Source organism: Gigantopelta aegis, chromosome 6 (assembly GCF_016097555.1).
Source record: "Gigantopelta aegis isolate Gae_Host chromosome 6, Gae_host_genome, whole genome shotgun sequence".
Classification (NCBI taxonomy): Eukaryota; Metazoa; Mollusca; class Gastropoda; order Neomphalida; family Peltospiridae; genus Gigantopelta; species Gigantopelta aegis.
Window position 1 is genome coordinate 23289094 of NC_054704.1, and position 69137 is coordinate 23358230.

The following is a 69137-nucleotide window of genomic DNA, read 5'->3' on the forward strand; positions in this document are numbered from 1 at the left end:
ATACTAAGCTAAGCAGAGGGGTGGTCTCAAAATGTATTGGTCCTTAAAACAACATGTTCGTATAACTCGGCCATTTGGTCCACTCTATAATCAATTTTGATTGTGTTCAGTTTAATTTTTTCCATCAGTTTTACTTTAGTGTCCACCTGGGTATAGTGTACTTTATAATCTGTAGCATTTGAAATATGGTATACTGTCACCAATTTCTTTTTGTATTCATTTTACAATGGGTGGTAGCCTATTTTCATATAGCTTGTAAACAGCATGCTGGATAACCTGTTTGTCGAATTCATTAACAATATGTTTGCAACCTTTGGAAAGTTTTAATTTTGAGATAGCCCCTGGGATTTTTGCCTTTCTTTACAATATAACAAATCTGTGCTGGTAACATCCCAACTGTCCTAGCTGTTCTCTCAACAACTCTATTTAAAGTTATAAGCAATTTTCCTCTTATTCTCCAGATGGAAAAAGGAATAAAAAGCTTTCACAAGTTTACTAACTAACTGAGACTGCAGATCCTCGTACCATATTGATAACAGAAATAATACACCTGTCCTTTCCAATACAATGAAGTTCAATAAACTGCTTTGTCAGATTAAGATTTGAACAAATTATTTATTAGCACATTGATTATATGGATACAACAGAAGTCATTTTGTTAGCAAATTTATATAATTATTTTAGTTATTTGATTTAATATGCTGGACTGCTATGTATTCTTACACTTAGTACTTGTGATTTCACCTGTCAGGTGTAATCAATATCAACCTGGGTGTTATAGTCTGTTTCAAATTACATATGTTTTGCAGTAAAATTGTAAATAAATCTCATATTTCTGTCTATAACAGGTCATTTATTGTCATTTTGTGTACCCGGTTGATTAAATACCGTAACATGTCATGATAATACTGACAAATGTTTATGTTTTTTATTCCAGGGATTTTCATAAATAATATATAAGACTGGAAAATCACCTGTGTATAATTTTGATTAGTACTTTAGTATTCTGTAGCACTTGCACAAAGAGCAGTCATATTTTCATGTTACAAGTTATTTGAATTTTGTCCTTGTAGTGGATTCAAGAAAAGGGCTCCACGAGCTGTGAAGGAAATTCGTAAATTTGCCGAAAAGATGATGGGTACACCCGATGTTAGGATTGACACGCAGCTCAACAAACACATCTGGTCACAGGGCATAAGGTTTGACTCCTCTCTTTTTCTTCAGTTTTTTTTTAACATATTTTTCCTATATAAGGACCATTTATTTTTGGCATGTATCTGTTAAAAGATTTTTGCCAGTAAATGCTGTGACAATCATGGAACTTCAATAACTAGATAAGAGAGGGACCTCAGGGCTTCTAGAATTTTTATAAAATCCTCTAGCCATGATATCGGTGATTTAAAAAATTTACTCGCCACAATTAAAAATTCACTAGCCCTACTTTACTTTAAGTTAATACAATTTTACTAAATAAGAGTAATAATCAGATGTGTGACCTAAAGAGGGAGATGGAGCTTAAAAACACTAACATTGGGGGGGGGGGGTTGGGCAGGATATTCATACTTGCAAAATAAAATTAACTACAACATTTAACTCCAAACATTTCACTAGCCGTCGGGCATGGCAATAGTAGTTATTTACTAGCCCAACATTGAATATTACTAGCCATTGGGAGTGGGGCTACCATAATCTAGAAGTCCTGGACCTACTTTGGTGGTTGTGTCGTTTATGCTTAACAGTACATACATTAGTGTTGTCTGGATGTATATATATATATACTACTCAAAAGAATTTAAGGGTCAGACGATATTTTCGACATTATTTTCTGAATGTCAATTATATTAGCTAGACCATAATGTCACGCATGGTATTGTTCCATTTTGACGAAAGTGGGTCTAAGCAACCCATAAATGAATTAAAATCCACTGTCATTGACATTATCGACTAGTTCTAATGGCGAAAACATGCTTACATTTGCACGTAAATTAGGGCGAAAGCGAAAGGTCTGCTAAGTGCCCATAACTTGCTTTTTCACAAAGCGCTTCATTTGCATGTGTATTCCATGTTCCCAATGCTGAATTTCCGTATAATTGGAGCTTGCGTTCGTGTACGGTGCACACTCCAAATTCGACAATGGTACGACGTCAACTGACTATCGAAGATCGAGGAAGGGGCTATTGCTTGGATTCAGGATGGCAATACACAAAGAAATGTTGCTCTGAGACTTGGTGTCAGTCAGAGTGTCATTGGCCGACTGTGGCAACAGTACCAAGCAACGAATTCTGTTCGAAATCGTCCACTTCCGGGAAGACCCCGAAGCACTACAAATAGAGAGGACCGCTACATCACCAATATGGCTCTACGTCAACACACAACCACTGCACGCCGATTACGTAACAATCTGCGGACTGCGACTGGAACTTGAGTGTCTGATCAAACCATACGCAATCGTCTGAGAGCCAATAATCTATGCTGCCGTTGCCAGGCTGTTCGACCACCACTCCTGCTACGTTACAGAACGCCAGACGTCACTGGTGCACGCTTCATCTGCGGTGGCAACATGTTCAGTGGGGTCGAGTGATGTTCACTGATGAGTCCAGGTTTAGTCTCCAGTTCAACGACGGTCGGGTTCGTGTCTACAGATGTCCTAGGGAGCGCTTCGCTGACGTTAACTTTAAGACAACGTCACTGTTTCGGTGGTGGCAGCGTCATGGTGTGGGGCGGCATCTCTATCCACCACAGGACCCCCCTCTATGTGGTGGATGGCAATTTGAATGGAATCCGCTGTCTGAATGAGATTATCCGGCCGTTGGTTCTCCCAGGCCTTCAGCAGATTGGCGGCGGGGCAGTTCTGCAGGATGACAATGCCAGACCCCACCGCGCCAGGGTGGTAACGGACTTTCTCAGACAACAAGGTATCGCCAGGATGGATTGGCCAGCATATTCGCCTGACTTGGCTCCAATAGAGCACGCCTGGGACGAATTAGGCAGGAGAGTTCGGGATAACCATGCCCCTCCGGCCAACCTTCATGATCTGGGTCAACTTCTTATGGCAGAGTGGCAGGCCATTCCCCAAGAGTTCTTCAGACGTCTGATCAACAGCATGAGGCAACGATGTGTCGAGTGTATTCGTGCCAGGGGTGGATTCACACACTATTAAACGAATGTTCTAATGTGTAAAATCCATGTTTGACAACCTTCAACTTTGACAGCATGTCATGTGACTTTCTTGTATACAGTGACGTTTATTTGTGTTTTTTTTGTAAATATGGAACAATAAATAAAAAATTTGGTGTAGTTTACATCATCAATCTAATACACTCTGAAACTTATTTGGTTATACATTTTTGACCCTTAAATTCTTTTGAGTAGTATATATACACGTTCAAAAAATAACGTTAGAATATTGACTGAAGCTAAATATAAAATCAAATGGTGATGAATGTCTGGTAGATCTTCAATTGCAGGCCTCTGGGGAAAATTGCGAGAATGTTCGCTTCGTTCATGTGTTGTTCTCGCAAATCTTAATTTGTGTAACAAATCTTTTGTTTATGCAGAATGTTGAGCACCATTTACAAGGATATAACAGGATACTCAAAAAAGAAATGAGTTACATGAATTTATTACTGCATAAATGATAAATGGGTCAGGCAGGTTTTCAATTCTCAGAGGCCTGATTTGTGAGTTGAAACAAGTTGTGAGATGCTCATCAGTTGGATTCCAAACAATTTCTAAGGCCAAAGTATGTGCTCACTGACAAAGTACAGTGTGCAATTTTGGTTTAAAACATTTAAGTGTTATAAGAACTCCCTGTTTGCAAATCTTGAGAGCCCGCCAGCAAGCCCTGCCGTGCGTCTCCAGTAGAACAGAAGGTACACTAAATGTTTCGCATGAAATTACGGAAAAGATTGGTATTCAAACCTGTTGTTTTCCAGGATTTTTAGATATATGTTACTGTCATTTTGAAGAATCAATGTAATTTGTACAAATAGCTTTTACGAGCCCGCACAGCTTGTATGCTAGCTAAGCTAGAGAGTCCTGTATGATTTTTGCGAGCCTCATGCTCTTGGACTCTCCACAAAATCGCACACTGAAGTAATGTACACAAGATAGCACTAAATATACAAGTACAAAGCATGATTATGTAATGACATTTGTCAAGTCGTGATCTTTTTAAAACTAATACGGCTTCTAGTCTCAACTTTTTAAAAGTTTCATAAGCACATGATCTGATTTACTATGTTTCGTACCTAATGTCTGTAACCAAATATTTGCATTGTTATGAAATTGAAAAAACAACACTAATCTTGAGACATGCTTTTTTGTGACATTTTTAGTTTATTTTCCAAATGTATTGTGATCAGATAATGAGTGAACCCATTTAACTTTTAAAAGTTAATTTTGATTAAACTATTTCCTACTTGATCTAGTCTTTCATGATATTGAATTGAATATAGATGTTTATCTTTTGTAGGAACGTACCATACAGAGTTCGGGTCCGTCTGGCCAGGAAGCGTAATGAAGATGAAGATTCTGTTAATAGACTGTATACTCATGTCACCTACGTTGTTTGTCCAGAATTCAAAGGTATCAATTCTAATCACTATAATTATGATGGTCATTACAGTTTAATTTAACTGTATTCTTGCATAAATCAGTGGACTTTCATCATAATAGGACTGCATCACTGGTTATTGTTACACAAGATAAGACTACCTGAACATTTAATGAAAACAAAACCACTTAATTTTTTAGCTTACATTCAACTTAGTCATGGTGTTACAGGTGTTTAAGAAAGTCACAAGCCTTCGCAGAATTTTTGGCTAGTGTTCCATGTATTACAGTAATACAGTTGATAATTTCCACTAGCCCAGACCAAAAATTCACTAGTCACGACTGAGGATTGGAGGAGTTGGTGAAACTTAATTAGGTTCAAGCACACTATCCATGCACATCTTTGTTCAGTTTGTCCGTACGTGCCCAAGTGAGTTGATGGTTAGTTATTGGTGGTTAGTGAAAGAATGATTAGTGTAGTGGCTTTATACCTTCCCATTGTGCTGTTAAAACTCACTTGTTAACCCAGTACCTTCCAGCACTACACAAGAGACACTGGTGACCAAAACATTCATTATATATGTGTACTTGTAAGAAATTGTCCAAGGGAGATAACTATTGCTTTCCTAAAGAGTCCAGATCTTAACTATTACAACTATTCAGATGCATTCTCAAATGTAATCAAGACACAACCAGTCGTCACAAATATAACTGTCGACATTTGCATGAGTTTTACATTATGATTTTGTTAATGCTAGAAATGCATAGTTTGATAAATGTTTGACAGAGTTGGTGAGGGCTAGTACATTTGTCAAACCTTGTTGGAACTTGTAGAAAACGGTTGAACACTATGAGGTTTTTAAAAAAGTTACTATTTTATCATAATTAAACAGTATCAAAAAGAAATCTAAAAATATTGCAAATGGTGATATATATATATATATATATATATATATATGATGCACTTTGGAATTTTTTTGGTTGTCCAGAGGGCAAGTAAGGGGCTCACATTGAGGTTGCCCCGAATTCTTCTGTAAAAATATATTCCACTATGATAATTAGATATCGGATAACAGTTTGGGGTTGGAATAACGTAGGTTCAGAATTATAATTTGGTTCTGTGGGAACATTGAATGAAAAATAAAAAATAAAACCTGCATAATTTGTGGTAGTGTGCAATTTATTACGTTTGGTATTGTTTTATGTGATATGCTATACATATTAATCGGGTTTTTTGGTTGTTTTTTTTCAGGAAAACAGACCCTTAACGTGGAGTCAAACTGAATGTGACAAAAGACAAAGCAAAAAAACAATAAAACAAAAAAAAATACCTTTGTTTTGTTCAGTTGAATTTCATATAAAGTTCCATTAAAACTTGAAGGTACCAGCTGTTTGGTTAAATTATATGTACTGTTGTGTTGGGGATGTGAGTCTGAAAGAATGATTAATTATATATCACTGTCAAAGCTGAATTTGAAGTTTTGGGGCACCAAATATATCAACTTAATTTTGTGCTTACGTCTAATTAAGATTCCAGCATGCTGTCTTGAGGACATACACACACCTGGGCTTTTGGGGCTTTTTGGGCTGTCCGCCCAGGACCCCATTCCACAAAGCGATCTTAGCCCTAAGATCACCTTAAGTACATAGCTACCTTCTGCACTAAGATGATCTTGGTGCTAAGATCGCTTCGTGGAACAGGGCCCTGGACTGGTTAGTGAGAAATCTACGCACATACTCTGTTGTTAAGCTTGCTCTGGGTAGGAGCCAGTACTAGGATGCCAAACGAGCACTTGCCAGCTTGATCAAGTCCGATGGCTTAAATCACTACACGACAAAGACCGGTTATTAATTAATTGTTGGTTGGTTGGTTTGGTATTTCCTGGTTTTAAATATAGGTAGTGGTGTAGGAACGAAGGTGCCCCAAAGTGACTGGGGATGCGGCACATAACGGATGCATTATATAACACTTTGGCACCACCATTTTTTGGTTTTACGGTATGAGCTGTGTAGGGTACATTGAGAAATCGGTTTGAAGGACTACATGCGTCTGTCGCAACCCTATTAAAACCGAGGTGAGCACGTGAAATACCATCATTACATCAATTCGGATGGAACTATATAAATACCATTTTGATTATTCATTTAAAGGGACATTCCCGAGTTTTCTGCATTGTAAGATGTTTCCGACTAATAAAATATTTCTACGATTAAACTTGAATATATTAAATATATTTTCTTGTTTCGAATATCAGTGTCGGTGTATTCAATGTGTTTTTTGGTCGTTTTAATATTTGTAAGAAGCCCAAACTGGATTTTGTCTTCAAAATTTCGTATGTACGAAAAAATATTTTTTAGGAAATAAAATGAAATTTAACGTAGTTAAAATACTAGAGCGATCAAAAACACGTTTAATATACAGCCACTAATATTTTATGCAAAAAAAATTTATTTGATATGTAATTACAGTCGTCAAAAAGTCTGTTAGTCGATAACATCTTAAAAATTGCAACAAACTCTGGAATGTCCCTTTAATGACACTTTTGCCCATTGTATGCTACAACGAATTGGTGGTGTAACATTGTATGTTTACAGGTTACTGATATAGAAGTGTTGACTGTACTTGCCACAACCGTACATTGTATACCACCAAATCGAACCTCGTAGACTATAGATCTCTGCTACAAGCAACGTTTCAATACACTACACATGTATATCATAAATATAAATACAATAATCCACCCGTAAAGTTATTTGAGTGGTGCTGTTGTGCTGCTAGTTTTGAGTGTAACGGAGGGTATTTGTCGACACGGGGTGGGACGTAGCTCAGGGGTACAGCACTCTCGTGTTGACTAAAACATTTCTATTCTATTGTCAACACGACACAACGCGGTTGGTGGGGGACCATTTGGGCTATTTCTCGTTCCAGTCTGTGCACCACGACTGGTATATCAAAGGCCGTGGTATGTACTACCCTGTCTGTGGGATGGTGCATATAAAAGATCCCTTGCTGCTAATCGAAAAGAGTAGCCCATGAAGTGGCGACAGCGGGTTTCCTCATCTGTGTGGTCCTTGACGCCATATAACCGTAAATAAAATGTGTTGAGTGCGTCGTTAAATAAAACATTTCTTTCACTGTCAGCACTACCGACTCCAAACCCTGAGTGAGTGCTCCGCAAGGCTCAATGGGTAGGTGTAAACCACTTGCACCGACCAGTGATCCATAACTGGTTCAACAAAGGCCATGGTTTTGTGCTATCCTGCCTGTGGGAAGCGCAAATAAAAGATCCCTTGCTGCTAATCGGAAAGAGTAGCCCATGTAGTGGCGACAGCGGGTTTCCTCTTAAAATCTGTGTGGTCCTTAACCATATGTATGATACCATATAACCGTAAATAAAATGTGTTGAGTGTGTCGTTAAATAAAACATTACTTGTTTTCATTGTCAGCACAAAAAAGGTACATTGAAACAATGCTCTTCAATGTTTGCTAAAGAGAACCTATATTTCTGACATGGGGGAGTTCGATTCGAGTCCAGGTATTGCCTAGACTAGAGCATTGTACCGTTTGCCTGAAGAGTTTATGGGCGGTACGATGCCTTCCGTGAATATGACCGTTATGGGAGCGCATCAGTAATGGTCTGGTCAAAACCCCATCTCCATGTACTCTTGATTATCAATGACGGGTGTTCGTTAAGGGATGAAATGCTGGTCCCCACACAATGTCGCGAAAGGACCCCCCCCCCCCCCCCCCCTCCCCCCAAGCTAATAATATAAGTGCTAGGTTCGATGACCAGCTCGCTTTTCGGACTTCTGTGCAGTTGAAAGTGGAACATTCTACAGGTCACACCGTCTGGTCCAGCCACAGATTGTGTAGGATTTGAGGGGAGGAGTTTGCACTTTGATGAAATTGTTAAAGTTTTGTTTAACGACACCACTAGAGCACAATATATTAATCATCGGCTATTGTATATGAAACTTTTGGTAATTCTAAGTCTTAGAAAGGAAACCTGCTACATTTTTCCATTAGTAGTAAGCCATCTTTTATATACACCATCCCGTAGAGGAGATGGCACATACCACGGCTTTTGATATTCCACTTGTGGTGCATTGATTGGATCGAGAAATAGCCACCAATGGGGATCGATCATAGACCGAACGCTCATCAAGCTATAAATTATGTTCCACGTCACAACCAGATAACGTGTTAAAAATGCTGGTACCACGAAACTACGAATTTAGTCTTTTTGTGGCAAGAGGTTCTCGCACACGATATTGACATACGACTGTGTATTAAGCCGTGGTGTGTGCTGTTCTAAGAAAGTGTATATAAATAGAGAATATAACATGAGTGGCCGTTAGATACCATTTATCTTACGAGCTTTTAAATGTATCTTAGCGAGTTGGATGCGTTTTTAAACAACGAGTTCTAAGATAAATGGTATCTAGCGGACATGAATATAGTTTTCTATTTCAGGTTAACTTGTAGGCCTACGTCAGAGAATGATCGAATTGGGTCGTGCTTTTTTTAAATGGATAGTATGGCGTTGGCGACCTGGTCATCACCTATGAGCAGCCAGTCGTATACCCTTTAAATAATATCGCACGTACATGTGTTAACAGTGTGCGTTATCAAAAACAATTTTCGTTACAAGTTTCAGTGTTCCTACCCACATCATGGTGCTGTTTATCAACTAATTGAAATATATAATAAAATCTGTAAATTACTAGACACTAAAAGAAATGTTCTGTGCTGTGTTTTGTGACATGTCCAAAGTCATTGATAGAGTATGGCATGGAGGATTAATCTACAAACTTAAACACTATGGGGTTAATGGTAGTCTTTTAAAATGGATTAGCAATTATATTTTTGATAGAAAACAACGTATATATTAATGAAACGCTATCAAATTATGGACTATATTCTAAAGGCTCTGTCCTGGGTCCTTTTCTGTTTTTAAGTTTATATTAACGATATTGCAGACAAACCAGGCTGTACAAAGACGCTATTTGCGGATGATACAAATAATGGGAAAATCATCTAGAGATATTTCAAACCTAGAACATAATCAGAATATTAGTTCAGCCAAACTTTATGAAAGGTCACAGAAATGGTTGGTTACGTTTAATCCTATCAAAACTAATGCATTGTTATTTTCTCAAAGAAAAGTGTTTAATATCTTATGTTTACTAACACAACTTTTAAAAACACAAAAACATTTAGATTTAATCCTGTCAGCTGATGCAAAATTGTCAGTCATATTCAAACTGTGTCAATCGACATCAGTAATGATTTCGGTATTAAGGAAATACAAATTGTTATTAAATCGTCAAACTTTAACGAGAATATATATATAACTTTCATACGACCTATTTTAGAATATTTTTCTGAGGTACGGGGTGGCCGTTCCCAGTTAGATGCAGATACATTTTTTAAAAGTACAGTTAGAAGCAGCTAGAATATAGTAACGGACATATCCAAATTTGCCTTGCGTAATTCGTTATATATTGAAACAGGTTTGACTACTCTAAGTGAAAGACGAAAAGCAAAACAATGTTGTAGTATGTTTAAAATAATAAAAACAATGGCTCCCAATTTCTTAACTGATTGTATTCCAAAAGACTAGACTAGAAAACATATCAACACCGGTTTCGAGAACAAGTTTATTAATATATGCATTTATTTATTCAACAATTGATCTTTGGGATAATTTAAATCCAGTAATTAAAAACTCTAAAACTACATCACCCTTTAAAAAAGCAGTACCATCAGCGGTAGATGTGGTTCAATCATACTTTTGGTGTGAGAAACAAAGATAAAATATATACTGAAACACAATGAAAACGTAAAAACAACTTTTCATTGCAAATAATGACAAACCATTAATGAATTGATGGATAATGTAATATGACATTAATGACTGGTATTCATGAGATACATTCACATGGAAACATGGCCAGTTATCATCAGTAATCGAGTTGCATTCGTAATCGAAAAATTCAAACCCCCCCCCCCCACCACCACCCCACCCCCCCCCCCACCCCCATATCAAGGTCAGTATCTGGTGTGTCCACAATTTGCCCGTGAGAATGCGTGAAAACGACGGTGAAAGGATTGGCACAAACATCTCAAATAAGCTACAGGATTGTTCCTCCACTCCTCCTGCAACGCCTGTGCAAGCTCAGTGACGTTACGCGGTGGTGGCTGGCGGTGACGTAACGACGTCCTAACTCATCCCACATGTGTTCAATTGGGTTCAAATCCGCTGAAACGACGGGCCAGTTCAAAACGGTGATACCGCCTTGTTGCAGGAATGCCTGGGTAATTCTTGCAGTATGTGGACGGGCATTGTCTTGCTGAAACAGAAGGAGACCTCCTGGTCTTCGGTGGCTAGAGAACTGGTCTTAGAATAACGTCAACATAACGCTGGGCTGTAAGGGCATCGTGGACAATGATGAGATCACTCCTGAAATCACAGTTGATTGCCACCCCCCCCCCCCCCCCCCCACACACACACACCTCCTACCATCAGACAATGCCGCCAAACCGATTACGTTCCCTCGCACATCCGTCAGCGTACCGTTCATGGAGTCTCCTGTACACACGTGCTCTTCCATCGACAAAGGAGACAGAGAAACGGGACTCATCTGAGAAAACAATGCTCCGGTAAAAGGCTGGTGGGTGATTACCATTCTGGAGAGCAAACTGTAGTCTCGCAGCACGATATCGCGGTGTCATGATGTTACCGTTGTACGGGCGTCTGCATCTGAGTCCAGCCGTTCTGAGTCGACGGATGACCGTCATCGGATGGATAGGCCTTCCATGACGTCCTATCCTGTTGCTTGCTGTCATCGTCGCAGTTCTGAACCGGTCACGGAGGTGGTGTCATCGAATCTGCCGATCTTGGCGTGGGGTCGTAACGGGACGTTGACCAGGTCGAAGTCGATCACGGACACTCCCAGTCTGTTGATGACGTTCAACAAGTCGTCCAATAGTATGATGGATGGACTCTGAAGGTCCTAACAACTTGGCTTTGCGAAGGCCCCCCTTGAACCATGCCCAACGCTCGCTCCCTTTGTTCTTCTCTGAGTCGTGGCATTCTTAATGTGACGAGGAATATGACACTGTTACGTGACTTTCATGTGTCCACATACTGGCATTTCACGTGCATTGCATGCAGCATGATTGAGCATGTAGTGAACGCATTTCACACCATTTTGTGTGTTTCTGCTATTGTATGTGTAACGAGAACAAAACCAGGATTAAAACCCAGACAAAAGTACCAATCAATGGCTTCCTCTCATAAATTGTTATTTTAAGTCCAATAAATATATTTTTCATTAATCACAACATGCGATTTCATTGTGTGTCAGTATAGTACAAACAAGATTACGACATGGATGTAGTGCCTTAAATGTAGATCTTTACAGAGGTGTTCTTACTACAGATCCTTCGTGTAAATGTATATATACTCTTCAAAATAAGAAACGCAAAACCACATTGTCGTAACATTTGGAGAATTGATTTAATTATTGAATGGTGAGTCCGACAATTACCAAATGTTGCAGGATTGTTCACAATTCACTCTAGTCCATTGTGAGTAAGTGATAGGACACACCACCAAGGTCAAGGTCATCTGGAGTCAATACCGAGTGTGGCCTCCGCGTGTGTTGACAACTGCCTGGCACCGCCTGCCCATTGAAGCAACCAGAGTACGGATGACGTCCCGGGGGATGGTGGCCCACTCGGCCTGCAAGGCTGCTGCCAGCTCGGGCAGGGTCTGGGGCTGTGGTTGTCGCTGTCGGAGGCGTCGGTCCAACTCGTCCCATAGATGCTCAATTGGGTTCAAATCCGGTGATGTCGATGGCCAAGGAAGGACATTAATGTTGTTGTTCTGTAGGAAAGCCGTTGTGAGACGTGCTGTGTGAGGCCTGGCGTTGTCATGTTGGAACACTGCGGTGGCGTTGGCCATAACTGGAACGATGTGTGGCCGGAGGATCTGGTCAATGTAGCCCTGTGCATTCAGGTTGCCCTGCACGTGGACCAGGTCAGTTCTGCCAGTGTGTGAGATGGCTGCCCACACCATGACACTACCCCCGCCGAATCTGTCCACTTCCTGCACGCAGTTTGCCGCATAACGTTCACCACGACGCCTATACACGCGACATCTTTCCATCATGACGTCGGAGCAGAAATCAGGACTCGTCACTGAACCACACCTGTCTCCATCGCAGTTGAGGCCATTGTCGATGAATCTGGCACCACTGCAGTCGGAGTCGACGGTGTTGTGGTGTTAAGATGACACCTCGAACTGGACGTCTGGCACGAATTCCTACCTCACGTAGGCGGTTCCGTACGGTCTGGTCGGATATCCTGCGCAAACCTGGTATTGCTGCGGCTGTGGAGGTGGCAGTAGTCAATCGTTCCCGAAGGTGGCGTACCCGGATGTAGCGGTCCTGCCCGGGGGTAGTGACCCGTGGTCGACCGGATCTAGGGAGGTCACGTGTTGATCCATGTTGCTGGTAACGGTCCCACAGTCTGGAGATGGTGCTTGGGGACACATGGAATGCCCTGGCAACGGCCGTTCTGGATTCGCCTGCGTCTAGTCGGCCGATGGCATTGTTTCTCTGCGGTTCACTGAGACGTGGCATGTCCTGGATTGTCAACTGTCGGCCAGATACAGAGGCCAGGCAAGCGAACACCCTGCACTTTTATACTGTCGGTGTTCATGTTGCACGTGCAGACAACGCACGTGCAGTGGTGACATGGTTTGCACGTGGCTGCGTTTTTTGCGAATATTCACATTTTGGAACTTTATTGTACAGTAGCTGCGTTTTATCGAATGTAACCGTGGGAATGTGTTTGGGACATCCAATGACCTTATATTCACAAAGCATGAACCGGTAGGAAACATAAAATCGGAGTTATAACCCATTTGTACCCTTTTGCGTTTCTTTTTTTGAAGAGTATATAAAGAAGTATTTACTATTTCGTTCAATGTAAAAAAAAAAAAAAAGAAGAGCAACAGAGACAGGTTCTTTGTAACTTGTTACAACTTGTGCAACCAATAAATTTACAACTGTTTTTATATGGACGAAATACCTAGTGATCCCTGTAACAAAAACATTTGTTTATTTGTGTTTGACTAATGGTTTAACTGCACATGGACTTCTTTGCTTCTTTTCATGTATCTCTCGTTTCTTTCAAAATCATGTTGTTTATAATACTTTCTTTTCCTCAATTGATTGTTATTAAAATACATTTTACGAGTACATATGTAACTAACGCCATTATATTATATTATATTGTATGTATATAGGAGAGGGCCTAGTAATTTAGCAAACTTGTGCCCAATCCTTTTGTTGTTTGTGCACTAAAATGTGTTTTCAATCAATCACAAATAACGAACGATGTTCTCACCAACGGGTGTAAGACAAAAATCTTGATGCATATGAAAAATGTAGCGAGTTTCCTTTGAAGACTTCGTGTCAGAATGACCAAATGTTTGATATCCAATAGCCGATGATTAATTAATCAATCAATGTGCCGTAGTGTATTGTTGAACAGACTTTAACATTACTCACTGATATTCCATAGTTGTTTCTTACATGTATTGATCTTCACGTATGAGGGACATATCAGCTGTCAATGGCACGCCAACTTAAAACAGGTCTATTGATTGCAAATTTTCATTGATGCATGTTCGACCATTATCGGTTTTTCTATCGTTTTTATTTTTAACACGGTCAGATAAAAGCGAGATAATGCCCTGGCATCAACAACAAGACAAAGATGTATAGTCTTTTTGGAGGTAGGTGCGTGGATGCAAATATTTTGAGGAGGGGTTGCAAATTGTATGTTTTTATTAGTTGCTTTGTTGAATACGTTAAAACACGTTGTTATTAGTTTTGAAACAGCCCTTATCGGTACGATGTGTGGATTACAAGACTGGAGTTGTATTACGACAGCAATTGTTATGAAACAACGTGATAACAAACTGAATGAAACGTACACAACTAATGTCATCATGTCGATCAGTTACGAATAATGTTAAATGGCCGACACGGACAACCCAACACGATGATAAGACCGACAGAATTGTAAAAACACAAAAATAGAAATATGTTACTGATTTCGTTTTAAAGTTTATTGAACTGTTAAGTATAGTTCACTTGGCTCAAGTCATGCAGATCTAAGGAACGGGAGTGTACAAATGGGTTTAATTGTGTTTGTTCAATCACCATCGAGTGTGTATATCCGAAATATAAACATTTGGCTGCCTGGCATTTCAAACGCATATGACGAGTCTTGAGAGAAACATCTTTATTCCAATCAGGTAAAACATGTTTTTGTATTTATTTATTTATTTATATATAAGTAACATAAGAATATAGGTGCGAGGAAGGAGTCTCTCCACTGATGTATCACAGTCTATAAACTGCGTTTTGTGGGTAAGCTAATATAAAAGATCGCTTGTAATAGCTTATGTGGATGTGGCGTGGTTTTTTGTTTATTTGTTTGTTTTTCAGTTTATTGGTTGTTGTTGTTGTTGCTGTTGTTGTTGCTGCTGTTGCTGTGGTTTGGTGTTGTTGTTTTGTTTTCTTCTTCTTTTTTCTGTGTCACAGAGAGATCAATTTCTGGTTGTTATAAGTAAAAAACATTCGATTTCGATTTTTTTTATTGGATGGTAGGCCTAATGCAGGAGCAATCAGGACCCCGTTTTACGAAGCGATCTTAGCTCTAAGATTACTATAAGGGCATAAGGTAAGATAGTTCCATAAAACGGAGCCCTGGTTCTCACCTAAAAGGCCCCTGCGCGTGCTGTAACCTCACCGTGGTGCAGGGGTGTAACATTCTCTTTGAGAATGGCCAATACAGCACAAATTGAAGTTTAGAGTAAAATTCGGTGTCCGTAAAATTCTGTGATATTTGTATTTGTATTTTTGCACAGTTCTTTACACTGTTTTTGTATAAACCTTGAATTTTTATATTGATGTTGATCATCACTTTATTTATTTGCATTACCATAGTTTGACACCCAATAGCCGATGTATTTTTCGTGCTGGGGTGTCGTTAAACATTCATTCATTCATTCACCTAAAAGGAGTCTTTAAATTATCAAACACATGTGTGTTATTAGTTTCTGTTATCAAACATAACGATTGTAGGTTTTTTTTCAAATGGGTGTGTAAGAAATAAGATGTTTGACAACGAAAATTACCTATTAGACATATTTTCTCGTTTATAATATCAGTGTCTGTATAAACAAGTTCTTTGTTGTCCTAACTTTTGTAGTAGCCCAAACTGGATTTTACATCCCAGTAATTTCGTACGTAGGCCTACTAAGAATGTTTCTTAGTACGAAGTAAACTGAAAAATTACTGCTATAGACATTAGAACACGACAGTAAAAACAGAAATATACAGACACTTTTATTATAAACCTGAAAATGTATTTAATATGCAAGTTTAGTTACCAAAAACACTGTTAATCGAAAACATCTTACAACGTTAATTAATTATCGGCTATTGGATGTCAAATATTTGGTAATTTTGATATATAGTTTTAGAAAGAAGTGTTTTATTTAACGACGCACTCAACACATTTTATTTACAGTTATATGGCGTCAGACATATGGTTAAGGACCACATAGATAATGAAAGAGGAAACTCGCTTTCACCACTTCATGGGCTACTTTTTTCTATTAGCAGCAAGGGGTCTTTTATATGCAGCATCCCACAGACAGGGTACACTGGCTGGAACGAGAAATAGCCCAATGGGCTTAACGACGTGGATCGATCCCAGAACGACCGCGCATCGAGTGAGCGCTGTACCATTGGGCTACATCCCGCCCTACAGTTTTAGAGACGAAACTCGCTACATTTTTCTATTAGTAGCTAGGGATATTTTATATGCACACTCCCATAGACATGATAGCACATACCACGGCCTTTGATATACCAGTCCTGGTGCACTGGCTGGAACGAGAAATAGCCCAAAGTGTCCACTGAACTCAGGACAGTCCCTTTTAGTAGGGAAACAATATTAAATTATAGAAAGGAAACAAAGGAATGTTTGACGACACCTTAGTACCTTTTAGACTGCGGTTATTTGATGTGTATCAGTTGTGGGGTATTGATTGGACAAGGATAGGGCCACACACCACAATTGTTTTCGCTATATGTTTCTACATAGCGTTAGTAGCTATAGCATTTTTATTAAAGGGACATTCCTGAGTTTGCTGTAATTTTTAAGATGCTATCGACTAACAAAGACTTTTTAACGATTGTAATTACATTATATTTTTCTACATAAAATATTAGTGGCTGTGTATTAAATGTGTTTCTGATCGTTCTAATATTTGTATTAGGTTAAATTTAGTTTTATTTCCTAAAATAGTTTTTTGTTCGTGCATACAAAATTATTAGAAAAGAAAATCCAGTTTAGGCTTCCTGCAAATATTAAGACGACCAGAAACACACTGAATACAGACACTGATATTCCAAACAAGAAAATATATTGAATATGTTTAATCGTATAAATATTTCATTAGTCAGAAACATCTTACAATGCAGCAAACTCAGGAATGTCCCTTTAATATCAGTAGGCCCATGGATTTTTGTTAATGCACCTTTGCCTGCCTGGGGGGCAACAACCTTGAAACAACCTGGCCGGAGTACACCCATTTTACAAAAAAAACCCAAAAAAACAACATTTGCATGGGACGGAATTACTACCAAAAACAAAGGCTTCAATGTCAACAAGTTACACGTGTTTGCAAACTATGTGCTCTCCCCTGCCAACATCAGTCCAATAGTTATCACTATTCCATGGTGAAATAATGACAAACAGTAGACTACTTTGGCGGATATATGTCCGGTCAACCAAATGGGAAGATAACAGTGATATGTTGTCATAGGCTAAACCTGATTCCATTGAGTTGCATTCTGTCTCTTAATCCACCGAAATATTCTAATTGTATACCAAAATGATTTCTATATATGTCTTGATTTAAAAAAAAAAAAACCCCAGCATAGTCGTTCAGTTCAACACCAAATTATACATTCCAGTTTGTTTTATTTAACGACGTCACTAGAGCACATTGATTTTTTATCTTATCATCGGCGATTGGACGTCAAACATATGGTCATTCTGACACTGTTTTTTAGAGGAAACCCGCTGTCGCCACACAGGCTACTCTTTTACGACAGGCAGCAAGGGATCTTTTATTTGCGCTCCCCACAGACAGGATAGCACAAACCATGCCTTTGTTGAACCAATTATGGATCACTGGTCGGTGCAAGTGGTTTACACCTACCCACTGAACCTTGCGGAGCACTCACTCAGGGTTTGGAGTCAGTATCTGGATTAAAAATCCCATGCCTCGACTGGGATCCGAACACAGTACCTATTAGCCTGTAGACCGATGACCTAACCACGACGCCACCGAGGCCGGTCCATGGGATAGAGATCAGATGAAACAGCCGACCAGGGTAGTTTAGCATGTGCTCCCCTCCTTGTCCCAACCAGTACCCCATGCCTGGTATATCAATGGCCGTGATATGTGCTGTCCTGATTGTGAAAGTGCATACAAGATCCCTTGCTGCTGATGGAAAAATTATGCGGATTTGTTTTCAGAAGACTAACTGTCAGAATTAACAAATATTTGATAACCAGTACCCGATGATTAATTCATCAATGTGATGTCGTTAAGCAAAGCAAACGGACAACGTAGGGTTTTAGTAGTGTTTGTTTTTGTAATTTATTTAATGTTTTTTGTTTGGTTGTTTTTAAATTTAACGACGCACATAACACTTTTTTTATTTACGGTTATATGGCGTCAGACATACGGTTAAGGACCACACAGATATGGAGAGAGGTAACCTGCTGTCGCCACTTCATGGGCTACTCTCTTTGATTAGCAGTAGCGGGTCTTTTATCGATCCTAGACCGACCGCTTTACCATTGGGCTACGTCCCGCTTCTGTAATTTATTTAGTGTCTGTGACTGCATGAATGAGAGGTTTTAACGTCGATTATTTGGATGGGGTATCGACTGTCGAATACATGTCAAGTTATTATTTATCTCGCTTTCCAGGAACTGCTAAATGGTTGTAAGTGACTGCGGGTGCTTCTGAATCTCTATTAAAACAACAATTATATGAAAACTAAGACATAAAGTCGGTCAAAAATCAGACCAGTGAACATTAAGTATATTAAACACACCATTAACTGTATTATTTTTAAATGAGGATCTGTTCAAACTTGGTTTATGTGGGGCTTGTTTGACAAAGGAAATGCTAGCGGCGTCATTGTGGTGAAACCCATTACATAGCTGCATGTCTGTTATATTACAGTCTGTACTCTCTTTGGTCGTTGGCGTGTGACCCTGCCGTCGTGCGTTCATGTCGTCGCACGTCCGGAACAGTACATGTATTATGTTGTAAACACCGACATTCGAGCTATATTCTGTTATCCAGGGATTGGCACTATACCAGGGCCGCACCTGATATAAAATAGCGGTGGGGGTGGCAGGAAAAAGAAAGACACGGATAGACAAAAAGGGTATATTTATAAATTTAAAAAGGCACTTTTAAATTTAATAATTTTATGGCCCCTGTACACTTAATAGTTACGCCACCAGTCACTTCTCTGTTTTCAATACAGATCGTAATATTCCTGTTCCGTCAAATCGTATCAATGTAAAACGGGGCAGTTTGGTGATACTAAAACAGTCGAGAACAAAAACATCAGCTATTGGCGTCAAAAGGTATATAAAAAATACAAATACATGAAATGCCTGTGTCTAACCATCTGACATTAGTATACTAAAATTTAGTTATTATTATTGGGTGGGTTTTTTGGTGTTGTTTATTTTATTTATTTATTTTTGTTGGGTTTTTTGTGTGTGTGTGTGTGTGTGTGTGTGTGTGTGTGTGTGTGTGTGTGTGTGTGTGTCTGTGTTTGTGTGTTTTCTGTGTTTGTGGAGGTGGGTTTGTTATTGGTTGACGGTAGGTTTGTTATTGTTTTTTGTTGTTTTTTTTTTTTTGTTTTTGTTTTTGTTTTGTTGTTGTTGTTGTTTTTTTGTGGGTTTTTTTTTTTTTTTTTGGGGGGGGGGGGGGTTGGTGGGGTGTTGTTAGTTTAGTTTATTTTGTTTCCTTCATTCGACCTTAAGTTGACTGTACACCAATACGGTTTGTAACCGCTGGTACTAAGACGCATTTGTGTTGATTATTGGGTTTGTCTTCAGACCGTCTTGTTCATCGATCTATCCAGCAACTTTGTATACAGAACAAACGACACGGAGACAAGACAACAACAAAAATGTGTTATATCTCTGTACAGTTTAGTATTTTGCTCGAAAACCCAGGAAAATGGGCTTATTATTTATTTACACATTTTATAACAGACTATTTATATGTTTGGTTTTTAGGGGGTTTGTGTGGTGGTGGTGGTGGTGATGGTGGTGGTGGGGTTTTTTTGTTTTGTTTGTGTGTTGTTTTTGTTTGGGGGTTTTCGGGGGGGGGGGGTCGTGCAAACTCATACATCAACAAGGATTATAAGGAAAGGAAATCAAACAGGCGTCGGACGATAACAGCAAATTGGGAGAGGTTAGTGTATGTGAGTGGTAGTGGTAGTGGTGGTGGTAGTGGTGGTGGGACTACATATCAATTTGGTATTTGCAACTGAAGGGAATGCATTATTTTTAGAAGGAGGTATCCTGTCCCCACCCTTCCGCTTCTGACGCCTACTTGAAATGGATATTCAGCATATTTTAAAACTGGCGGTTTGTTGTCTAACATTTCCACTTCGCAAAAAGTGATATTTTTGTTTATACTTGTATGCACTTTCCCATAAAAAGAACAGCACATACCTGGGCTTTTAATATACTCGTGTAACAGTGGTTGGCAATCGATTCTATAAACCAACGCACCTCAGGTCTAGCTATAGTCTTTCCCACAGGGAACCCCTTTGTTCATACTGTGGAAGTGACTCCAAGTTATTTATTTCTGAGCCGATTGATTTCTAAATTACACACAAAAATAGTTTGTTTGTTTGTTGTTGTTTTTTTTGTTTTTGTTTTTGTTATTTCCGAAAAACGTTTACCTATTTCTTCTTACGTTATATAAAACTCAAAATATTTACAAAAAAAACAAGAACAAAAACAAAAAGAAACAAAAAAACCCAACATTTCTGTAGGATTGGATGCGTGTATGAATGGCCGACCGGACAATGGATAGATGGACGGATGTATGTTAGTGATTATGTGAATAATTCGGACACATGACACTAAATTATATCAAGATAAAAACGGTTAGCAATGTAGTAGGCCTACTACTGCGCGGTGCTTTAAAATACAAGCTACAATCAATAACTTGGCAGTTTTCACATTTAAATTTGCATTGAAAATATCCTGTTACTTATACTGACAAATGGTGCCACAATTAAACCCAGTGTCAGATTTCACTTTGAAAGTCATGAGTTTTCTTCTTTTTTAAAACAAATTAACCAAATAGCAAAAATGTTGGTCATGTATACCTTTTCACTTGATCTGTAAGAGCGTGACTATCTTTAACAGACGACACGGGGAAATCTTCACACAGCATGCACAGACGGAGCAATACACCAGCCCCATACAAAGATAATGAACTCCTTATACACATAACAGTAGAACCTGAAGCCGTTCAAGATTTCATACCAATGCATTGAGTCTATGAAAACAGACATTATTATCGTATGTGTTGCATTGTCAGCTAAGCTAAACTGCCAACAGTGTATTCGCGCCAATGTCATCGGAATGTCGTCTGCAAGCCAGCAAGGTAAGCTACTCTGCCTACCTTCATCAAATAATTTAAAACAGTAGGTTATACTTCACGACTTGACAAACAACAGTTTATAATTTACATTTTATTTTATTGTATTTTAAAGTGAATTAATGTTTAAGTGTTAAAGATAAATGTATTAAAACAATATGGATTATTAATTTTTAGAGAAAAAAAGTAATATTTGACAGTTATTTGTCAAGTTTTTCCGATTTAGTTACTGTTTTGGTTCCACTGGCAACATTATGAGGTAAGAAATGATATAGATATATAAATGTATACTTCGAACGCCCATTATAATATTATGCAAAATGCTTGATTATCAGTTTCCTTTGTTTTTCACACACAAGCATTAACAAAACAATCCTTCCTCTTCCTTTTTTTTCGTTTTTCTCATTGTTTCTACCATGTCGTCTTTCTTGCATGCTTAAAATGGGACCGGCCTCGGTGGCGTAGTGGTTAGGCCATCGGTCTACAGGCTGGTAGGTACTGGATTCGGATCCCAGTCGAGGCATGGGATTTTTAATCCAGATACCGACTCCAAACCCAGAGTGAGTGTTCCGCAAGTGAGTGAGTGCGTACATGTAAACCACTTGCACCGACCAGTGATCCATAACTGGTTCAACAAAGGCCATGGTTTGTGCTATCCTGCCTGTGGGAAGCGCAAATAAAAGATCCCTTGCTACCTGTCGTAAAAGAGTAGCCTATGTGGCGACAGCGGGTTTCCTCTAAAAAAAACTGTGTGGTCCTTAACCATATGTCTGACGCCATATAACCGTAAATAAAATGTGTTGAGTGCGTCGTTAAATAAAACGCTCTTTCTTTCTTTTTGCTTAAAATGGAATTATCTGTAGAACTAGTTGACATCTTCCTGGTGATAAACAGTAAACGTTGACGATTAGGGATCATACTGCAATTTTTAGTCTGAATCATCGTCAAGCAGCAGCAAAGTTATATCATATTATGTTACATGTTTTAAGTATTGAATCAATTTATGAAGTTACATTATCAAGGAAGGGTGTCCTCACCTCTCACTTTTATTGTGGCAACTCCCATTGATGTTTTATTAGGTTAGTTCATATATACGTCTTTACAGAATATCAATACATTATCACACAGAATATTAAGCTCACTGTGAAACATTATTAACACATGTACATGTTCCTTTTGAAATACTGTGCATGAATGATATAACTTTCTTTTGTATATTGTCAGAACTGAAACTTAATAGAGTTGAAACTTAGTGCAGGAACTGTATAAATTAGATATAAAATGCCATCTGAATTAATATTGGCCCTTTATGTAATATACTTCAAAAACACCAATAATATGACAGAAGACTCGAAAGAAAAGAAATGTATTATCGCAATGAATGAAAAGCTACTACAATTTGCAAAGCTAAATCTAACGGTATACACGTATATATTATTTATATAATGTATGATGTATTTTTTAATATCGAAGGCGGCTGTTTTCTTGCGTTGGTTCAAAAGAACAATTTTAAAGCTGTATATTTATTTTCACAGATATAATTTTGAGTTGAGAATCATCGAATGCCATGACTAGCGATCACCAGTCTAACACGAGAAGAATGTCGGCTTTCGAAGCGTTCAAAAAGATAAACATCGGTGACAGACTAATCTCCAAAGGTAGGTTTGTTTAACTTTAATAATAAAACAATAGTGCTGCGTCATTGTGTATGTTAGTGTTATTAAACAAAGAACAAAGCCAGAAATATCGCTGGGATTAATGTCAAGTACCTGTATACAAACAACGCGCAAACCCTCTTTGGTTAATGATTTTTCTTTCGAACAGAAACCAGGTGCATGACAGCGGGTGGGATGGCGAAGCATCCATGGAAAGGAACGGGATATTTGTCAAATGACATCATACTATTATAGTACTTTTCGCAAGGATCTTTTTGCGCTCAGGTCCAGTCGACTACCGTATATACATCGTGCGTACACAGATGAGTTCCATAACTACGACTGAAATGGAGGCCGCCATCTTTGTTATATATCACAGAAATGGCTATATAATGTACATGTAGAACACCGTGAAATGATCGACAATCCAAATAAACATATTCGTATTCGTATTTTCCTATACGCGGCGGCCGTGTATTTAGCATCGGCTAATGAGGGCTGGTAATATACACGATGATCATATTTTAATGAAAGGTCATCATACTCTAAACGTTTTCGTGCGTTGTTACATTTAGTAGTAAACATTATAAATCAAACCAAATCCAAAGAATAAACCACATCACTAGACACCAAACAACAGTGCACCACACCATGCCACTACACAACACATAACACCACATTACACCACACCATATCGTATTACCACACACCAGACCAGAAATTTGTAATATCTTTGTTACTATGGCCAGTAAATGTTTTGATAAATTATTACTTGTATTACTTTTATTAAGTTCAAAAAGTATGAACGATTTCATTTAGTAAGACTAAGTTTAATTTTGCAAGGTTCTTTTTGCATTCATGTCCAGTCGACTACCGTAAACGCATTGAGCTAAATATTGCAACAAACATAAATACAACCGTAATGGAGGCCGCCATCTCTTTTACAGACGTGGCTATGTATACGGTGGCCGTGTATACAGCCTCGGCTAATGAGGGCTGGCTATCTACACGGCGGTCATATTTGTGTGGGAAAACCCAGTATACGGTCACTACACCTCATTTAAACTTCCATGAACTACATCTAGTCTACAAGAATAGCGATTCCTGGATGATTAGCTTGCTTCAACATTCATACCGTTCTTATCTATTCGGGTCAGATGTTGATGGTTAGTGAATTGTTAGAGAGAAGTCATTGTAGAGGCTTTACATCTTCCTATTGGCCTAATCAGTCTGTACGAAGTCATACCCAGTACCTGTCAGTTTTAGACTATTGATTGACAACACAAATAACAAAAGAAACATATTACATGTATGTATAAAGGTATATGAATAGAACAAAAGCTAGATAAGATATACAAGAAGAGACACAAATAATGTTTTACGTGATATCAAACACAACCGGACTGTTGTTCATATTTTTACAATCAAATAAAAGGATATTGTTTTCTAACTTGAATGGTGGGTCTGTGGTAAATGTACACGTTTACAAACCAGCAATTAAAGCGCTACATCCATCTCGTAATCTCGTATGTAATCACCCAACCGTTCTTTTGCTTAACAACTCTGCCATATAGACCGTTTTTACGGATATATAAACAGGTAACTTTATGAGTACCATTCGCTAGACACTTTCAGTTTGGAATTGGCTAAAACAACAAAAACGTATGAGGAATAAAAAAAAAAAACATTCTTTACAATATGGATATTTGCCACATTCAATGAAAATTGTAGGCCTATAGGTCAAATATTGCTAAAATAGCAGCAGATTCTAACTGCATTAAAAATATACATTGTATATCTATCGATATATCTATATATATATATATCTATATCTATATATCTATATCTATCTATCTATCTATCTATATATATATATATATATATATATATGTTCTTTACGGATATATATATAAACAGATGACTTTACGAGTGCCTTTTGGTAGACACTTACACAGTCGTCTATAATTGTAAACACTACAGCGAAGCTAAATAACTGTAGTATGCAGTGATTCGTACGACAATCGAGGTACAATTTGCTTATTCATGCAGAACGATACTGTTGTATTTTTTCACTGAGTGTTGTTCGTTGTTGCTCTGGAGAAACAGGTTCGTGACCATGAGGTTGTGCGGACCACGGAGATCAATATAATGAGAGACAGATTAAGGAAAAGGCACGGGTTTCCCATTAACTCTAATTATTTGTCAGTTGATATGAAAAGAGCATTGTAGTACGTCGGGTCCACACGATGAATGAATATTGACAGTGAAATTCGAAACTGACCATAAATATAATTTAAGAGTGCAGGTTGTTTTCTTTTGCATAAAACTTAAAAGTAAAAAAAAAAAAGAAAAAAAAAAAGATTCTTATTACAAATGGTTTTATCTAAAGGATTCATTCATTCATTCATTTGTTCATTCATCCGTCCGTTATACATCTGTCTGTTTATCTGTAGGCTTATGCCAGGGAACGTATCAATCCACACATTCATAAATCCACAAGTCCATCTATTGGTTAGTCTGTCCGTCCGCGCATCCATCCCCCCCCCCCCCATTCCTCTATCCATTATCCATCCATACATCCATTTATTCCCGCACCCATCCATTCCCCCATCAATCCATTCATCTATCCATTATCCATCCATACACCAAACCATCGTCTGTCCATCGATCCACCCATCGATCCATCGATCGATCCATTCATCCATATATCCAGCCATCCAGCCATGCACCCATCCATCCATCCTTCCACCCATTCATCCACCCACCGATCCATTAATTCATCTAACCACCCATATATCCACCCAACCATCCATTCCCCCATCAATCCATTCATTGATCCATCCATCTACCCATCCGCCCAAACACACACACCCATCCATCCATCCATCCACCCATCCATCCAATCATCTATTCATCTAACCATCCATCCTTCAATCCATCCATCCATCTATCCATTAATCCTCATCCATCCATTATATTGTCCCATCTTTTGTCCATACACCTGCTTCCCCACACTCAGTTTTAACCTTCTGTTCGCTCCACCCCCGACCAAGAACATGATAACACATACCACGGCCTGTGATTCACCCTTAGTGCGCATTGGCTGCGGACAGATTCGTTACAACGTAACGATATTCTGTCGTATTATCTACCTACGACAATAACCATATTATGGTTATCTCGTTATGTGGCACGACTAATTGGCTGTTACACAATGCGTAATATACGACCAGGTATCAACAATAGATGTCAGTACACACATACGAACCTTGCACGTAATACGAACCTTTTTTTTCGAATGACTGTGTGAAAAGAACACTGTCATAGCTGAGGTGGGGCATGGGGACCATAACCCCATCACAACTATTTCCCCGGCCCCCCACGACCCTTTGTATTTGCCTGTCACCCCATAACACAACTCATAAGTAGCGTGGGTGCCTCCCCCCCCCCCCCCCTCAATCTGGGTGCCGGTTATAAAATTCTGGCTTCGCAAAAGGGAAAAAAAACACCATTTGAAGAATACTACATGCAATGGCGTAGACAGCATGAGGCAGAAGAGGCGCTTGCCTCGTCTGGAATTTCCCCAGATTTATTTTATTTTTCCCATGACACTGATATTTATTTTATTGGTCTGGGTTTGCCTCGGCGTTTTTTCCTCTCGGGCTAAGCCCAGACATGAGTGACTTTTTTATAGCACTGATATGAATAACGTGTTGTTTTTCAATGAGCGGAAACTATTTAACGAGTTCGCAAGGTTTTAAGCAACGAGTTTTATGATAAATGATATCTAACTGTACACGAGTGTTGTATTTATATTTCTTACATATCCATAAAAATTAATTAAAAAAAAGAAAAAGTGGGGTCACCGAGGGAAGGTGGGAGTCCATCCTACCATTTCATTTCATTTCAATTTAGTTTCGTGCTTATATCTAATTAAAGTTCAAGCACGCTATCCTGGGCACACACCTCAGCTATCTGGCCTGTCTGTCCAGGACAGTGGGATAGTTATTACTTGTTAGTGGCTAGTGAGAGAGAAGAGGGTGTAGTGGTCTTACACCTACCCATTGAGTCGTTAAAACTCGCTATGGGTGGGAGCCGGTACCGGGCTGCGAACCCTGTTCCTACCAGTCTTATGTCCGATGGCTTAACCACGACACCACCGAGGCCATCCTACCGACCAACGTATTTCGAATGGGAGTTATACCCCTTAGCTACTGTGGGTTTTTGGTGTGTTTTGTGTGTGGGGGGGGGGGGGGGGGGGGGGGGGGGGGTTTGTGGGGTTTTGTGTTTGTTTGTTTTTTGTTTTTTTGTTTCTTTGTTTTTGTTTGGTTTTTTTGTTTGGTTTTTTTGTGGGTTTTTTTTTTTTTTTTTTTTGGGGGGGGGGGTGGTGGTGGTGGTGGTGTTAGTTTATTTTGTTTAACGACACCACAAACATTTTGATTTATTAATCTAAGAGAGGAAACCCGATGCATTTTTCCACTAATAGCAAGGAATCTTTTATACGTACCACAGACAGGATAGCACATACCACGTCCTTTAATATACCAGTCGTGGTACACTGGCTTGGAAGAGAAATAGCCAAATGGCCCAACGACGGGGATCGATCCTAGACCGTTAGCGCATCAGGCGAGCGCTTTACCACTGGGCTGCATTCCGCCCCTACTGTTTGTTTGCATACATGTATACTGAACATTGCGAGAACGATCGTTTCTCTGGCGCAAGTCCAATTTTATGTAACTTTTTTTTTTTTTTTTTCTTTTTTTTTTTGGTTGATCGTTTGTTTATTTCTGTATTGTTTTTCGCGCATCAACTTAAAACAAATTATTTGCATGGTCTTGAATCGTAATGTAAAACGAAAAAATGTTATCTGATTTTTTTTTATTTGCGTCTTAAATTCTCGAAAGCCTGCACGTTTTACTATTGCTAACTGTTTGCATTAGGCCTCGCCTCTGATCACAAACTGTCATGTACGGAACACGACTGCGACAAGGCATCTATTTGAACTTCTCTTAAACCCTGCCCTTGCTAGAGCTCGGTATGTGGTACCTTGTGTTTATTCTTATAGTAAATATCAAGCCTCCTGGACATGCTCATTGAGATAAGTGCAAAGTACAACACTGAATTTCGTTATAGTGAGCACCAGCTTCAGAGCTCATATTAGCAGACGGAACATGTTGAAATGTGGAGCCTCTGTTACTAAACCGTTGTCAGATTGTATAAGTAAAGACACAAAACCCAGTGTAAACATACTCTTTATGTTGACATTGTAGTTAGTATAATGTCATGTTTCTGCGTGCTCCAGACTACATTTTTCAAATAAAATAATTAAATGATTTTACCAGTCCACATATTTTTTTGCGGGGCTGGAGGTTTTTTATATTATTATTATTTATTTTTTTAGTTGTTTGTTGTTTGTTTTGTTGTTGTTTTGGGGTTTTTTGTTTGTTTGTTTGTTTGTTTGTTCTTGTAACTGGTAATACAGAGGAAAATACATTACACAGACAGGTGGAACACATTTGTATTAGCCATTTGTCAACGTGTGCATCGAAATTTGACCTAAAGTGTAGATTTCGCCAATAAACACGTGACCTGATCGTATCGCTATTCTCTACTAAACGTAAGGGTTCATATGAAGATTAAACCCATGCCGAGACGAAACCTGAGTGAAGATATTGTCACCGTGTAGTCTCGGTGTAATTCAGTACAGTATTATATATGGGTTGTGTAGGTAATTACTTCCAAAATTAAACACCCATAAAAGATAATAACTATAGACTGGCAATAAAATTTCATTAGTCCTACGTTTATTCTCCACTATATCATTGTTTTTGAAAGGGCCGTTTGCGAACTTCGCCCTTGGGTTTTCATGCGTGTTTAGAGGGGGTATAGAGGGGGAGGTTAGATGTATCTGTAAAGTGCACATAGTGCACGTGTTGCCTGGATTATGGACTCCTTCGTGTCTTGTACAGTATAACGCATAACAAAGCCAGATTTATAGGATCAATAAAAAATCTTCCTATGTCCGTATTTGTTTTAGCAGTTTTAACCTTTGTAGAGATCAGATATTAGGATTTAGTTTGTTTAGTTTTTTTGTCTAGTAAAAGCAGCTAAAACAAATGTGATACCATTTTCAAATGACTTGCAATTTAATATATAATGTAACAAACGGAATAACAGATAACTGGTATAGATTACAATTTTTGCATGTGTAGTCTAATGCATCTAGATTTAACGCATGAAGGTATATCCTAAAAACAATTCAAGGTCAGACATACCTTGTAAAGTAGTCGTCCGATTGTAAACATTACCTGAATGTTAGTGTCAGTTTGTTCAATTAAGTGGCAGGTGTCCACAATTATTTGTCTCAACAAACGTACTGGTGAGGGCGACCTAACGCTATAGATTCCACAAATAGATTTTAGACAAATAGACAATCTAAATACTGTTAAATTTAAATGAAATGAGAGAGCAAGGGATCGTTCTGAATGCTAGAGATTCCACAAATAGATTTTAGACAAATAGACAATCTAAATACTGTTAAATTTAAATGAAATGAGAGAGCATGGGGTCGTTCTGAATGCTGGAGATTCCACAAATAGATTTTAGACAAATAGACAATCTAACTACTGTTAAATTTAAATGAAATGAGAGAGCATGTGGGCGTTCCGAATGCTAGAGATTCCACAAATAGATTTTAGACAAATAGACAATCTAAATACTGTTAAATTTATATGAAATGAGAGAGCATGGGGTCGTTCTGAATGCTAGAGATTCCATAAATAGATATTAGACAAATAGACAATCTAAATACTGCTAAATTTATATGAAATGAGAGAGCATGGTGTCGTTCTGAATGCTAGAGATTCCATAAATAGATATTAGACAAATAGACAATCTAAATATTTCTAAATTTATATGAAATGAGAGAGCATGGGGTCGTTCTGATTGCTAGAGATTCCATAAATAGATATTAGACAAATAGAAAATCTAAATACTGTTAAATTTAAATGAAATGAGAGAGCATGGGGTCGTTCTGAATGCTAGAGATTCTATAAATAGATATTAGCCAAATAGACAATCTAAATACTGTTAAATTTAAATGAAATGAGATGATATGATATATATACATATAAACCTTTGTTTTACGAAATGACATAAATCATTAGTATGTTGTCTATGATATACATGTTGCGGCCTAGGTTCTCGCATATATACCTTAGTAACACTTGGCTTTAACCTAATATCAGCTAATTCAGTATGCTAAGCCGACCTTCATGTTTTAACTCTCTCCGGGAGTGCAGTTTTATTTGTGTATGTGTGTGTACTTAATTCTTTAATACCCACTCCGAGCTCTCGTACTCTGCCGCCAATAATGTACCCTGCCGTTATTAGACTGGTCTCTTGAAAAATAATAACTTACTTGGGCACCAGTCGCCGTATTGTTATTACTTGTAGCATAGTGTGTCATTTACAATATAAGTATTCATTAAAACAATATAGAACACAGAAATGCTTTTATTTTGTTTTTTCTTTGTTCAGTTGCATTAAACCGATATACAGTCGGATTTCTACTTTTGTCTGATTTCTTTGTAGCAATTTTAAAAAGAATCACAAGTATTATTTTTTTTTTTTTTTTTTTTTTTTTTACGATAGACACTTAAAAACTGTATTGAGATTTATTTAATACACGTTGCTTTGCTTTCGCTGTAAGTTCAGATGTCAAACATAAACCCATCAATCATTGTAGAGTCACAACCTATTGGTTCCTAAGAGCAGCGAAAGAGGTGCATTTCGAAGGAAGTTTATTAACGTTGCTCACAATTTAATGGTTAGACGTCTTGGCGTGCTGTTATGTAAGGTTAACGTGGATTGATATCGCTAACGCGATGTGATTCGGTTACAACATATACCACATGGTATATAACGTGCTTGTCATATCGATTTTGTAAAACCGTTACAGTTACCAATCAAACTATATGACAGCTAGAGCTTTCAGAATCGAATCTCGAGTTACGAGGATTTGTTCCAGGGTTAAAACCTACCAGTATTTCAGTGTCATACTGTGCTTTGCGATTTGTCGAATGTCATTGTGTCCTTAAGTGGCGTGTTGTTATGCTGGGGGTTTTTAATATCTGAACTGGATTAAATCGACTGCTCAGACATTCGTTTATTGATGGCAAAAAGTTCAATTGAGAAAATACAACGAAGCGAATCTATTTTCACTTTGTTCTCTCGATCGATGATGATTTGTAACAATTTGATAAAGAAGCAGTCGTCCGTCTCGGTTTTTATTCTCTTCAAGGTCTGTTTGTGATTTGCAGAAAGGAGACGATTTTCATATCCGTTGTCAAAACAGTGCAATTCATAAGCGATGGATTTCTCGTCTGTCACTAGAAAGTACAAGTTGTATAAACAATGAAATGTTCATCTACCACAGGAAGGTGTAATGTATTATCAGTAACGTTTTCGTTCGTTACTGGAAAGTACAGTTTATTGTGTTTAGTGAAGTTGCCATGTGTTACAAAACTGAAATTTATATGCAGTAATAAGTCTGTCAAAGGATCCTACAATTTAAGAGCAGATGATTTTTTATCTTTTGTACTTTGGAAGTACAATAACACACATAAGCAGTTAATGTTTTATCTGTTGTACTAGAAAGTACAATTTATAAGCAGTTAATGTTTCATCTGTTGTACTAGAAAGTACAATTTATAAGCAGTTAATGTTTCATCTGTTGTTGAAAAGTACAGTTTGGAAGTAGTAAAACTATCATCTGTTGCTGGAAGGTACCATTTATAAACAGCGGATTTTTCATCTGATCCCGGAGAGTACCATTTGTAATCAGTTGATTTTTTTACCTGATACCGGAAAGTACCATTTATAAACAGTGAATCTATAATTGTTTCGGGAAAGTTGCAATTCAGTAGTGAAAAGTGCATCTTTTGCTTGAAAGCAGTGGATTATAAAACATTTATTACTAGAAAACACAATAATTTATAATACTTAATTTTGCATCTGTTACTGGAAAGTAAGCCTGCTATTTATACGAGTGAAATTTTCTTTCGTTACAACAAATTTCAACTTTTAATATTTATTCACATGTTACTGAAAAATATAATTTATAACAAGTGAGTTTTTCATCTGGTACTCATAAGTATAATTATAATCAACTAATGATATGCATGGTTTAACATCTGTCCGTGTGTAGCCTACCTAGTACCATTTGTTTTGTTAGGGGCTTATCGCTCCGGTACGTACCCACATTGCTGTCAGTCATATTGCTCGGCACGAGTTTTAGCGATATTCGTGGATTCATTTTCCTGGGAAGAGTGTCAGGAACACATAAACAAGAGGACGAGTTCTCGAACTGTTTGCTACAGTAATCAGTCTTACAACTGTATTATAAAAATCCTCATAGGATTTTTTTTTCTTGTTCTAAAAAACGCGACTTCTGTGACGCCACCAGTTCTGTGATTACGTGGTGTAGCCACGCAGTGCGATGGCGTGATGTGTTATACTCCGTGTCGTAATATATTTAAGACCGATATCACCAGCCCTCTATTTTCTCTGTGACTGGAAGTAATTAGCCACTAGAAATATAATAGTATTAATGTATTACGTTATATTGATATATAGGCGGTCGTTTGTACGTGTAGACGACAGGCTTTATATGTAGATGACTGTTATTTAGAGTGGGCATACGTTTTAGAACCTTTCTACCAGTATAATACACTAGAAAGTGGAATTAATAACAGTGCATGTTTCATCTGCCATAGGAAAATACAGTTTATAACCAGTGCCTTTTCCCCTTTGTTATGAGAACGTGTACTTTATGATCAGAATTTTTTTTATCTGTCGCATGACATTATATTTTAATCAGTGAAATGTTTCATGTGTTGCTGAAACGAAATAGTAGTGAATTTGTTTTATCGGTCACGAGAAAATATGATTTATAATCCAGTGATCATATGCACGACTTCACGTCTGTAGGTGGGTTACCTTGTATTGCTTGTGATAATTGTTCGATCACATCCTGGGCTTATAAACCAGCGCCCGGTAACCACGTAGATGCTAATCAAATCCGTGCGTTTACGCCTCGACACCGGACTGCGAACCCGATGACGTGATTAGTGGAGCTAGATTAGAGATTAACGCCGAATTATTTTCACGGGTCAGTGTGGATTTAGAATTGGCCGTGGAGACGACTGCATGCGTAGACCTCTTGGCTGTTTTACAGCTGGGGCAGTTTCTCTGTGTGGAATATACCCGTGTAAATAGTGTACTGACTTCTCCGTTTCCAAGCCAGTGTTCTATGATGTAGTTGTTTCCGTTACAGTGTGAATATATTTTTTTTTTCTCGTCCTTTCTGAATGAAATCAGAATGGCGACCGCAAGAGGCGCCAAGGAAAAGGAGTTTACGTTACCATTTATTCAAAAAAGTTCCAGCCCGCGGCGTCGTTGTAGTCCATCCCGACCGACAACTGTCGCCATCGGACATCCGTCCAAAGATGTGTCAGGCACGAAAACGGGATTCTACGATTTCGCGCCACTTATTTTGGAAGCAGACGATATGTTTGGTGATTTCGGATCTGAAGGTTTGTTCCCAGTGGATGGATTTCAAGAGGATTCCAAGGAAACGGCCAAAAGGAACGCAGAGAAGGCAGCAGAATTCGAAGTAGAACACAACTGGGTGCTGAAGGAAGCCGAAGAAAGGCAATATAAAAAGTTTGACGTGATTAAAAGGAGAGTTACTATTCCTCTTCCAGATGATGACCCGCTTGATTCCATACAGCACAGACTGGCAGAAGTACAGTCTATGCTAAAACCTAAAGCAGAGCTGTCTAGCTTCCTCAGCGAAATGGACCCAGAACAACGGGAAAGAATACTGGTTTGTATAATTTTATTTTAAAGTTGTAATACGTACAGGTATGAGCATAAAGACGACGAGAATGGTATTATGTAACTGGGTTATCTTTTATGTAACTACTGTTCCAGCAATCCAGTAAATCTAGTACAGCCAAATAGACCCAGTAGACTCTGCAGAACGAGAACATTTAGTAGACTGGACAAACCTCAGCTGATTCCGAATACTAGTACTAATTAGCTACCAGACTCAAATAATAGTAGACCCAGTATTTACAGAGCACTTCAGATACCACAGAGTGAGCAAATTCGAATAAATAAATAAATAAATAAATAAATTAATTAATTAATTAATTAATTAATACTTAACGACGTTCATATACGAAAATTGTTTCAGCTAAAAGTAAGTATATTGAAACAAATAGATAAAAAAGTATTATATTAAATAAAAAATCTGGATAGATTCATTTATGCAACAAGCAGATTGGATTTAGTCGATCTTATATACCCAGCAATGTATTGAGTGTTAAATGTTATTTTGCAAACTCAGCAGACCATTTAGATACGAAAAGTAATATTGATTCTTTCCACCCCTCTTTTAGCAAATGTAGAAAATGTCCACAAAAATTATACAAACTGTAAAAAAAAACTCGCTAGAAGAAAAAACACAAAACATATACAAACAAACACAAACATCTGATTAAGAACAAATGTCAAAGTGCTAGCTAAAATATATTTAATCACTAAGGACATACATCTAGTGATTTATGATAACTGTAATACAAACTGTCACTACCTGTGACAAGTACAGTCAATTATGTTGATAATAAATTAGACAGATCTGCGTGTGAAACACACATTTAACACTTCACGTGAAATAAATGATCATAAATATGTCTTCAGTGGCATTGCATAAGCTTTCGAATAAACCAGTTCCATGTGCTTTACATGTGTTATAAATAAAACCATTTTAGTCTAGCTATTTTTAGTTGCATAGTTTATCTATAAGATTATATATGAGTATATTAATAATGTCGCAGGTATGTATGTCTTGTAAATAAGTAAATCCTTGATCTCAAGACCATTAAGAAATATCGAGGTTTATGTAAAAGCGATTTACTAGGATTTATTACTCGTCAGGAAATGAATATGATTTTAGAGAACTCGTATATAAGGTTACTTGACAAATATGAGGTTAAAATTACACGTGTTCACCTTTATGGTATCAAAGTATTATTCAAAGGTCTAAACTTTGACATAAGACCGGCGGTCTTATGTGAAAGTTTACACTACAATATTTCGTTACTTTCTCATTTATTTGTAATAATTAAACGACCCTGCGGTTAATCTTTCCACAATTAACCATGCAATAATAATTAATAAAAACTCTTGTACTGGTTTCCCGAATCATTTGTGGCTAAATATAGCATTGCCACCATATTTGGTTCTTTGTAAGTTGGGCAAACTTTAGTGTGTTGAATGACGTCACTTGCTAATGCGTGTGATACACTCTCAAGATTCCCTCCTAAATAAATCTACTAGTAAATGGAATTATTTGGTTGTAATTTTATAGGAATATAGCTGAATGTATAAACTTTATGTTTCAAAGTAAAAATTTTTTACGGAAACTGCAATTATTGAATTTTGTCTGGTATGGGTAATAGTTTTAATCCAATGAAGGGACTATTTATTTTCTGGTAAAGGAATGATGATGATGATGATGATGATGATGATGATAGCACTTGTTATCTCTCTATGCGTGCCCGTGTATATATCTATATATGTGCGTCTGATAGTATGTCTGTATGTGTGTGCGTGTGTGTGTGTGTGTGTTTGTAACTTAAGAGGTGTGCAACTGAAACTTCGATCTGAAGTAGTACTCTGCTATGCTTACCATAGTTTGACACCCAATAGCCAATGTATTTTTCGTGCTGGGGTGTCGTTAAACATTCATTCATTTATTTACTCTGCTATGCATTTGGACGTCTATATTATATACAGAGTTCGTATTGTGCTTTTGTATGTTTGGTGTTGTTTTGGAGTGAGTCTAAACTACGGTAACTAAGGCCTATGTTTTGGGAAATGGTTGGGAAATGTTTTTCAAGCATAATCTGAGTTAATCTCCAATATTTAATTCATTCATTATATTTTTAGAAACTATTAATACTTGTCATATTTTGTAGAAAATTGCACACACAGACGTTGAGGTTTTACGACAAGAACGACTGAAAAGAAGAAATAAGGTAAGATGAAATTCATTGAATAAACATAAAAACTTTTATACACAACGTACCTCATTTTATTTACACTTGTCTTCCTATATTCTTTTTCATTAATAACAACTGATATTTACTCAGTTTAATACATCCTTAGTGTGTGGTTAAAGTGGCGTTTCAAATAATGTGATGTTCAGTCTGGATTTGTTATTTTCTAGGATAAGAGGTCACAGTCATTGTATGGAATTTACTTTGAAAATTTAATTAAGATTGTCTAATTCTTTTTTAATGTTAATGCAGACCGAGAAAAGTAGCATTTGGTTAAAACGTTTGGTATTACTACTGAGTTGACGATCTTAACGAGGCCACACATGTGAACATATAAATCGGACTTTAAACTTTTAGACCTTCGTTCACAATTTTATCAAAATTACTTTTTTTTTCTATATTATTAATTAGTCCGATCCTCCCTTCGTCCTCTCATTTATTTTTGGACTGTCCTTCTAAAATGCTCCAAATTAGATAAATATTCGGCCGAGCAGTCAATTTTTAAATATTATTTTGGCTTCTTTTTTTTTCTTTTTTTTTCAGTTCTATTAACGTTTCATTGAGACGACCCCGAACCTCAAGCAGATTAATATGGTGTACTATCCTATCCTATATACTCGTACTAATCATCAAAAAGTAATACATGTGCTCAAGCGGGTCACAATTAATCTGCTGGCCCATATTTAATATTATTGAGTATATTAAAGCGGCAGTATCCGGAATATTTTTTATTATTTAAGCATATAGAACAGAAAATCCAATTACATATTATGACGCCGCACTCCGCATTGGTTTGACTACGCTGGCTTATCCAGGTCAAAACCAAAGCCAGTATTTCGAAAGTGGGACACTTTTGACGGGCTCCTACCCATCTCGGTTTTCATTGGCTTATCACAAGTATAGAATTCCCCAACAAGAGATCACGTGAGATTTTGCAATTTTTGAACAAATTTAACTGTCTTGATTGAGGGGTCGTCTCATATCTACAAAACATATTTATATCCATAGAGGTATGGTACAATGCCTTTCCAGGGGTCGGTGGGTAGGGGATTTGCCTTGAAATTTTGACAGTGGCCAGCTGTTGGCATACGCGTTTCATGTAAGGGGGTGTTACTAATTACGTAACGCTCTAGGGGTAGAGGAAGAGGGTACTGTGTTTGATTTACGTGACATTTTTAAAGACTATATGTTATTTTTATTCATTACTTAGACCTAAAAAGGTGTTTTTAAGAAATGCACGGTGAGTCTAGGATCGATCCCCATCGGCGGGTATGTGATATCCTGTCTGTGGGATGGTACATATAAACGATCCCTTGGTAAAAAAAAAATGTAGCGGGTTTTCAAGGTGCGTGTGCAGGGATTTCAGCGGGGTTGAGGTTATAGACTGTGTTGAGCGAAGTTTATATGGGGCCATGGTCCCCCAGAAAATACCTTTCAATTTTTTTGAAGCTTGGGCAAGTAAGGGTTTCGACCTCCAATACCCTCCACCTGCACATGGCTGTATGACGTCGGATGATTATTAAATCAATATGCTCTAACTTTGATGTCGTTAAACAACCCCGCACTAACTTTACCCTTTCCAAACGAAATAATATTTATTTGAATTTGTCGATTTTAACACGTAAAATTAAGAAGTGAAAACGTTCATTGTCTACTTTAGTATATTTTATTTAAAAAAATATATTAATGATTAATGTGTTATTAGTATACAAACTAAACTTTGAAAGTTCTACTAACACGTTATAAAATATTAATTAAGGTACGATTGTCGATAATACGTTTTAACCGGTTTTAACGAAAGACTCTTGTACCGTATTCTCAACCGAACGTTCTTCGTACAGCGCAAGATTTCTCTTTTAATTTTTTGAGACGAACCCTACAATTTGAAATCGGCAAACGCACGTGTTAACTGAAACTGACAACAGGCTGTCTTTTGTGCTTTGCCGAGCTATGGCGGCACAGGCGACGAATCGAGCGTATACTTTTGAAGATCTCCGTTCATAGCGAACACACACGAGTTTTTTAAAAGTGCATTTGAGCTTGTATTTCATATTTGTACATGATGTTATAATATGGTAACCAGAGACTGTAACTTTAAACACCTATAGTCTGTCCCATAGAAGACACCTTCTTTTTTCAGACTATGACATTTACTACATGTTATTTATTTCTGAAACCATTGTTTTCTAAATTGCACACAAAAATAATATTTTTGTTTGTCATTTCCAAAGCACTTACTTTTCTTCTTACTTCAAACGAAACTGAAATTATTTAGGAAACAAAAGTTGTAGAATAGGACAGACTATAGTAGCTCTATTAAAATGTGTTGTAAGTAACGTTAAACAAATTTCTTGTTTTTCTCACCAGCCTCGACTGTATTGGGCAGGATACATGGTTTGTCTGATAGCCAAGGTGGCAGTTCCGCGTAAAAGGTATGTGTTTATTTGAACATATTAATAATAACCCGGCAGAGCTGGAACAAACAAGGGTGGGAGGAGCTGTGGGCCCGTCCCCACTAAAAATATTCAAGTGTCCTTTTTTCTTCGTTTAATGGTTTTTTTTCTTTTCTGGGATGCCCTTTTGGCGAGCTGATCTATGTGACCTTTTCTCATTAGTGCCCCCCACACCACCACACCCCACACACAAAATATGTCCTAGATCCGTACTGACCCGGGCGGGAGCCAGGATTCATCTTGGAGTGGGTTGCGAACAGTAGTGGTGACAAGAAGTAGTAAGAAGTAACTATGCAGGCCGTCTTTCTATGATGGTCATCTGATGGCCTGTATAACCCGGCTCTGCAGGGTAGAGCACTCGCCTGAGGAGTAATAACAAGTAGCTATGCAGTCCGTCTTTCTACGATGGTCATCTGATGGCCTGTATAACCCGGCTCTGCAGGGTAGAGCACTCGCCTGAGGAGTAATAACCAGTAACTATGCAGTCCGTCTTTCTATGATGGTCATCTGATGGCCTGTAAAACACGGCTCTGCAGGGTAGAGCACTCGCTTGAGGAACTTGGGTCGTTGGATCGTACCTCCTCGGTGGACCCATTTCTTGATTTAGTTTTCCCCACCTCATCCAATATGCTACGCCTGGGTTATCAAAGGATGTGTTATGTGCTGTCATTAGTCTTTTTCACATTGTATGACTTCCTCGGTAACTTAAATGGCATGAAGGTTAAAAAGATCTGTGAACTACACATGTAGTAATTATTCAATATTTAAAATAATTCTGTTTCTTCCTTGGATTATATTAAACATACTACAAGTGTCAAAAAAGGTTATTGTCATAAACAGTAGATGCAGTTCTTAGGTTATGTACGTGCAAAAGCCGGTACTGCAGCTCTTTTAAAACTAATTTTAGTGTGGTAGTAGAGAGGTACACACCCGTACTTAATGATTTTATTGTCAGCAAAAGATCGCAAGCTAATTAAGGTGGGTTCCAAGGGCATGCTCTCCAGGAGAGTTTGTTTGATCAAACATGTGCTTAGGTGCATTAGGTGTCATTGTAAATCAGCGTGTTTGGTCATTGTGGCCCTCTGTTCTCCTCGTGTACATGGGTCTATAAATTTGTCACAGGGTAAACGAATCATGGTAAAAGCGTGAAGGCCAGTATTATTCTATTTCCTTATCAGTCAAGTAATTACTTTTAATAATGTTGTTTTCACGCCATCGATCAGTGGCCTGCAAACAGTTTTGCTCTGTTCATTCATTCATCCTTTGATCTATCCACCCACCCATCCATCCATCCATTCGGGATGGTCGTTCATTCCTTCGGTCTTTTGGGGTTTCTTGTTTGTTTTGTTTTTCATTTGTTTATTTGCTGAACTCACTTATTTATCTTTTATCCATTTAATTTATTTATTTATTTTTATTTGTTATCCTTGTTGTTCAAAAATGTACTATAAGGAGTTTCATGCGTAAAGCGGCAAACACATCCGTTCATTGTCCTAGTCTAGTTCCCATATTAGTGTATTAAAAATACCAAGTTCATTTCTCTTTATTACTATGATGTCATAAACCCACGAATGTCGTCTTTGCCTCTGTCCCTTGAGTAAAGGCCTTTAGCCATTGACATCATTAGCACCTCATCAAACACGTCTTTGCTCTCCTCGCCTTGCTTTAATAAATAAATTTAACATTTGATTTCCACGAAGCCATTCTTTCTGTATGAAATAAAATGGTACCAAAGATTTTATTATTTTACGTACACTATGAGACTTTATTTTTATTCGTTCATAATGCGTTTTAAAAAACGTATATACGGATACTCGCAAACTCCATTTATCCGTAAACCGTATGCGTATATACGTATACGTATTTAATGCTGCATATATATGCACAAGTGTACGGAGTCGCATATTCATTCATTCATTCACTCATTCAAATTATTTTCGTGCTTATATCCAATTAAGGTTAAAGCACGCTGTCCTGGGCACATACACCTCAGCTATCAGGGTTGTCTGTCCAGGACAGTGTTAGTGCTAAGTTGTTAGTGAGAGAGAAGTGGTGTAGTGGTCTTACACCTAACCATTGAGTCGTTAAAAATCGCACTGGGTGGGAGTCGGTACCGGGCTGCAAACCCAGAACCTACCAGCCTTATGTCCGATAGCATAACCACGACACCACCGAGGCCGGTGGAGACGCATAAATGGGATCTACTCAACCTGTTTGCATAGAAAGTGATTGCTACGGATTATTCAATGCGGATTACCTTTACGCTTTCGTATTACGGACAAAAGGAATTTGAGCCTATCTCTGTAATATCATGGATATATAGCACATTGCTGTGGATTGTGATATACAAGTGCACGAAGCTCAGTTTGTATTGCAGTGGATTTTAATATATTACATGCAATGTATGGACTTTGATGATGTCTCGGGGCGGGATGTAGCCCAGTGGTAAAACATTCGTTTGATGCGTGGTCGGTCTAGGATCGATCCCCATCGGTGGCCTATTGGGCTAGTTCTCGTTCTAGCCAGTGCACTACGACTGGTATATCAAACGTTGTGGTATGTTCTATCCTGTCTTTGGGATGCTACATATAATAAAAGATCCCTTGCATGTAGCGGGTTTCCTTTCTAAGACTATACGTCAAAAAATATTGCCAAATGTTTGAAATCCAATAATGTCTTTGTTACAGAGAATTCAATCCAGATGATCCGGATGTTCCGATCACAGTATTAAGACGAATGCGCAAGAAGAATCCAGGAAGCCCACCATCAAATAAAACTGGGTTCAAGTCGAGTGTATGTATTAGAGATCACTTCACTTTCTAGAACGTCTAACGCGCACCACACTTTTATATCTTGCAACCAATCCACAAATGACCATTAGGAAGTTTGCAATCTAATTAAAATTAGCTCCACTATTACATGTGGATCTAACAGCAGCACGTTGGAGGTCATGTCCAGTTGACCATTCATTCAACCAATCAAAACCTTACTTACAAAATCATGCCAGTGATTTGAAAAGAATTTGAAAACATTCGGGATTATGGCGAGGGTATACGAAATGATTGGGGTGAATTACGAGATATGCCGGAAATTAATTTCAATATAAAATTTTATATAAATTCTTTTCAAGAGAAAAAAAACCCCGTGATGTATAGCCATAAAATCTGTTTATACTAGTATACAATCCAGAGTTTATTACTGCACTTTTTCCTCTGGATTTTTCAATGTTGAAATAGACCAACAAGTTCGCCTATTGCATAAATAGTCTCGTCCGATATTTTTAGAATTTGTATGCTCCCGAATAACGCTATAAAAGGCGAAGTGTAATTGGTTGATATTTAAATTGTTATTTATAGATGAAATGTCACCTGGACATGGGACTCCACGCAATGCTGTTAGATCTACTGGTAGACCAGTAGATATAATTTTAATCAGATTGGGAAGTTTGGGGAAGGGGCAACAAATGCATTTCTTTTATGGTTCGAATGTACTCTGAATTTGTAACAGTATTATGGTTGGGGTTGCAACATATCGTGTCATACGCAAGCATTTTTTTTTATAAACTTTGATTATAATAAACTGATCGATAGGTGTTTTTTTCAAAACCACACGTTTCTTTTTCATTCATACAATTTTAACGTGATATTTCACATAAAAAACAAAAACAAAAAAACACAACAAAAACAACATGTAGATGTAAAGTAAATGATATAAAGTATAGAATTTATTATTAATTAATAGCTATATGCATAAAACCTTAACTTGGTTTTTTTGGTGTGGTTTTTTTTTTTTTGGTTTTCTTTTTTCTTTTTGTGTGGGTGTTTTTGTTTAAATTACGGTACGTTACACGATTGTAATAAATGTGTAGGTGTATTAGTAACATGTTCTGTCTTGACTTAGATGTTGTTTAAAAAAAAAAAAATCTTTCCGTTTTTAGCTGAGTTTTGAAATGCAGATGGCGATGTCAACGAGACCAGAATGTCGTACACAGCAAAATATACGAAGGGTAAGTGCAGGGCTTAACCCAGCCTAAAACACGTGGGGTGGCAGCACAGACACACAAAGCTCAAAGTAATAGAAGGTGATCTTCAGGTAGACAAGCATAGGATTTCATACAAAATAAGCCACTTTTTCCTATTTTTCTAGAAATACAACTGCCCTTCCCCTTGTATCGAGTTACTTACAACCCCGCAATGTATGACCCTCGAGTGTCTAGTATTAACAATTCGGAGACTGCAATTGTGTGAAATAAAAAGTCCTTTAACGGTATTTGGTTGTAATTAAATGTACGGTTCAGGCGGGACGTAGCCCAGTGGTGAAGCGCTCGCTGGTACGTGGTCGGTTTGGGATCGATCTCTGTCGGTCGGCCCATTGGGCCATTTCTCATTCCAAGCAGTACACCACGACTGGTATATCAAAGGCCGTAGTACGTGCTATCCTGTCTGTGGGATAGCGCATATAAAAGATCCCTTGCTACTAATGGGAAAATGTAGCAGGTTTCCTCTCTGAGACTATACGTCAGAATTACCAAATGTTTTACATCCAATAGCCGATAATTAGTAAATCAATGTGCTCTAGTGTTAAACAATACAAATTTTAACTTTGTCCTTCGTTTACTTCTTGGCTTATTGCATGGGTGTGGGTCCGAACCATAAGCAAATACATCTCTTGGAGACGGACAACTGGTGGTATGTACTATCCTGTCTGTGGGATGGTGCATATAAAAGATACCTTGCTGCTAATAAAAAAAAAGAGTAGCCCATGAAGTGACGACAGCGGGTTTCCTCTCTATATATCTGTGTGGTCCTTAACCATATGTCTGACGCAATATAACCGTAAATAAAATGTGTTGAGTGCGTCGTTAAATAAAACATTGCCTTCCTTCCTTCCTTCCTCTTGGAGACGGATGGATGGTCGAATGAATGGGCGAACAAATGCACAAACGGATGAGTAGATGGATTGATTGACGGACGAACGGGCGAACAGATGGATGGATGGACGGACGGACAGACGGACGGTAGACGGATGAATGAAGAGCTTAAATAATTGAAATAAACAAAATGTTGTTTAAGATTTGCCATTCAAACGATATGTTACAGACACCATCGTCTTGAACCTTGACAGTTAATATGGTCATTCTGTACTAGACAACGTCATGTTTGATTTTCTATTGAAGGTGATGTGGGTCCTCAAAGCAACGAAAGCGTTTACATATCTGTTTCCGTCTGAGATGGAGAGGGAAGTGGCCAGAGTTGTTGCTTATGAAAGGTCACACATTTTACATTTTGTGAATTTAAAATTAAGCTATATATACGCCTACAAGCTACACTATGACGTGTATGCTGGCAACAGTAATAATAAAATATGGTGAAACTAGTTTAACTAGCACTTTTGTTTACAAATATGTATATTTTATATCAAAGCCATATGATAATTAACATCACTTTTGTGTGACATATTCCACAAATAGTGTTTCTGTTGATTCATTATAAAATAATCTCCATTTTAAATTGGTATAAATTCAAATGTTTTAACATCCATTTTCCATCATTCATCAATTTATTTATCTATCCATCCATCGATCCATCGATCTACCTATCAATCCATTTATTTTTAATTCAGGTACGAAGACAACCGCCATATTGCCTATCAGGGGAGACCAGCTGAGAGGTTCTACTATGTTTTGTCGGGAAGAGGTTAGTGCCCTTGCATATTCGGATATGTTAGAGATTATTCCAACTCTGAATTTACTGATATTGTAATATGCATATTATATAAACACTTTTTGTTTTATAGAAAATTAATGATATTAAATTCAAATATCTCACCGACTTTCTTTCATGTTTATAAAATTGGCAAAATTGTTTGAGTGAAAACTGTGACTGATGGAGATTAAGAAATCAACGGTGCGGACAGCGATTGGTATCTGTTTGAAATGATATTCGTATCTTGATGTACTCAAATTTTTAGTAAAGATATTTTTCAAAATTATGGTAAAAGCCAAATGTGTTCAAGTGTGAGGTACCGGACCTTCTGTAAACCGGAATTCCCTCAAAACAGGACACTTTTCACTGACCCTTTTTAAAAATCAACACAGAACTTAAACTCTCATTAAACGGATACCTCTTAAAAACGGACATTTTACTTGGTTCTGAGGGTGACTGGTTTATGTTCGTATATTCGTGTGTCAGTATTTTGATACTAATTTCAGCTTCAAATTTGAGAACATAATTTTAATATAGTTGTGCTTTTGTTTTTATTCGTAATTGTGGGTGGAATTTAGCCCAGTCGGTTGATTGATTTAACCGATTTGGGGTTTTTCTCGTTCCAGCTAGTGCACCACAACTGGTCAAAGGCCGTAATGTGCTTTCCTGTCTGTGAAAAAGTGCATATAAAAGATCCCTAGCTGTTTTAGGAAAAATGTAGCGGGTTTCCTCTTGACTACGTGTTAGAATGACCAAATGTTTGACATCCAATAGCCGATGATTAATTAATCAATGTGCTTTAGTTGTGTCGTCATTTTATGTATTTACAGTCCAACAGTTACGCGAATACAGACTTACATCCGGGTGTGTAAATAAATTGATGGGTTCTTTGAAGAAAGGAATGACTTCACAGGTAATATTTTATCTTACAGTGTTCTCTGTTTTTAGTGTTAAATGTATAACAAAATGTCATTTTAATGCAATTCATTATAAATTTTCTACCAGAATAAAGAGAACTTTTGTTTTTAAAATTATCTGTGAACGTGATTAAATTGCAAAGTTATAGCAATACTCAAAAAAAGCGTAAAGTGTTTTACACCGGTTTTATAATTGTGCGTGCATGTATGTCGAAAATAAAGGCTTTTAGAGACAACAATAGCTGAGGTAATAAATAGAATGACAAACTCGATACCAGTTATTATCAAATTTATGTCCCTCGTGAAATAATTTCCATTTGTCAATCGCTAAAGCTCGTGACAACTGAAAATTATTTCACTCGGGACATAAATTTCATAATAACTGGTAACTCGTTTATTATCCTCTATAAACACATTTAATTAAGTAGTTATTTTAAGACTAGCATATTGTAATGTAATAAACACATCAGCGCTAATACCAGTGCCATGAGCTTTATAATAATAACCTTATCCTTGTCTTTGTCGTTGTTGTTGTTACAAATACTCTATGTTTCTTCTGTTTAGCGAGATGAACTGGAGAAGAAATGGCCACGAGAATACCACCTTGTTTCAAAAGGTCCGGTTGAAGTTCTCGTACTTCACAGAGATGTGAGTATTTATTGGTAGTAATAACCGGCATGATGTCTAATTATATTTCATAGATACCTCAGTACAGTATTTTTAAATTTTAATTATTACCGGTATTATATTTCACAGAGATGAGAGTATTTAGCTATTTCCTGTATACTACCTCATTATACATCACAAAGATGTATTTAGTTATCACCGGTGCAATAATATATATATATGCATTATATTGCACAGTGACCTGATCTTTTAGATATATAAGATATAACTATATTTCACAGATACTTCAACACTTAGATATTACATTTAGAATAACTGAATTGGTGTTCAAACATTACAAATAATTAATACACTAATTTATAAAAATCATGTGTGATATGTTTAGTATTCTGTACTTGAAAATCGTCTTTATACCAAGTGAAAATGTTTTGCTTGGATGACTCTATATTTAACCTCAGCATAATGGAGCGTGTATGTCTTCTGGGTTGTGTTGGTTTTTACATAAGTTTAGGTGTAATTGTGTAGTCCTTGGTATATAGTAAGATTAATAAACATGAAGATTCTTTGATTCTTTTTAGGATTTTGTCAGATTACAGCACACAACACAAGGGCCACCCATTGATTTTCTTTGGTAAGTATTATATGTGTTTGAAGAGCTGGTGTTCGTAAGCTTATGATTACAGATTACGGTTCAAGTTTACTTCCATCTCTTTTGAACTTAACTAGGGGTGTACAATCATTTGAGGCAGGACATATTCCAAAAGAAACTCATTCAGTTCATGTATCTGACACAAAGGTGTATGTGTTTATTTAAAGTAATATAATTAAGTACACATATCTATGTAACAGGCTGTTGTTTCTAAAAAAAAATAGATTATTCTAATATTGTTACTAATGACACTGGACAATCCAGTTTCCCAAAGGATGCAACGTCCATCCAGAAAGTTATTGAAGACAATTTATCAGTTTTTTCCAGTTTTCAACGAAATAAAATTGTAATTTATCTTTTGTTCACAATCCTAGTTGTCAATAGTTACAACTCATCAATGAATAGCAACAATATATATATATATATATATATATATATATATATATATATATATATATATATGCCCCCACTCACACACACACACGCCCGACCTAATCATTGTCAACTAGCTTGTAAAAGTTGTATTAATATAATTGTTTATGTGTGTTTTCCAGGTCTCTGAACCTCTTTAAAGAATTTCCATGTGAAGAATTTCTCACAAATCCCGAGGCAATAGAATTCAAATATTATGGGTAAGTTGTGTTTGAATAGTTATTAAGAATCTACTGCAATATCGTGAAAACAATTCTAACATAAAAATATAAATTAATGAAAAGCTTTTGAATTCAGATTATTGATTCATTTTAATTCAATTTCACATTTGTGTTAGTTTTGTGCTTTTGGAATATGTAAAATATTTTATTTTAAACTGCTATAAAGTTCAACTAAAGCTCATTACGCACATGAGCTAATAGCTATTATTGTTAAAAGGAACAACGAAAACAACATAGAAACTAAATCATTACTACAATAGTTCAATAGTGATTTTTTTTTAAATCTTCCAAACCTGAATATTAATGGTTGATATTTTGCAGCGAAAATCGACTGGTGGCCAAAGACGGGTACCGAACACCATGGCTACATGTAGTCAAGTCTGTAAGTAATTATACAAATATCAGAGTGTCATGCACGGCTTAGCAGGGGTGGGTGGGAGGCTCTAGCCTCTCCCCGCATATAATTCTGAATCAAAAATATTATTGGTAGTAAATTTTAAAGGGACATACCCTAGTTTTGAAACACTAAGGCATATTTTTTACTATTAGAGCCGTTTTTGATAACTGAAATCATACTTTACTTAGATTTTATTGTTTAGTTTATCCATTTCCGTACATTTGAAGTGTTTTTGGTCATCTTGGTGTTTTTAATATCACAAAATGCATTTCTCATATTTTAAAAAACGCACATGCATCTGAGAAGTAACAGTTATGAAATCGTTTTAGTCTATTTTTAGAGGATATATCACCATTTTAAAGTCAAAGACTCATGTTTCACTCAGTTGTAATCTTATCCAAATGTGTTACAGGTTTGTAGATTAACTAAACTTAGTGTTAATTTTCACAGGTTGAAACTAGGGTTTGTCCCTTTAAGGCAGGGATGAATTTTACTTGTAGAATGCAGGAAATTGCATTTCAGGACGTCTAGTTTTCAAAATTTTATGGGGGTGCATACCCCCGAACCCTCTTGAAACTTTGCGTTGCTCTCTCGATCTCAGTCACACCCACCCACCCCCACTGTCTACTTCTGCCGTGCCTAAGTGTTCTTTGGGTTTCTGTTTTTTCTCGTTACATTTTACGATTCTGATTGAGAACCTTAAATAAAAGCGAATAGTTCTTACTATTATTAGATGAGAAATCAACAAATTTTACATATTAAAAAATAATATGAAATTAGTTTAGAATGAGTAATCTTTTGTTAAGCAGGATGGCTAGGTGGGGAGTGGTTAGTAACAATGATGGCATGAGGGACACGGAGCAATCGTGGGCGACCTTAGCTGGTGATGAAGGTGTTAGTTCCCCTCGAAAAACTAAAAAGTACTCATTTTAGCTGTGTAGCCGGAGAAGCCACTGTATTAGTTAGCTCCGATTGTTACTGTCCCTATTTAGTTTAGACTAGGTCCGACCCTGGAGCCTATTGCACTAAACATCGTAAGTTTACGCCTGCGACTAGCAGTTATACCAGGTATTCATTTATATGTGTCTGACATCTATTTCACGCAGGGAATTGCTTCATTACGAAAGATGGAGCATTTTATGGACAAAGGAACATGAAATATGTGTAGTTCAAATTATATTTGTTGTACTATAATAGTAATACGAATTGTGATTTAGTTGTAGATTTACGTTTACTTGAAAAAACTAGGCTTACGATGTTTTCTGAAATTGGGCCCTGAGTAACAACGTTGAAGTAACTCTGATACCAGGGACACCTGTTAAGAATGTATTAACATGAAAATAGTTTTATATTATTGACTATTATAAAATGTTCTTAGATTTGCTTTTTGTTTTATACTTAGTGTGGTGTATTTTATTCATTTACACACCAATTCAATCAAACTTCCATTCTTTATTAAGGGCACTGAGCAGACAATCAGAATAAATGATACAATATATCAAGGCAATTACTTGGGCCGACTTCGGTCGAATTGCACAAGTTACTCTGATAACTAAGAATTATTTATCTAACGATATAACACTTAGTATTACTATTCTAAACAAGTATCACAGATAAAAGTCACGATGTTCATGTCTGTGTTATCTATGTAGGGCTATGTGAAAGTGGTGCGGATACAGCACGTGCTGGATGTACGGAATGACACGATGTTTGCGTCACAGAGTACGGAGGAACTCGGCTGTGGCAAACTCTTCAGTCATGCTAAAGGTACCTGCAAACCACGCAAAACTCTCTCATATTGAAAACCTTGGAACGTGTAGCTGTGATATCAGTATTGTTAAACCAAATATTAAGTCGGTCATATCAATATCAAATAACTAAATACTGTGCTTGGGTTTGGATACAATATCATATTTTTCTAAATGTCATTAGTTTTGCAGTAATCATAGTTGTTAAAGGATACAGCATTATGTTTGATAAAAATAATTTCAAACAATTCCGGTATTTTTATAACTTGATCTAATTTTGATTATTAAAACTGAGTTCTAATACTGGTATTTATTCCATTGATTTCTCTGGGGTTTTTCGAGAGTTTGACGTAAGAATACATATTATTATAATTATGACTCAGTTTTGTCTGTCTGCATGTACATGATCATCTCAGAAATGACTTTTTAGATTTTATTAATCATTTATATGTATGTTTATCTTTGTAATATCAAGATATTATTTTAGAAATGAAGGAAGGAAATGCTTTATTTAACGACGCACACAACACATTTTATTTACGGTTATATGGCGTCTGACATATGGTTAAAGACCACACAGATATTGTGTGAGGAAACCTTCTGTCACTACTTTATGGACTATTCTTTTTTATTAGTAGCAAGGGATCTTTTATATGCACCATCCCACAGACAGGATAACACATACCACGGTATTTAATATACCAGTCGTGGTGCACTGGCTGGAACGAGAAATAACCCAATGGACCCACCGACGGGGATCGATCCTAGACCGACCGCGCATCGATATTCTTTTGGAGTATTGCAGATGTGCCTTTTTAAATATATGTATATATATATATATATATATATATATATATATATATATATATATATATATATATTATATATCAAAATATGAGTTTTAAGTATTACAGAAATATCCTTTTCATTTATCATTTATAACTATCTTTATAACATCCGGATATTTTGGGTATTACGAATGTGTGTCTGACTATTTGCAGCCATGTTGGGTATTCTTGCGCAGCAGAGGAAGATGAAGGCTCTCAGTCAGGTGTCTCTGCCAGACGTAAGTAGTTTTCACCACAACTCGTAGATATTGGATAGACATATATTATAGTGCCTATATACAGTCCCCTATCTCTTGTCAACACGTTAGCCATGGCCCTGGTAGTGAATATACGTATTTATTCGTCAAATCCAGGCGCTAAGGTTCTGAGTTAATTTGGTAGCCTTTTGAAGGAAAGCAAAGCACATAACATTAATATGTGATATGATTACGGGTCCCTACATAACAAATTCTAAATGAAATAAAACAAAACACTTCATCGAACATACATTATTCGAATTATATTTTCAGCAAAGTTTTAAAATTTAAAAGAAAAAATTGCTACAAAAATGCGAGCCCGTACGCCTATGGACAAAGAGAAAGTTTTCAATTTTGAACTGTTATACTTTATACACAGTTAAAACATGTCTGCTTATATGACATGCATATATGTATTTTTGAAGAATAATAGTAATTGTTTTATTATGATTTTTAAAATAAGGTGCTGAAACGAAGACACACAAAAGACAGTGTTTCTCCAAATGGAAGTACTGACAGAAGGAAGAACAAAAAGAAGGAAACCAAACTGCCAGTGCAAAGTGGCATAGAAGGTAAATTAACTGGCAGTGCAAAGTGGCATAGAAGGTAAATTAACTGGCAGTGCAAAGTGGCATAGAAGGTAAATTAACTGGCAATGCAAAGTGGCATAGAAGGTAAATTAACTGGCATTGCAAAGTGGTATAGAAGGTAAATTAACTGGCAGTGCAAAGTGGAATAAAAGGTAAATTAACTGCCAGTGCAAAGTGGCATAGAAGGTTAATTTAACTGGCAGTGCAAAGTGGCATAGAAGGTAAATTAACTGGCAGTGCAAAGTGGCATAGAAGGTAAATTAACTGGCAGTGCAAAGTGGTATAGAAGGTAAATTAACTGGCAGTCAAAATATATTTTAGTGACAAGCTCGAAGCTATGGGAGGCACGGGAATTGGAATTTATTAAGATCTCCCAGACTACGAATGTGTTTATGCTTGTTAGATGATTAGTTATTAAACTATACATATTTTATTTATCTTTGTTTCGAACTATATAAAAATAAAGTTATTTAAGGCTAAAATCTTCAAATCTGTTCACAAAAGAGTGACAAACAAAACGTTAATGGCCATCGTCTCGCTCGCCTATAGACAAAGGAATCTGGACAATAGGTACTGGCAATACGGAAACAACACATGCAGCTGAACACAATGCAAAATAACAGAAATTAATACAGTTAAACTTTTTTCTGTAACCTTGATGTTTCTACTAATAAAAGAACCTGTTCATTTTTGAAGAACAATGTTCAACAATTTCGTTTTCTCAACTAATTTTTCTTGCGACTTCTGTGTTTGGCGAAATGGCACACCGCGTACAGATTAACTCCAATTTCATTGGGCAAGCTGACTGGTACGTCATAGACATTTAGGAATGATACGGATTAATAGATATTTAAAGTTTGGAATTGTAAACCGAATTGTGATCAATTTAATCCATTTGCCTGCAACAAATACTTTTACTTCAACGAGTGCTGATAAATTATGATATCACAAGACACGAAGAGGGGGGGGGGGGGGGGGGGGGGGGGGGGGGGGGGTGGGGGGGGGAGATTCATTTTATCATCCATTATCATTCTTTTCATTTGTGACAATTGTAAACAATGTCAGTAATGTGGGTTGAATGGCACTATATTTGGCAGCTGTCGACTTGTTAACTAGCAGAACGACAGTGACGTGACGTCACTAACGATAGGTTTAGCGCTGACATGGTGTCGTAACAAAATAAGGTCTTGTGATTAAAATTTGACCAATCAAGATTAAAAGAAGCGATATCTCCTAGGAGAATATCACAGGAGATATCACAAATTATAGTGTCAGCGATATCTCCTACAAAAGCCTTTAATGGATGATAAATAGAGGATATTTCATGTTTGACATGAAATTTTCTATTTATTATATAATTTTTGCCAAAATAGTTTCGACTGTCTTACAGTGAAGATAATAATTTCTATAGTGATGATAACACATTTTAGAGTGAAATAGTGAAATTTTCACTATAAAATGTGTTATCGTCACTGAGTGACTGATAACACTTTTATTTCACTGATATTTTAAGATATTTCACTAAATGTTATATAATAAATTTCTGTCGTGCTTGTTTATGTGGGTTGATACTGCTATTGATCATCTTTGTTTTTACAGAAAACTCAAAAGAAGATGACCCACCAGTATTAGAGGAGAAACCAGTCGTCATGCCAGAAGTGCATGTCCATTCAGCTAATTCTAGTCCCACGTTGATCATCACACCCACGGTACAGTTCTACATCCAACACCATGCCTCTAACGTTATAACATATATACTCATATATTAGTCATACACTGCAGTGTTCTCAGAGACATGAGCGTTTCAGATTAGCGGGGAGAGTTCTTGGGTCGTAGCTCCCCACGACTACTGATTGAATTAACCATTCTCGAGCAAAACACAAACTAATTTTTGGGCACGTCCTCTAATAGGGGTGTATAGCCTCTATTAGAAATTATCGAGAAAAATTAGGCAGAGTTATGTTCCCTAATCGCTCTCCAGTTCCGGCACGTTCCGCTAACAGCAAGGATGGCCGATAACCACAGTTGTTTGTGAATCCTCAATCTGAAATTTATGCATGCCAGCCCCTGGCATCATAAATGTCCCCACCTATGCTTTAAAAATAAAGAATGATACAGGTAAAAATTAAGTTGCTGAAATTGCGTTTGTTTAAGTGCTTACTTTAATTTATGTAGCTAATAATTTGATAAATAGTCCTCGCTGTAAAAATTTGAGGGAGTGATTAATTGCTCTTTTAACTTAGATTATGGGGAACCCTTTAAGATAGTACAATATTGATACACTATAAATTCACATGCTAAGGGGAGCTAAACGTTACTGAGCGAGACTGATAGCTCTCTGTAAATGGCAAGGTCTGGTGTAACAGGTGGTCATTGGTATTTGTTTTAGTCTGTGTTCTTTTATTTTTTATATATACAACTTATACAGAAATAAAGGTACTCTGAAAGACAATTAAGGAATGTTCTCCCCATTAAGTGTTATAGGCATACTGCCACAGATTTTAGGACCTTATTCTCTAAAAATGGATAATAAATAAAAATTACATTAATTGTTGGAAACCAAATCTAGCTATCGCATCAACTTAACTGAACCATGATGGAGTAAAATCCATGTTTGAACTATGGACCATTGCCATAATTCAATTATTTTTTACAAAATATCATTAATGGTGGTTATGAAGATAGTTGAATAAAGTACATTTAGGGACAAATCAAATTATTTTTGTTCAGGTAATACTTTGTTAGACTTTTAAATAGGTCAGTGGTCTGTGACAATATGCCTTTATCCCATCTATCTGAACGACAAAACCGTAATACATGATAAGGGCTGTATCTCCGAAAAAAATGCAGTCGAATGGGCATTTGGCAAAATAGTGGATGAAAAGTTAACGTTTGTTTTGTTTAACGACACCACTAAAGCACATTGATTTGTTAATCATCGGCTACTGGATGTCAAACATTTGGTTATTATGACATATAGTCTTAGAGAGGAAACCCGCTACATTTTTCCATTAGTAGCAAGGGATCTTTTATATGCGCCATCCCACAGACAGAATAGCACATACCACGGCCTTTGATATACCAGTCATGGAATAACCTAATGGGCCCACCGACGGGGGTCGATCCTAGACCGACCGCACATCAAGCGAGCGCTTTTACCACTGGGCAACATCCCGCCCCAAATAGTGGATGATTCCATGAATCTCTACTCAGTACCTCGACTATAGGACAGCCCTTTCCGAGAAGATCCTTTATTGGAGACTTCATCCCTCTTGCATCGCCATAAAGTGGACTGCCATTCCTAAACTAGTTCACTAAATGAAAACTAGCACCAAACAGAGCTCATAGCTGTAAATGTTATTTTCCCCATTAAGTGTTATCACATATGCTTTGAGACAATGAGTTCCTTGGACCAACAGAAAGACTAGTTCAATATACTTTAGTTGTTTTGTTTGATTCTGAGGTGTTACGGAGTGTCATTGTCATAGGCATAGGTGGACAGGCATTACGTGTAAACACATTCTGTATTTAATTTATTCTGAATGCTTACATTTGTAATGGCTAACGTAGATTAGCGGTAGAAACCAACGTAGTTTGGAAAATCGCGAAGACACGAGAAGAAAATTTGCATATTTATTCCAAATGCTTATATATTAAAATCGTCGTCAACCTAGAATTGACTACACGTAGATTTATCCGCAATGCCACATATATTGCAAATAAACCGTTTTAATTATCGGTCGACAATGTGTTTGAGATAGCATGTTTAAGGAAGTAACAACAAAGCGTGATTCTCGCAGAGACCTAAGGATAACGTGGAGCTGCCACCCATAATAGTGACCCAGAGTTCTCCCAGGAAAGAGGTGTCGTCCCCCACCAAACAGCTGGGCTCCCACCTGCACCCTCATAGCACGTTCCTAACACGTGAACGTACCGAGGCGGACCCCAAGCTCAGTCACCGGAAACGGAAAGACATCCAACAGAGGAGAGCGTACCTCCAGCTCGATCTTCTTGGACCTGGCGATGTCTTCGTAAGTAGCTCTCTTGTTCCGGAAACCAGTATTATTTTTTGTGACCTTGTTATTTCATCATCATTATTATCATATATATATTATTTATTTATTTATTTATTTGTTTATGTTATATTTTGTGGCCCGTTAGGTATGTGATATTCAGGATACAACAGGAACTTCCATAAAATACTGGTTATATTATAAACAAATAACATAGGCGTTGGGAACGCGGATGTTAGAATAGCAAGGGAAACTGAGTCTCAACTCTCAGATTATGCAATTGACATTAGAAATACTATAAACAGCTCCTCCGCAGTAGCTGACATCTTCCGACGACTATGATCTGTGAGATAAACGGTACCTTATGAGAACACATTTAGCATTCTATTTATTACAACGATGAACTTTACTTTGGGAAGGTACAATGGTTCTAAGAGTGCAGAGACCTGGGGCCTATTTCACGTCTACGATTTAGCAGTTATACCGGGCATACGTTGACACGTGATTGGCATCTATTTCACACGGAAAATTACATCATTATGGAAGAGGGAGCATTTTAATGACAAAAGAAAATGAAATATGTGTACTTAAAACTATATTTGTTGTACTATGATAGAAATAAGAATTGTGTTTTAGTCGTAAATTTACGTTTACGTGCAAAACTAGGCTTACCATGCTTTGTGAAATTGAGTCTTGCACTATTGATTAGCTAATCAGAGGTTACGAAGTCTCAAAAACGTATGAAACATTGTGAAAGACGAAATCTGTCTAATGAGTTCTCTCCCATCACGGTGTAGTATGTTCATATTTGTACTGATTTTGTGGACTTATAACAGCTTTGTTTGAATATTCCATGGAATATGTCTTCTGCAAACTGATTATTCTAACAATTTTGTTCTTTCGTGGTGTAATGCAGCGGATTATTCGTGTTGAACACGCGCTATATGTTTCTAAAACAGTTTGCACTGGTTAACACATTAAATGACTGGCTGAATTTATAAAGTAGTTAAATTATATTAATGAATATGTGTTTTTGTGTGTTGTGTACAACATGCTTTGAAGTATTGATTAATAGATTTTGTGGAATATATCATTATATTAATCTGTGTACTTGTTTAACGAGCTTAACATGTTTGATGTTGTTTGTTGTGGGGTTTTGGGGTTGTTGTTGTTGTTGTTGTTTTGAAGGGTATGGGGGTATTTTGTTTTGATTTGATTTTAATATAGAAATGAATATATGCAGCCAGACTGCAAATATCTTCTCTTTTTTTTGTCAACGATTTATAACAACAAAAGCCTTCCAATACTTATGCAACAGGGCACAAACATTTAAACGAACGATCTTCTTTTTGTTCGTGGCAGTTAAATACATGTGAACAAACATTAACTACAAACTGGTTGCAAAGTGTACGGTTAGGTTCGAAACGTCGAACGAGTACGCAAATACAAGTCATGTAAATGGAACGATCGATTATGGGGCACACTTATTGTAACTAAATTTCCTACCATGATGGCATTAACAACTTGTGATTAATGCACTGTAGTGGACAGACAGACCAGAATGCTGTCATGTGTTCCCAGGAGAACGTGCTTGAACTTTAGCTATATAAGAAAGAAAATCACGTTAAAATATTAAGTAATTTCAGTTTCCTGAGATTAATAATTGTTGTGCCCTGCATATGCATTATTTGTCCACACATTGGGAGGCTTTGTTACACTGTATGTTTAATATGTATTGTACAATAATTACAAACTAAATGTATGTATACCTAACCAGGGGTTGGAGGACATAGTGAAACACTTCCGCTATAGCCAATGTGACGAAGATGTAAGTACAAACTTGGCTGTACGCTGTAGATGGCGTCAGGTTTTGGGTTCAATATGCTTGTAGTTCAAATATTTACTATTTTAACTGGAAATAGTGACGCTTTGCTTTTTAACCACATATGCATTTTCGCCTCGGTAGTTTTTGTTTTTTCCATAGAAGTGGAATAGCGTTGGGGGTTTTTTCCTATTTCATATATCGTCTTTTCTATGAATGTTCTTGCTATTGGATACTTAGATACTACATAATATGTAGTAATGACACCTGCTATATGTTTACTGGATGACAGTAGAACAATCTTGTGCACCTTTATTACTCATATTGTCTACAGATGATCAGCTTTGATCATCATCAGTGTTTTTAAATTTTAGTTCTGTATATTCCTTGAACGCTTAGCCTACTGTATGTTAGCTGTGGAATATTGTTCGTGTGAATCTTGTTAAACTGTTACACTGGGATCTAAAAACAAGTGATATAGTCGAGTGCTACAAAGTATAAATATTATTTGCGCTATGATGAACAACAACTAAGCAAATATTGTCTTCTAGGTTTACGATGATCACAACATCCATTACTCACGATTGATATACATACAAATAAGTTGTCTTGTATTGTTGAAATTAATAGGGAAAACTGTTTTAAAAATAGTATTTTGTGTTGTTGTTTGCTTCTTTCTTGTTTTCTTGGTGTGGGATTTTAAAAAATATATTTTTATTAGAATGGAATTATCTATTTCCTGCTCTGTTTTTACAAAGTAACATATTTTAAACAACGTTATGTGATGAATTACGGCAGTGACGGACTATGCGTTTACTCACATCCTCAGTATACACCATTGAAATATATAATATATATTTTACAGGGTTTAGAAAACCTGGACCCTCCTCCAGTGCGTCAACCAGATGGGCCAGCTATCAGTTTGGTGAGTGTGCTTGGTGTGGCCTTTTTTAGTTAGTCTGTTCCTTCACAAAGTCGCATATCTAGTTATGCCCCATTTATTGCATGCAATTATATAAGGATTAGTCATATAGCCTTGATGGATCTATGAAAAATAGACCAGGAAGGGTTTTTTAAATGAACATTTAAAAAAGCCAAACCGTAAAATGGGCTCATGTTTTACAAACAGTTTTGGACCATTTCATTTAAGGGTCTGTCTTTTTTGTCCCGTCTGGAACACACTGTCCTTGCAAATAATGTTAAGACGTCTGAAGATTGTAAATACCAAACGTTGTAATTATCTTGCAACTATGACCAACTCCTACCAGATAATTTGAAGTGTTAGTACGGCAATGACTGCTATCACCTATGTTGCTAGCATTATAACATTGGCCTTGCTAAGTGGTATCATTGCACTAAGAAATTAATTCTGCGCATGGCAGTGGGTTATCTGGTTACTAGAAAATGAATTCTGCGGACGACAGTAGTTTAGTTATTCATTTGCTCGGTTCGACAGCGGTGTAACAGGCGAGCTTCAGTAAGGCTGTTATATCGTTATCTTAACCTCGCCAAATAACTATGACATCAAAACGTAATAACTTGATATTCTATATTTGCACAGTCTAAACTATTTTTGTTTGTGTCAAATTGATATGTTCCTCTATTTGTGATTGTGTCTGTATTTGCAGGTGAGTGACGGAGCAGAGGTGATCAGAATCAGCAAGCGCTTTTTCCTGCAGTACGCACAGAACAACACGATGCTACGTGTGGAAACCATGGTAACTACTTCAGACAAACCTGATACAAAGATCACCTTATACAACAACCATTTGATAAATGAAACTGAAATATATCACTGAATATTTTGGAACTTGAGCATCAACTGTATTTTTTCTGATCATTACTTAGTAGTCTAACAATGTCTTTGTGGCAATAGTATTGCTTCTTCACTGGTATGTCAGTGTCGTACTGTGCTCTCTCTCTCTCTCTCTCTCTCTCTCTCTCTCTCTCTCTCTCTCTCTCTCTCTCTCTCTCTCTCTCTCTTGCTGATATTTGTTGGTAGTATATGTGTTTAAGGACTGGGATCGTGCTGTTTGTAACTAGGGTGGGAGTTGCCAAGGATATTACTACACCTTGATTCTAGTTACTACTGTCAGGTTTTCCCGGATAGGTACAGCTGTGATGTTATGCGATTTTACTACTGATAACTATACATAGTATAGTAATACAATATACATTTCTTGATATTCAATGTCTATGATTTTCCCTTTGCAGCAAAGAGAATACCTGACGACGGAGGAAGCCAAGGACATACTGTATGACAAAGAAACGTGGTCCCAGTACAAGAACGTCTTGATGCAGAGACTCATCCAGAACCTTACAGCTCGAGACTGATAGACAAGAAATAAATCAACACAGCTACATTTAACTTAGGCGTTAAGCCACGGCTACACCATACCTTGACGTCCGATACGAGGCATTTCCTAGCTGGAGGAGGGCACGGGAGGCTGTCATCTTTATTCAGCTGACGAAAACCATATATTCAATACCCTTATTCGTTCAGCTGACCCTGGTTATTTCAAGCTAAGCTTTGATGTACAATTCATCTCTGTGATAAACAAAATTTTAAACTACAATCTATATGTGATAAATCACACCCCGAAATGTGATGCATCTGAGAACATGTCTCCTCTGTGATAAACCAGGTCTTAAACTACAATGTGTGTGATTTGCCGAGAACAACAGTTCATTTCTGTGATAAACCAAGTTTTCATTGATCTGGATAATCCAGGGTTTTAACACCAAGTGCTGTAAAGCAAACCAGGTCTGCAACAATGACTACAGATGATGTGTTAAACCAAGTTTTAAACTGTGATATATTTGTGAATTACAACTCGAATTTGTGATGAGCTTGTGGCTATTTATAGTTGGTCTATACGCTGGATCAAGTGTTGTGATTCAGACATATGCCATTGCAGTCTTACATGTTAAATACAGTATTAAATTATGTACGTATGTACAGTTACAACTGATGTGTCTGTTAAACTACAGCTGACAGGTTATGAAAATGTTAAATTTTATCATAAATATTAAAATAATATATTCAGTGGGTTAAATTAAGTCTTAATTGTGATATATAGTTATGCACTCAAACCACTGACCTTTTGGACATATAATGTGCCAACATATATTATTTTTATATACATCTGTACCTGTATATTTCCTTTTTGTAAAGAGGACCAGTATAAAAATAAATATACTAGTTTTTTTCTTAGTACATGTGCTAAGCATAATAAATACGTACATTTTATAATCATGCCACATTACCAACAACAACAAAATTTCTAAAGTAAAAGTTAAAAGGAATTATAAAACAAATCTTGCTCAAATACATGGCGGGTTTTTCTATTTTTGTTATACATGGTATACAGTGTCAAAGTTTATTTTTGCAAAACAGGATAATAATTTAAAGTAATTTAGGCCAAGAAGCTTTAGTAACCAGGCTTAAGAGGTATTTGGGTTTTAAAAAATATTATTTCAAAGGTAAATAGGAATTGCAATACAAATGGTTTAGTGACTAAGACCTACCAATATCTATCGATTAGTTTAGGGCCAGGGGCCTATAAAGACCTCAATATGTCCTTTGATGGATACAGTATTGAATAAGGACTTGAATTACTGTCTTCCTGATAATTAATAAACTATTTGTTCATCATGTTGACATTTCGGTTGTTGTTTTTCTTATAATTTCTTTTCTGCGTGTTCATTTTGACAACTTCCTATCGTTTACCTATGAAAGACATTCCATCTCAACAGGGAATACTGAACTAACTTTCTAAATCTGTAAAATGTTTCCTTAATCAAGTCCATCTTCGAGTGTTCCGATTTCGTTTACACCATGCACAGCATTCACCTCTCAACATTCACCTGAGAACAACAGAATAGTCAACCACACAAGAACGTAAGAGATACAAAACTGAAATCTCTTTCAGAGAGGTGGTCAAAGCCGTGTTCAGTTGTTTGGGCCTTTCATGTGTACAATTAATTTTATAATAATCATGAATTTGCATTTTATCCACTTTTCTCTCGACATTCTTCTGTAAAACAAACTTGCAACAATCTCAACAAGAACATTGACCCAGCATGAAATAAAGAAATCAGATGTTTTCAAAATGTCTTCCAGATAATTAAAATAGAAAATCAGTCATGTCGACCTTTCAGTGTTACAATTTTGTTCACAAGATCTTGTTTGTATTTGATCCACTTTCTCTCGACGTTCACCTGCTCTCGTATGTAAACCTGCGACGGATACTTCATTACCTGTAAATAATAATTTTTGTTTTAATTCAGAAAACAAACTATTATTATACGACCACTCTGATGATATTATAACTATGTTTGTCTTTATATCTAAAAGAGATTCAAGCACGCTGTCCTATACACCCAACACAATTATCTGTACAGGACACAGGTTAGTGTCAGGTTTTCCACTTTAATTGGACAAACCACTGATGGTGTATGGGTGTAAAATGAAATTCGTTGATTACCCGAAGTGTTTTCAATGATTGGACTTTTACATTGTGGTGTTTATAGTAAACCGAGTATTCTATTAAAGTGGTGTCAACCGCAACTACATGGTCCATTTGTATAACTGTTTTTTCTGCCCCTGGTAATTTTAATTGTATGTCCATTTGTTATTTATGTATACTACCCACTATTTCAGCTCAGACGCGCACGCACGCACACACAAATACACACACGCACGCACCCCCCACCCCCACCCCCCACCCCCCACACACACACATTGTGTGTCGTTGCTTTCACCTTCCAGCCAAAATCTTTGGTGTCATCCAATTTCACAGAACATCGTAAGTTTACGTTTTACAGTTACAATTTAAACCTGTCGTACGTTTGCGTGCGTTTGATATTTATTTCAAAATAGCGTCATTATAGAAGACTGGTTACATTTAGGACGAAAGTATGTTTCGAACAATATAATATTATTTGAACTGTTTGTACAGATTTACGTTTGCGTGCAAAACTAGGCTTACTGTGTTTTGCAAAATTGGTCCCCAGATCTCGACATAATAAAAAGGAAAGGGGAGTGATTAATTGCTCCTCAAACTTAGATTACGAGGAGACATTTAAGATATTACCTATTGATACCAAATAGACAAATTACATTCCATGAACTAGTCTCAGAGCAGTGATGAGGAGTGAGAATGATGGGTCTCCTTAAACGGCAATGTTACTAGAAGTGATGTTCATAGTACTGACCATGTCGTTGACGACCCTCAGTGTTTTGATGTTGGCTTCCTTCAGGAAGAGATCTCTCGATATGAACAGACACTCGGCGCCGTCACTCACCAGACTCAGGGCTGTCTGCGGCTTCTCCACCAGAGATTCCAGACCCTGCTCACAAACGAGATAGGTATGTGTGAGAAATTAACACTTCACAGTGCAGTGGTTTCTAATTCCAAGACGGGCGAATTTCAAAGGGCACCACCACAGCCCCTTCCTTTGCAGTCAGTGGCATAGCTGGGGAATATCCGCCATCACACCTCGTTTGTTTTCCGACCACCTTTTTTATATTTCACTGTTGCTCCATAACACAAGTCATGAATAGACAGTGTTAATGCCAGCAATGTGGAGCCCCCGAATGTAAAATTCTGGCTAATCCAATTTTTGCAGCGAACTACATCCTATAGTCTACCGTTCATAACTTAGTATCAGTATTCTAGTCAGCACATGTCCCACTAACCTCTACAACAAAACCAGTTTAGAAAATGTAGCAAGATAACATAATTTTGGTGCTTCCCACAATAACTCAAATAGTTATAAAAATAGGCTGGGGGATTAATGTCTTTGTATTGCATATCGATTACTTATTAACAATGCAGGTCTAACTGTGTACTTTCGCTGTTCTTTAGCGTTTTTCCTTCACCCCTGTATTAAAAATCAGATTTAATCTCCACAATTTGATGGTAATTTTTTAAGAACGTTTTTTATTTGCTTTGAAATATTTTGTAAAACGAAATGTTGTGAATTAATATGGGTCGAGCAGTAGATGCCATAAGGCTTAACACAGTCTCAATAATTTACGCCTATCTGTTATTAAGACAACAGTTTACTCACGAACACAGCGCCTTGTGTCAAGGTGGCCACCTGGGCGAACATCTGTTGCGGTCTTTCAACCGCAGAGTCGGAGGTTCGAATCTACATGGCGAAGAGCATGTTCGTAAGTAAACACTAATGTATTAACGTAGCCGTAATTAGAAGAGGGTGGATACTCTCTTAATTAACTACATGTATATGTTTATACTTTATCACCTAATATGGTACAAAATATTTTGGTATCTAAAACTTTCATGATGTTAGTAATCATTGCTTTCCATTTTAAAGCATAATTTAACTGTTCAAATGATTAAAAAAAATAGTCACAACTACATGTATGTCAACATTAGGACAACCAATATTAAATTATGCATTGTAAAAAGAAATTAAATGATTACTTTAAATATATATAAAATGAGAGAAAACATTTTACGTGGTCGATAATCCTTAGCTTTGTTCTTACAGAAGAAATTTTTATATTAAACTAATAACTATATAATGGTATTTTATATGGCCTCCATCTGTTTCAATAAACATCATTACTTGTTGGAATAGCAGAAATGGAAGACTATTATTTGCTTTTACCTGGTTTGGCTGGAATCAATAACATAAGAGAATAAAATATGCTATTTTAATTTTGTTTTGCATTGACCATTCATTTATTGACAAATGTCAACCCATGCATTTATATATTTGTTTCGATTATTTATTTCGATCACCATTACTCCGACTCGAGCAATGTGTTTTCAATCATGAACGTAAAGTTCACGGAAAGAGCATACATGTACGTCAATAGTGAACTGTTTCATACATACCCATGACCGTTGCGACCGTGATCTTGAACTTATTCTTGAAGCTGGAAACAAAACGACAGAATTAATGGCAGTGATAAACTTTAAATGTCTATACGGAATGATAAAGCGGTTTCTCACGAATATGTTTTTGATACAATGTATAACAAGGCATGTTCTGACCTAGTGGGTTACTTCATTTATTATGACAGTGAAGTTATGCAGGTTCGTAGGACGATATGATAAGTATGTGTGTGTGTGGGGGGGGAGGGGGGGAGGGGGGATGGCACATGCTTTTTGGGTCTCAAGTGAGAGTTGGGGTAGAGGCCTCCGGTTCTTGTAGGCCTGTTTCGTATAATAAAAAAATGTCACTGACTAAATACAAGATAGAGGTTAAAGACGGCACTTTAATTTAATATATGTAAATTAATATAATATATGTATTCACACAATGGCCATTGGTTAGTTTTTTTGTTTTCTATACTCATTTATAGGCAACAATAGTTGCTTAGTGGGAAACCGCTGACAATAGTCATTACAAATAAGACAATGACAAAGACGTTTACAAGTGTTTTATTTCGATTAGATATTTCTTTGAAAATTCAAACGAATAAGTGCTCTCTCGAGGCGAGTATGTAAGTTTATGTCTATCTGCTGGGAGTGGCAGTCCTCCTACAGACGAAATACCTGGTAGAGATTCATGGAAGCAATTACAATCTTTCGAAAAGCTCCTTTCGAAGCTGCCCTGTTCAGAGACACTGAAACCGTTCTGTCGTTCATATTTATACTAATATTATACGGTCGTGCATAGCCTAAAATAGCTAGGGGCAGCAAAACATGAATCTTGGCGGCAGTAATAATAATGTTTCTTCAAGTAGATTACAAGGATATTTGTTTTTTAAACAAAACGGGCACAGAGGAGCAGGAGGCCAATAATTTTGAATCAAAAATGTTATTGTTAGTAAATCACACCTCTCATCCAATGTCTACTTGCTTCCGCCGTGCCTGCAAAAATAACACTTTCTCGTATTTTTCGGGGAACAACTACCCTCGGTCCACCCTTACTGCAAGCACATCCCTATTTACTGTGTTTTCGTCAAACCTATATTAATTACCGAGTCCTCTCCTTGTCGAAGATGTCCGAGACACAGGTCCGTTCAGACGTGACGCCCAGAACTTTCCATCACTTTCGTCAATCGTCTCACTGTCGGTCTGTTATCAGAAATAACACATTTTATTTTAAAGATATGAGTAATATGTTCAGTGTAAGTATATCGTTAGGGCCTGTCATACTTTAAAACCGCAATCTTGTCTCATCATATTGTCAAATACAACTCATCGACTACCTTTTTAGTAGTGGTAAAGCGCTCGACTGATGCGCGGTTGGTCTCATTCCAGCCAGTGCACCATCAAAGGCTGTGGTATGTGCTATCCTGTCTGTGCCATGTCATAGATTTGCGAGCAGGCTATAACCAAAGAATGGCATACAATGGTATGAAAATATGTATGGTCTATGTTAAGTTTTGATTTGTCGTCTGTGATTCAAATAATATTATGAGAGACTTAAGTCATGAACAAAACTTGAATAAACCGGGTTCACACGCAACATAATTTTTAATTCAAACAGATTTTCAACTGAGATATAAAATGAAACGTTTAACTAATTATCTCTGAAACCGAATTCAAATCATGATCCATCTGGACATGACAAACTCGATCTAAATGGTTAAATAATAGGAAAATACCCTCGATAATGCAACTTGAACGTAATATATTTCTTTAACAAACAAGATACAATAACACACCGTCGTCAGTCGACGTTGTCGCTCCATGCAGTCGTAGAAGTTGCTCATGGTGCTTCTTCTATGTAGGAGTGGTCTCCCTTTGGGATATCGTTTTGGAGCAGCTTGGCTCGATGTCTGTAAAACAAAAACAGAAAGGAAAGGCATGCTTGTATATTGTTTAATTTTAATCAATAGATATTGGGTGTTAAAACATGTATCATAACATGGGAAGGAGATGAATTTCATCATCGATCATCGGTTATAATCAATGTTCAATTACGATCGATTATTGAAACACCACTATAAATAAAATGGTCAATATGTTTAGATGCTGTTTCTGTTTTCATGTCTGAGCACGTGTGTTCTATATTTGTAGTCTAAGTACACCGAATTCAATGGAAGCAGAAAAGACGACATCTTTACGTGTGGCGTTCTCTTCTCACGATGGGCATCTAGTTTGTCCTTGTCCACCACGCCGGTCAGTAACCCAACTTCCAACGAGTCCCGGAAATTACTCGTTTCATCAATAGCAGATTCAGTCTCTGAAATTAAACACTTATTCATGTTACAGGTTATCTTAACAGAAATACATTTTGTTACTCAGTTGTATTGGTAGTACGATTAAACGTAAATGTGGAGTAACAGGGACTTATCTAGAGAGGATCAGGGTGTCTTGGTTGTTCTTCATTTTCAGGTGCTTGAACAAACTATATAATTACAGGGACCCAAGCAATTTAAATTGGTTTTACCCCCACACAGATAATGTGCGCCTTGCTACACGTATCATACCCCAGTGATTTCCGACTGGGTGTCTCAAAGTGTCTAGAAAAGATAAAGGTTTGTCATCAACTTAGTACTGGATGTCAAACATTTGGTAATTCTGACAAAGTAGTCTTCAGAACAACATGCTACATTTGTTTCATTAGCAGGAAGAGATCTTTTGCATGTACGTTAGCACATATATGACAGTACATACCACGGCCTTTGATACTGGCGGCAAACAACCAGCGGACCGCCGAAAAGGTTTGATCCTAGAACCCATGTGGTCGCGCGTCTGAGGTAAATCCTGCTCTGTTAAAGTGGAACGAACAAAGGTAAAATTTGTTTTGCTTTACAATACTACTACAACACACTGATTAATTAATCATGTATTGGATGTCAAACATTTGATTATTCTGTCTTATTTTCTCCAGAATTGACAGCAAGGGATCTTTTATAAGCATTTCCTCATAGATATACCAGCGCATACTACGACCTTTTGATATACCAGTTAAAGGGCACTGGTTTGAAAGAAACATATATATATTCCAAATAGATTTCTGTGAAATACATGTTTCTTGGTGCATGTACAGATGGGTTCTGTTATGCGGGGAGTACCTACTTGGTCTGTTAGCTGGATGGTTCCATGTTTTCATTTCCGCGTAATAAGGAAAGGCTTGTTCTAGATCCCTAGCAATATCGCGTTTCTTGGCATCCTTTTTTATTTCATTGTCACGAAATTCTCCAACTAATTTACATTTACCCTATGAAAAAAAGAAAGCAAAAAGACAATTTAAACTCATCATAAAGTAATGCTTGAAATAATGAAAATAAAAATAAACATTCATTTGTCAAGTATGCCAGTGTGCTTGAAATTCAGTTTATCATTTAATTGGAAATCATTTCAAAACATTATCGTCAAATATGTATTCATTTCAGAATATTTTTTACATCTGTTGATGATGTCAAAGTTTGCTGCCATTGTAACATATTGACAACATATGGAGTTTGTTTGTGTCTTACACGCCTATAACGACATACAGTTACAACGCGTAAACATCCGTGTTTAATCTGAAATACAAGACTCGAATGGGCAATGGTAAAATAGTGGTTGATTCCATGAATCTCTTTCTAGTGTCTCGTCTATAGGATGACAGCCACTCCCGAGGAGATCCTTTACTGGAGATGTCATCTCTCTTGTATCTGAAAAAAAAAAGGACTGCCACTCCCAGATCTTCACGAAAGGTGAGCATAAACATGTTTCGTAAGTACGGAATATTTTCTTATTTAAACAAGGTGTTTGTTGTCATTCTAATGTTTGTAGTAGCCGAAACCGGATTTTACTTTCCAATCATTTCGTATGTACTAACAAATATATTCAGGGCGACCAACCTAATGGGAAAACAATTCCGGAATTTTCTGATATTTTCATTTTTTATGTGCGCGAACGCCCCTTTCAAAACAATAATTTAAAGCACGCTAAAACACCATTTTCATAAAAGTAATTTTAACCAGAGCGAATACATAAACTCCGCAAGTATAAAAAAATTCAGATTTTTTTTCATATATGGCTTCACTTTACTCGACATTTCCATTGGTCGGCTGTTGACAATAGACACACGCCTTGGTAATGGCACAAAACTAGACAGAACGGAGCTCAGGTTGAAATGTGTCTTGTTTTTTTGAAAATTCAGGAAAGTTGGTCGGCCTGTATAGTAGAAAAATGGGAGAAAAAAAAGATTGCTAACAATTTTAGCACACGAACACAAACACTCTGGATACATCGTCAAAAATCGTGAACCGGGCTAAATCATAAATTAGTCTATTTACACATTACATGTTTTTAAGAAATCTACATACGCGTAAATCACCGACATCGGAATACTTTTGTTAAATTAATATCCTGTTAGTTACAAACATCTTATAATGGTTGCGAACTCAGGACTGTCCCTTTAATATCCTTTTAGTTACAAACATCTTATAATGGTTGCGAACTCAGGACTGTCCCTTTAATATCCTGTTAGTTACAAACATCTTATAATGGTTGCGAACTCAGGACTGTCCCTTTAATATCCTTTTAGTTACAAACATCTTATAATGGTTGCGAACTCAGGACTGTCCCTTTAATATCCTGTTAGTTACAAACATCTTATAATGGTTGCAAACTCAGGACAGTCCCTTTAAATGTTCCATTTGCACCTGTTGGTGGGTAGAACTCTTTTCCAACTGGCTAGCTGATTTCAATTTGCAAAATATGTGTGATGACATTTTTACAAGAATGTGCTGTAACGTACCAATTACTCGACTTGCTGTTAAAACCATACTCACCGATTTTATGGCGATAAGGTACTTGCACACTCTGATGTCTTTAATTATGATTTTGTTATTTCTAAAAACAAGACAATATTAATAACTATAGTACGTACTTGTAATATCAACATAAACAAAACACGCGTGCACAAGTATGGCAACATGTATTATTTTGCGAAATACAAACGATAAAGTTCAGTTCAGAGTGTTACATGTTAAACTGCTATAATCTACCGTTTATACTGATTGAGTGTGGACTTGCTTTAAGATAATTAGAACAGATATACCGAAGGACAAGACAAGAATTGAACAATAAGCAATTATATGTGCCACATTGATATGCTCTTTACATTTTCGTACGTTTACAGAGAGCTAGCATTCATTTGTCTCCGTGGTTTGTGCTGCCTTGTCTGTGAGTAAATGCATTTAAAATATCATTTTTGTTATCTCTGTGTCTCTCTGTGTGTGTGTGTGTGTGTGTGTGTGTGTGTGTGTGTGTCTCTCTCTCTCTCTCTCTCTCTCTCTCTCTCTCTCTCTCTCTGTCTTCCCCTTCTCTCTCACGCCCCCTCTCTGTATATATATTTCTCTCTCTCTCTCTCTCTCTCTCTCTCTCTCTCTCTCTCTCTCTCTCTCT

At 37.1% G+C, this 69137-nt stretch overlaps 2 protein-coding genes across 5 annotated transcripts in view; both read left to right on the plus strand.

Moving 5' to 3' along the window:
- The window catches only part of LOC121376134 (60S ribosomal protein L31-like), a 7051-nt gene extending 1195 nt beyond the window's left edge, over nucleotides 1–5856 (plus strand). The window contains exons 2-4 of the mRNA XM_041503936.1: nucleotides 1074–1199; nucleotides 4475–4587; nucleotides 5807–5856. Coding sequence (XP_041359870.1) covers nucleotides 1074–1199; nucleotides 4475–4587; nucleotides 5807–5838 — 271 coding nt within the window. The 3' untranslated portion in view covers nucleotides 5839–5856. The remainder of the gene's footprint in view (nucleotides 1–1073; nucleotides 1200–4474; nucleotides 4588–5806) is intronic.
- An 8637-nt stretch (nucleotides 5857–14493) lies between these two features.
- Nucleotides 14494–60460, plus strand: LOC121375899. Of its 4 annotated transcripts, none has more exons than XM_041503593.1 (23): nucleotides 14494–14888; nucleotides 22901–23023; nucleotides 33787–33908; nucleotides 36067–36126; nucleotides 38515–38579; nucleotides 41288–41393; nucleotides 42538–42606; nucleotides 43777–43868; nucleotides 44223–44296; nucleotides 45136–45218; nucleotides 45787–45870; nucleotides 46428–46480; nucleotides 47053–47130; nucleotides 47473–47533; nucleotides 49201–49315; nucleotides 50298–50362; nucleotides 50844–50952; nucleotides 52570–52679; nucleotides 54771–55001; nucleotides 56761–56811; nucleotides 57671–57730; nucleotides 58434–58523; nucleotides 59020–60460. In XM_041503593.1, exons 2-23 carry the CDS (start codon nucleotides 22933–22935, stop codon nucleotides 59137–59139), a joined length of 1989 nt encoding a protein of 662 aa, XP_041359527.1. In that variant the 5' UTR covers nucleotides 14494–14888; nucleotides 22901–22932; the 3' UTR covers nucleotides 59140–60460. The 4 variants fall into 4 exon arrangements, with proteins under 4 accessions (XP_041359527.1, XP_041359528.1, XP_041359524.1 ...); XM_041503594.1 differs by lacking the exon at nucleotides 14494–14888 and adding an exon at nucleotides 21267–21371; XM_041503590.1 differs by lacking the exons at nucleotides 14494–14888; nucleotides 22901–23023 and having other exon boundaries at nucleotides 31151–33908.
- The last annotated feature ends 8677 nt before the right edge of the window (nucleotides 60461–69137 follow it).

Bases quoted from the DNA above. Each gene is read 5' to 3' on its own strand.
- LOC121375899 (XM_041503590.1), top strand. From the start codon at position 33,402: ATGGCGACCGCAAGAGGCGCCAAGGAAAAGGAGTTTACGTTACCATTT. The intron at 44,297-45,135 runs GTTAGTGCCCTT...ATGTATTTACAG, and splicing joins CTATGTTTTGTCGGGAAGAG to TCCAACAGTTACGCGAATAC. The intron at 45,871-46,427 runs GTGAGTATTTAT...GATTCTTTTTAG, and splicing joins TTCTCGTACTTCACAGAGAT to GATTTTGTCAGATTACAGCA.